This window comes from Oryx dammah, unplaced genomic scaffold (assembly GCF_014754425.2).
Source record: "Oryx dammah isolate SB20612 unplaced genomic scaffold, SCBI_Odam_1.1 HiC_scaffold_5, whole genome shotgun sequence".
NCBI lineage: Eukaryota > Metazoa > Chordata > Mammalia > Artiodactyla > Bovidae > Oryx > Oryx dammah.
In genome coordinates this window covers 49053439-49115661 of record NW_024070189.1, presented here as the reverse complement: position 1 = coordinate 49115661, position 62223 = coordinate 49053439, and the positions used below count along the sequence as shown (strand labels likewise).

General features: G+C 43.8%; 1 protein-coding gene and 1 non-coding gene across 2 annotated transcripts; one reads left to right on the top strand and one right to left on the bottom strand.

The window, feature by feature from the left end:
* Positions 1-2608: 2608 nt before the first annotated feature.
* On the top strand, positions 2609-61265 carry ARHGEF37 (Rho guanine nucleotide exchange factor 37). The gene is made up of 13 exons (XM_040239617.1): positions 2609-2749; positions 20924-21120; positions 22628-22751; positions 32062-32209; positions 39936-40135; positions 41297-41427; positions 43975-44079; positions 45957-46067; positions 46718-47047; positions 50697-50825; positions 53673-53868; positions 55144-55301; positions 58336-61265. Exons 2-13 carry the CDS (start codon positions 20935-20937, stop codon positions 58543-58545), a joined length of 2028 nt encoding a protein of 675 aa, XP_040095551.1. The 5' UTR covers positions 2609-2749; positions 20924-20934; the 3' UTR covers positions 58546-61265.
* On the bottom strand, positions 57582-57654 carry TRNAC-ACA. The gene has a single exon. It is a non-coding gene; the product is annotated as a tRNA-Cys (tRNA).
* Positions 61266-62223: the final 958 nt, after the last annotated feature.

Genomic DNA, 62223 nt, shown 5'->3' with positions numbered 1-62223 from the left:
GCCAATCAGGATAGGGATGCGAGGTTTAAAAGTCCCGCGCGCGCATATGGTTTAGCAAATCAGCTATGCTGTTACAGGAACAAAGAACCGTCTGTATAAAAGTAGATGTGATTCAGAGCTCAGGGCTCTTGCTTCACTCCACTGCGTTGGATGTGGTGGGAGCCCTGGCTCGAGCTAGAAATAAACCCCTTCATGCTCTTGCATTGCCGTGGACATCTTGTTCTCTCAGTTTTGGGGACTCGGACCCTGAGCATAACACCCACTACCTCTTGAACCCTTATATTATAGTAATCTGTCCAGAAGGTTTGACACTTCTCTCTTAATTCAGAAAATTCAACACAAGCAAGGAAGAAGGGCATATATTAGTAATGGAAAGTAAAACAGGTAAATCAGATGATCCCAGACATGTGGGATAAGTGGCCTCTCTCACAAACACACAGGAGCATAAAGTGAGGTGCTGAGCACTCACAAGACCCTCACTCACAAACTGGAAGTCTGATCTAGCTGTCAGACTAGTTTTGGGGATCAAGTCTTCACTCCCTGGGTGACTTTGAAAAAGTCACTTAACCACTCTAGGACTCAAATTCTCTTCAGATTTCCTTCTGAATTGGAAGGAAACCTAGAGGTCACCTAAACTAGTCTTTAACTTTTGTATTCTTCTTTGAAGCATCCCCAGTAATCCTCTGTGGTTGAATTCTGACTTTTAACGGCAGGATGCCCACTCTCCCCATGCAACTGATGTCATCTTTTAAACACTCTGATTGGTAGATAAGTTCTTCCTCACATATTTGCAATTTGTCTCCCTAATAGCGTTCCCCAGGCTAGTGATGTGTAAGGTCATACAGGTAAAGTCTGATGCATGGAAAACTCTTTAAGAAAGCTCTCAACTTTGCTTTTCTCCTCTACAGACTAAAACCACCCCTTTCTCTTCTATTGTTCTCATCTGTCACATCCAAGACGCAACACCATTTTAATCTTCATATGTTTGTGGGTGCAGAGTAGTGCTTAAGCAACCCGAGGCCTCAGACTGTCTGAATTTGAGTACTGGTCCTGTGTGATAGTGGACAAGTTATTATACTTTCTTTAGGTTCAATTTTTCTCTCTAAATGAGGATGATAAAAGTATACCTTTCTCTTAGAGAAGTTTTGAATCTGATAGATGAGGAAATACAAATAAAATGTTTAGTATAGTACCTGGCACTGAGTAAGCAATATTACTAGTGCTATCATTAATAATAATGATAAAAGTTACATGAGAATAAGAATGAATATTAGAATTGGAGGATTTAGAAAATTTAATCTAGTCCTTTCATGACTCCATAAACAAGACTTAATTGCCCTGACATGAAACTTTCCGTACTTTTCATGTAGTGATCACTTTGAAGTGTGTGTTCATCCTCTGGCTCACCCCAAGAGGGCAGGGACCTTGTCTGTGGTGTTGACTGCTGCATACTTGGTGCGTTCAGTGTCCCGCTCACCTCTATGAGTCACAGAAAAGGAAACTGGGGTGCAAGGAGTGATAGCTGACGGTGAACATGTCGGATTCGTGATCTCTGAAGAAGATTTAAGCTTCAGGACCAGGGACCAGGCTGGATCACTCAAGAGCTTTTGTATAGCAGAGTTTTATTAAAGTAAAAAAGGGACAGAGAACGCTTCTGACACAGACATCAGAAGCGGGACGGAGAGTGCCCCCGCCTGCTAGTTTTAACATGCTGTTTTATGTCTGTTAGAAAGCTATTAATCAGATAAGACAGACACCTCAAGGCTGACGGAGTTTCACCAGGTCCCTCTCCCACAATGTGCAGTTTTGAGATAGGATGGCACGAGATGCGTCATCCCTCAGCCTTAAAACAATTGATATGAATACTGGTTTGTTGAGCTATTATCAGCCAAAAGTTAGTCTTAGGTGGAACCATTTTGAAGAAAGGCAAATCCCAAAGCAAATACATAGTTTCATAAATACATAGCTTAAAGAAAAACATTTTCCTTAAGAAAAACGCATTGGTTAGCTCAAGGATTGAGAAAAGTTAAGGTCAGGTGGAACCAGCTGTCCTCATAGCAACACAGAATTTAAGACACTTGCCGCCTATTTCCTCTGATTGGAGACCCCTGGTATTCCAGCCTGTTACCATCTCAGGAAACTGGCAGATTTATCTAAGTTTGCGCAAAGGGCTCCCAGGAGAGCTAGGATAGGAACCCAGAAGTCCTGGGCAGCCAACACTGAGAATTAAATAAAGGTCCAGCCCTAAAATTTGGTGATTCGGGCGAGAGCACAGATATTCAGTGATCTTGGGATCACTATTGCTACCAGATGGCCTAAGTGCTTGTGTCTGTTTTGAGGCTGCCTAGCCTGAGGGAGGAGTAGGTGCCTTAACTGAAGCGGCCAGCGGGAGGGCCACCAGGCGCCGCACTGCCGACACCCACTTACATGGCTTCCTTCTGGCTGCGGGCCAGCGCGCGGCTGCTGCTGCTGCTGCGGTCGCCCCAGCTGGGGCCCGCCCTAGGGAGCACCCAGCGGAAAGCAACCTGCCTGCATATGGACAATTAACAAAGGCAGGAGCCAGGGCCGCCGCCTCCTGGCGCACGCACGTAAGCAGTGGGCAGAGCCGCGCCCGCCCGGCCTTCTGTGGGAACAGCGCGCGCAGGCTCCAGCGCAGCGCGGCTCCGGGAGTCCTGCGCCTTTCCCACCCTGGCTGCGCAGTCCCCAGGGCACCCGAGCTCCCCGGGGGAGCTGGCACCTTGCGAGCGCGGTGAGTCCACTCGGGCGATTTGGACAGCAGGATAGGGCCAGGGAGGCTCTCGGGAAAACAGCTGCTGCTGAGATCCTGAAAGGGAGGTGTGGGAGCGCGCAAGCGACTACGCCGGTCCGGGTTGCGGGTTGCTGGGTAGTTCGCTTTGTGTCTTGAGCCTAGTGGGAATGTGAGCAATCTGATACGTCTGACCCTATCGGGTCAGTTTACAGGTGGAAAACTGAGGCCCAGAGAGGTAAGCTGGCTTGGTAAAAACTAATTATTGTTCCTTATGTCTGTTTATCCCTCTCTGCTTCAGTGTAAAATTGGGGAGGACTTTTAATGAGACTCCATATACGTTAAAACAAAGGAATAATACAAACGATGGTTTAAAAAAAAATTCTTGACAAGGAAAGTATAGTTATAAATAGGCAATCAAGACCGGGGAAAAGAGAACGGAAATCTGTGGTCCATAGGTGACCTGTCTGGGCCAAGAGCCCTCAGAGAAATAGTGCTAAGGCTGGGACTGGAAGCCAGAACTTCTGGCTCCCGCTGCCGTACTCCCTGGACAGCAAGCACCACGAACTTAAGAGAATGGGTAAGTTGACCACCTGCCCAGGCAGTGGCTCCTGACCTTCTTGGGATCACTGACTCCTTAAAAATCTGAGTCTCCTTTCCAGGTTTCACATGTAACCTTGCACACAGTTTCAGATTTGACAGCAGGATGAAGCATTCCTGGTGTGAGGAATGACTGAACGCTGGCCCTCAGGCTGCACTGTTTCAGAGCAGTTTATTTGCTTTAAAGGGAGGCAGCTGGTGAAGGAGTGTTCCTGCTCTGAGTTGAGACAGCGTCCTGAGGCCCCTAGCTGCCTGATCTCACACACTCTGTTTACCTGTTCCAAGGCCCTGTTTTCTTTGTAAACTGGAGGAAGGATTGCTTCATCTTTCATATTGTTGTCAGACTACAGATGAATATTAAGTCCAGTGCCTGACAGTAGTGGATGATCAATAAAAGGGCTGGTGTACACAACCCAGTGAGTCAAAGCCATGCCATTTAAGAAAGGGTGATGAACTGGGGGGAAATGGGCTGTATCCGGAAGTAAAAGAAAACAAAAGTTTAAATTTGCAAATATAAAGTCAGCCCTATAGTGGCTTACAAATGACTGCACATACCTTAGTGATGGTAACCTAAATAAGAGCGCACTATTTAGAATAATGCTTCCCTGGTAGCTGGCTCAGTGGTAAAGAATTTGCCTGCAATGCAGGAGATACAGGTTTGATCCCTGGGTCAGGAAGATCCCTAGAGAAGGAAATGGCAACCCACACCAGTATTCTTGCCTGAGAGATCACATGGACAGAAGGGCTTGGCAGGCTACAGTCCATGGGGCCACAAAAGATCAGACAGGACTTAACAACTAAACAACAAATTTAGGATAATGTACTACACTCAATATTTGACCCAAGGTCAAATGCTGAAGGTAGAAACCAGCAGACATTCTAACAAGGACTGTTTATTGGGCCTCACACACCCCTTTTGAATGGAGCCAGCATCTGTATAACTGTTTTTAAATAAGAGAAAAGAGGAGGACATACATGGGAAGCGGGGCTCCCCCCTCATCTTGCCCGCCAATGGAGGCTCAGCTGAGTTTCTGCCAGGGTACAGGAGTTACTTAGCAGTTGGCTCAGATCCCTCTTGGATCAGTAGCTTGCTGTGGAAAACAGTGCCTTGGTTGATTCTGCTCTAGAACAGATAAATGGCTTTTTATTTAACTGATCAGGGAGGGTGGTTGTTTGGGTGCTATAACTGAAGCAAAATGGCTTTTGCTGAGCTTGATTGTCCAAAGCCTATTGACAGGCTTAAGCTCTTTAAAATCTATGGATCCAAAATTATGAGGACAGGGCCTGGGCAATTTATCTATAATAAGAACAGCCCTTTCCAAATACTGTGTTGTTTCTTTTCTCTACCATTTTAGGCCTTGCAAACAGAGGCAGGGAAGTATGGCTTAGGGCAAATAGCTGTTGTTTAATTTGGGTTAAGACACACACTACTTGTATGGTGGTTACATTCCTCACTGTGTATTTATAAAGGGCAGTTTTTCCTCAGGGAGAGAGAAGGAAAGAGAGAATGTGTATGTGTATGCCTGGACTGTGTCTTGCCCACTCTCTTCTTCACCCTCAATCAGTCATTTCTTAACCCAGAGAAGTCCTTTTTGTGCAAGCTTGGTCAGTTTGGCCAGTTCCTTACCTTGCTAGCTCTGTTGCCTAATTTTGTTTCAAAGTAACTCTCTTAGAAGTTTTTTTTTTTTTTTTTAATTTGATCTTTAGGTTCCAAACTCTTGGTGCTCTATGGGACAATAGAGCACACAAAGGCATCCACTTAGACAAAGTTTCTTATTTGAAGGCAATCCATGTACTCCTTCTGCACAGGGTACATGGACTCACCCTTATGGAAGGGATGTGCCTCTTCAGACTCACTGACTTCCTTCCTTCAACTGTTCCTTAGGAGGACAAGAGTAAGAGCAGACCTTCTCAAAAAACTATAGCTCACTTGTATCAGAATTACCTAGGGGCTTGTCAAAATGCCCCATCTGTGACCTACTGAATCACAGTTGTCAAGAGCTGAGCAAGAATTTGCACGCCTCTTAAAGAAAAGACTTACGGTTGCTGCGGAGAAGAATGAGGGGAAGGGATAGTTAGAGAATTTGGGATGGACATGTACACACTGCTATATTTAAAATGGATGATATGTATAATATCATGTAAGAATCGAAATGCCAGTCTATGTCTGATGCAGGATATGACACGCTTGGGGCTGACGCGCGGGGATGACCCAGAGAGATGTTGTGGGGAGGGGGGTGGGAGGGGGGTTCATGTTTGGGAACACATGTACACCTGTGGTGGATTCATGTCAATCTATGCCAAAACCAATACAGAATTGTAAAGTAAAAATTAAAAAAAAAATACAATAAAAAAAAATAAAATGGATGATAACCAGGAGGACCTACTGTATAGCTCATGAAACTCTGCTCAGTGTTACGTGGCAGCATGGATGGGAAAGGTGTGGCAGGGGGAGAAAGGATACTTGTATATGCATGGCTGAGCCCCTTTGGTGTTCATCTGAAACTATCACAATATTGTTAATCAGCTATACCCCAGTACAAAATAAAAATTAAAAAAAATATATACAACAACAAAAGAATTTGCATGCTTAGTAAGTGCGCCTCTGGTTGCTTATGTGTGGGTTGGAGGTGGAGACTATTAATTATTTACACACATCTGTATTGTTTGTCTAGTTATATAATGAATGAGAACTTCTTTTGTAATTTTTTTTTTTTTTTGGTCATGTAGCGTGGCGTGTGGGATTTTATTTTCCCATCCAGGGATCAAACCCGTACCCCTTGCCATGGAAACTCAGAGTCTTAACCACTAGACCACCAGGGAAGTCTTTTGCAATTTAAACAAACAAAAAATTCATGATGGCCAAAGAAAATATATTGATGGCAGATAAACTCTTGGAAAGTGCTAAAGATCATTAATCATTAGGGAAATAAACATTAAAACCACAAGCAGATAACCCTTCAGGCAAAGACTGGCTACGCCAAGTGTTGTTGAGGTTATAGAACTCATACACTGCTGGTGGGAATATAAAATGGTACAACCACTTTTTAAAAAGTATGACATCTTTTAAAAATACACATCAGGACTTCCCTGGTGGTCCAGGGGCTAAGACTCCATGCTCCTAATTCAGGGGGCCAGGGTTCAGTCCCTGGTCAGGGAACTAGATCCCACCTGCCACAACTAAGACCTGGCACAGCTGAATAAATAAAATAAATATTCAAAAAAAAATACACCTATCTTGTGATCTAAACATTGCATTCCTAAAAAAAAAAAAAAAAGTGAAAAGTAAACGTTGCATTCCTACGTCCAGGTTTATTGTAATAGAGAAACAAGAAGCAACCAATTTTTTATTCAGTGCATAGATAACTATGCTATATTTATATAATGTTATACTACTTGCAGGAGAAAGTAATGAACTATTGATACATGCTATAACATGGATGGATGTCAAAATAATTTTGCTGAAGGGAAAAAGCCAGAAAAAAAAAAGCATATGTATCATATAATTACAATATAAAATTCAAGGGGAGTTCTATCTTACCTCAAACTTTGTGGTGGTTTCTAAGAGTTGTGTGTCTAACTTCACTTGTAACAGTGTCGTTGACAATTTGATCACTGTTCTGCCAGTGTTCATCCAGGTCATTGATTCATTAATTCAACTAATTGAGCATCTACAGCATCTACTGGGGAAGGGAGTGGTTCCTTGGAAGGGAGATGGGAGTCCGAGAGGACTTGTCTTGGTTTCAATAGAGAAGTAAAGCAGTCACTTTTATGAAAAACATAAAGAATGACCACTGCACTCTGGTGCTATGCATTGGTCAGGAGGCTGTTGTACTGATTCAGGAGAAAGGTGGTGGAGGTTTAGATTCAGGTGGTCTCCGAGATGGGAAGCACTAAAAGAAATAATAGATATCCTTAATAAAGCAAGGAAGATCGCAGAGGTTGACACTGATCAATACTCTTTGAATTGGGTATTTTATGAGTTTTTAGTCCATATTACTGTCCTATTGCCTGCCCCTCTCCCCCAGCCACCATCACCACATCTTATTCCATTATCTCATCTTATTCCTTATTTGTAAGGCTTTCATCAGAGATCAGCAGTAACTTCCTAGTCCAGTTACATTAGCTTATGGTATTCCTTTGCTCTACTGGTCTAGTCGACTTTCATGAAAGGAATGAGGATGGTCTGGCCCTGTTTGTCTTTTTTCTGTTAACCTGTGGTGGCTCCAAGTGATCTCTGTTTCCCTTTCCAAGGGCTGATAGACTGTCTGTTTTATTTGAGTGGCAGAAACCCAACTCAGAGTGGCTTAGGCCAAAGTGGGGTGGGGAATGAAAATGTGTTAACTCATATAAAAAAAAAAAACCTGAAAGGGAATCATTCTCCATCATGGTTGGATGAAGCAATGCTTTCAGGGCTTAGTCTCACCGTCTCTCCATCTCACAGCTCCGTTTCATTGGTATTAGCTGCATCGTCAGTCATACTCTGCTATGTAGTTCTTATTACTTATTATAATTATGATGATTAGGTGTTTTCACCATCTGCTTCAGTGTGATCAGCCAAGTGTCCTTAGACGTCATTCCTCTGATCCACGGTCATTCTACTCTTTCCTAGTAACAAAGACAACAGCTACTGTTATTGAAAGCTTATTACATAACAGGCACTCTGCTAAACACTTTACGTGGATTCTTATGAAATAACAAACCTATAAAGAAGGTTATATAGTTATCCTAGGAAGGCCAGCTGATTGATCGCAGAATCAGAATTTGAGATCAGGTGTTTTAGCTCCAGGGTCTGGGCTCCTAATCTTAAGAGAGTGACCCCTGCAGTTACTCTTTAGGGCTAAGAAGAGGAAAACAAAGTCATTAAAAAATGTGCCTAGTTTTTACTTTTTCTGAACATGAATGTTAAAATTTAGTTGGCAGTCATAGTAGGGGCAGAACTTTGGAATTACAGAATTAGTCTTGTTAATCCCAGATCCTTCTGGGTTTTAGAGTTCTGGAAGTTCTTTGTACAGGACCCTCCACTCTGACTCTTGTATAAACGAGGCTCATTAGCCAGGATCCCTTTGTTTCCATTCTCATTTCTATAGGTATTTCCTCCCTTTATTCTTCAACAGTCTTTTGTTAGTGTGGTGTTTAACTTTATCTTTGACAGTCTGCCCATGAGCCCTAATCCCTAGAGGTTTTATATCTATTTTTCCCGCATTGAATGTTTAAATTGACCTCCCTCTATAACTTGAGGTGGAAGGCTGATGGATGTTCATCTTTTCCTGCCATGACATTCTTACCTTCTGAAGGAACTTTTAAGGTGAACTTTCTTCTGGGACCTGCTTACTTCCATTTCTCCATTCACTTCTGACTGGTCAGAATTAGGTTCAGAGTATCATTTCCCTGTGCTGGGTCTTAGTTGCAGCACGTGAACTTCTTAGTTATGGCATGTGGGATCTAGTTCCCTGGCCAGGGATTGAACCTGGACCCCTTGCAATAAAAGCCTGGAGTCCAACCACTGGACTGCAAGTGAAGTCCCTCATTTCCCCTGGTACTTCTATCTTTAAAGGAGGAAATGACCAAGATGTCCATTTACTCAGTCCCTCCGCTTTTAGTGGAATGAAACTTGGAACAAATAACCAGATATTTTAAATGCCCTACCCTTATTGTAGAACCTCCTTTCCCCCCTTTATTTGTATCCTCATAACCCAGAAAAATCTTTAACAATAGGATTTTTGGAAATAGCTGCTCCAAATATTTGTTGAATGAATGTGTGAATGCCCAAATTTTCTGTACCAGTGTGTACAGAGGAGAGGAGAGAAGAGAATTAACTGTTTTATCCTATCCTAGACTCAGAGGCCATCACTGCATAACATTCAACAAACATTTTTCTTTTGGTACCTACTGTGTGCTATACTGGCGCTTCCCTCATAGCTCAATTGGTAAAGAATCCACCTGCAATGCTGAAGACCTCAGTTTGATTCCTGTGTTGGGAAGATCCGCTGCAGGGAAAGGCTACCCACTGCAGTATTCTGGACTGGAGAATTCCATGGACAAAGAGTCAGGCATGACTGAGCGACTTTCACTTCACTTTACTTCATGTACTAGAGTGATTTTATCTTTAGTTCCTAATTGTCTATAACAGGACATCAAGGAGATCTCAGAACTGAGCATAGGCTAGACTCTGTTGAAAGGCATATTTTCCCACATGTATTCTCCAGGACAAGCCTCTTTATCAGACCAGACCAAGAAGTAGAACAGAGGCACCCATCCTGCTCTCCCAGGCTTTTAAGCTGCATTTGCAAAGATAGTGGATAACTTAAGCTATCTAATACTTTGTTTATTTAACTTTTTATTTTGAAATAATTATAGGTCAAGAGTGAAGTTCCAAGGATAGTATGGAGGTTAGGTATATCTTCACCAGGTTCCTCCAATGGTTACATCTTATTTCAATGTAACATAATGTCAAAACCAGGAAGTTGGCTTTGATATAATTCATGTGTTTGATTTTAGATGTCCTTTTATCACCTGTAGATTTCTATAACCACCACTTCAATAATACAGATCTATTCTATCACCAGGAAATTCTCCCTGTGCTATTCTTTTATAGTCACACCCACCTCCCCTTCACCAACATCCCTACCCAGCTGATCTCTACTCTGTTTTCTCTCTCTATCATTTTAAATGTTTTATAAATGAAACCACACAGTAAGCTTTTCAGGTTGGTTCTTTTCAGGCAGCATGATACTCTCAAGAACCATCCAGTTGTTGCAGTCTATCAGTAGTTCATCCCATTTTATTTCTGAGTATTCTGTGATACTGGATATACCACTTTTTTTTAGCTATTCACCTATTAAATTCCCCTATTAAAGCAACATTTTGATTGTTTTGTTCTTAGCTTTTACAAATAAAACTTCCTCAAGCACTTGTAGACAGGTTTTTGTATAGGCATAAGTTTTCATCCTCTGGAATAGATGCCCTGGGTGCGACTGCTATTAAGTGTATGTTTTAGTTTTTAAAGAAACAGACAAACTATTTTCCAAAGTAGCTGCACCATTTTATATCCCATCAGCAATGTATGAGAGATGCAGTTTCTCCACATCCTTGCCAGTGTTTCCTAATTTGATGGGGTAGGTAACAGCTTTATGAATTATAATTCACATCATATAATTCACCCATTTAAAGTGTACAAATCAATGGTTTTTAGTATATTTGCCGAGTTGTGCAACCATCTCCACTAATAAATTTAGAACATTTCACCATCCCCAGAAGAAATCCAGCCAAACTACACTCCAAATCATTATCCTGTCAACCCTGTAAGCTACTAATCCATTTTCCATGTCTATAGATCTGCCTATTCTGGACATTTCATAGAAACAGAATCATCAAATATGTGGTCCTTTGGGACTAACTTCTTTCATTTAGCATAATGTCTTTAAGATTCATTTATTGTAGTTATAGCACACATTAGTACATCATTCCTTTTCATTGCCAAATAATATATAATATTTTTAAAGAAATAAAAATGTGTTTCTTTCCATTACATGGGATATAAACTAAGAGAACAACAAAATGTTGCTCTGAGAGAGTTTCCCAGGCCTGGTGGGAGGTCTAGATTGCAATTACTGTAAGTGCTATTTTAAATATTGAGCAGTTCTCTCTGAAGTATTACTTATGGCTTTTGTTAATTTAGCAACAGTTCAGAGTAGCCTTAATAGCTCTCCTGAAATCCTGTCGGAATCCTTCTAGAGAAGCAATGCTCTGGGTGATAAATGTCAGTGATTCAGGCCAGGGACAGGTCAGCGGGCCACAGGCAGCATTCAGGAGCTGGACTAGAGCTCTGCATCAGACAGGTATGTTCCAGGCTGTTTCTGGGCCTTCTGCCTTCTGAACAGCCTTGCTCTTGCCAAGCACCTGTATAAGTTATCTAATCCATGTGTCAGTGTCAGGACAAAAACTTCTGCTACTAATACATGAAAAAGAGCATTCATGTATGCAAATACATATTTATATATGTATCAGCATTGTGAGACAGGAAGACACAATAAATGGGTGCTCATCTTGTCTCCAAGAGCTTAGTGTCTAGCCAGGAAGATAAGGCATAGCCAGCCCTAGGTAACCCGAGTACAAGGCTGAATGGGACGCATGCCACTTTAAATATTAGGAACTATTTCATCTGTTCAGAAAACAGCAGAGAACAAAATAACAAATGCCCATGTTCCTACTACCTAGCTTTGTTTAATTTTGGCATTTTTGTCATATCTGCTTTAGCTTTTTTTTAAAAAAATAGAACATCTTAGATATTCAGCAATGAAAAGGAAGGACCTATTAATAACATACAACAGCTTACATCAATCTCCAGGGAATTATGCTGAGTGAATAAAGTGAGTCCCAAAAGGTTATATATTATATAATCTACATATAGATACTGTGTGATTTACATACATTCTTTTTTTTAAATGAAATTTTATTTATTCATTTATTTTGGCCACACTGCACAGCTTGTGGGATTTCAGTTCCCCCAGTAATGCTGAAGAAACTGAAGTTGAATGGTTTTATGAAGACCTACAAGACCTTTTAGAACTAACACCCAAAAAAGATGTCCTTTTCATTATAGGGGACTGGAATGCAAACGTAGGCAGTCAGGAAACACCTGGAGTAACAGGCAAATTTGGCCTTGGAATGCTGAATGAAGCAGGGCAAAGACTAATAGAGTTTTGCCAAGAAAATGCACTGTTCATAGCAAACACCCTCTTCCAACAACACAAGAGAAGACTCTACACATGGACATCACCAGATGGTCAACACTGAAATCAGATTGATCATATTCTTTACAGCCAAAGATGGAGAAGCTCTATACAGTCAACAAAAACAAGACCGGGAGCTGACTGTGGCTCAGATCATGAACTCCTTATTACCAAATTCAGACTCAAATTGAAGAAAGTAGGGAAAACTGCTAGACCATCCAGGTATGACCTAAATCAGATCCCTTATGATTATACAGTGGAAGTGAGAAATAGATTTAAGGGCCTAGATCTGATTGATAGAGTGCCTGATGAGCAATGGAATAAGGTTCGTGACATTGTACAGGAGACAGGGATCAAGACCATCCCCATGGAAAAGAAATGCAAAAAAGCAAAATGGCTGTCTGGGGAGGCCTTACAAATAGCTGTGAAAAGAAGAGAGGCAAAAAACAAAGGAGAAAAGGAAAGATATAAGCATCTGAATGCAGAGTTCCAAAGAATAGCAAGAAGAGATAAGAAAGCCTTCTTCAGTGATCAATGCAAAGAAATAGAGGGAAAGAACGGAATGGGAAAGACTAGAGATCTCTTCAAGAAAATTAGAGATACCAAGGGAACATTTCATGCAAAGATGGGCTCTATAAAGGACAGAAATGGTATGGACCTAACAGAAGCAGAAGATATTAAGAAGAGGTGGCAAGAATACACAGAAGAACTGTACAAAAAAAATCTTCATGACCCAGATAATCATGATGATGTGATCACTAATCTAGAGCCAGACATCTTGGAATGTGAAGTCAAGTGGGCCTTAGAAAGCATCACTACGAACAAAGCTAGTGGAGGTGATGGAATTCCAGTTGAGCTGTTTCAAATCCTGAAAGATGATGCTGTGAAAGTGCTGCACTCAATATGCCAGCAAATTTGGAAAACTCAGCAGTGGCCACAGGACTGGAAAAGGTCAGTTTTCATTCCAATCCCAAAGAAAGGCAATGCCAAAGAATGGTCAAACTACCGCACAATTGCACTCATCTCACAGGCTAGTAAAGTAATGCTCAAAATTCTCAAAGCCAGGCTTCAGCAATACGTGAACCGTGAACTCCCTGATGTTCAAGCTGGTTTTAGAAAAGGCAGAGGAACCAGAGATAAAATTGCCAACATCTGTGGATCATGGAAAAAGCAAGAGAGTTCCAGAAAAACGTCTATTTCTGCTTTATTGACTATGCCAAAGCCTTTGACTGTGTGGATCACAATAAACTGTGGAAAATTCTGAAAGAGATGGGAATACCAGACCACCTAACCTGCCACGTGAGAAATCTGTATGCAGGTCAGGAAGCAACAGTTAGAACTGGACATGGAACAACAGACTGGTTCCAAATAGGAAAAGGAGTACATCAAGGCTGTATATTGTCACCCTGCTTATTTAACTTATATGCAGAATACATCATGGGAAACGCTGGGCTGGAAGAAACACAAGCTGGAATCAAGATTGCCGGGAGAAATATCAATCACCTCAGATATGCAGATGACACCACCGTTATGGCAGAAAGTGAAGAGGAGCTAAAAAGCCTCTTGATGAAAGTGAAAGAGGAGAGCAAAAAAGTTGGCCTAAAGCTCAACATTCAGAAAACAAAGATCATGGCATCTGGTCCCATCACTTCATGGGAAATAGATGGGGAAACAGTAGAAACAGTGTCAGACTTTATTTTGGGGGGCTCCAAAATCACTGCAGATGGTGATTGCAGCCATGAAATTAAAAGACGCTTAGTCCTTGGAAGAAAAGTGATGACCGACCTAGATAGTATATTCAAAAGCAGAGACATTACTTTGCCGACTAAGGTCCGTCTAGTCAAGGCTATGGTTTTTCCTGTGGTCATGTATGGATGTGAGAGTTGGACTGTGAAGAAGGCTGAGCACTGAATAAATGATGCTTTTGAACTGTGGTGTTGCAGAAGACTCTTGAGAGTCCCTTGGACTGCAGGGAGATCTAACCAGTCCATTCTGAAGGAGACCAACCCTGAGATTTCTTTGGAAGGACTGATGCTAAAGCTGAAGCTCCAGTACTTTGGCCACCTCATGCGAAGAGCTGATTCATTGGAAAAGACTCTGATGCTGGGAGGGATTGGGGGCAGGAGGAGAGGGGGACAACTGAGAATGAGATGGCTGGATGGCATCACGGACTCGATGGACATGAGTCTGAGTGAACTCAGGGAGATGGTGATGGACAGGGATGCCTGGCATGCTGCGATTCATGGGGTTGCAAAGAGTCGGACACGACTGAGCGGCTGAACTGGAACTGGACCCAGGGATTAAACTCCTGCCAGGCAGTGAAAGTACCAGTTCCTAACCACTAGACCACCAGGGAACTCCTTACATACATTCTTTTTTTTTTCTTTATTTAAAAATGTTATTTATTTTAATTGGAGGATAATTACTTTACAATATTGTGATGATTTTTGCTATACATCAACATTGCATACATTCTTGAACTGATGAGAGTCCAGAAATGGAAAACAGATTCTTATTTGCTGGGTATTAAGGATGAGATGGGGCTGCAACCAAGTGGCTAAAAAGGCAACATGAGGGAAGGATCCTTAAGAAAGAACGGTTCTGCATCTTGGCTATATTGGTGTCACAATGTACTGTAGTTTTCCCTGATGATGTCATTGGGGAAGTTAGGTAAAGGGTACATAGAACCTCTGCATTATTTCTTACAACTGTGTGTGAATCTCTGATTATCTCAAAATTAAAACTTTAACTTAAAAAGCCCCTCAGATACTATTAAGTCCTCTTTGATACTCTTCCCAATTCCATTGCTCTAGCTCCCTTTCCAGAGGTTACTTTTATCTTGTGTTTGATGGAAATAAATCAATCAACAAAATATAATAGGAATAATAAGTTTTATTTGAGCCAAACTGAGGACTTCAGCCTGGGAGACAGCCCCTCAGATAACTCTGAGGAACTGCTGCAGAGAAGCATGGTTTGCAGCACAATTTTACATTATTATGTCAGAATAAAGAACATCAAAGAGATCAGGAATACACTCCTTCAAGGTTCCAGAAAAAACAGATCAGGGGCTTCCCTGGTGGCTCAGTGGTAAAGAATCCATCTGCCAGTGCAGGAGACACAGGTTTGATCCCTGACCCAGGAAGATCCTACCTGCTGCAGAGCAACTAAGCCTGTGCACCATAACTACTGAGCTTGTGCTTTAGAGCCTGGATACCGCAACTAGTGAGGCCCACATGCCCCAGAGCCCGTGCTCTGCAACAAGACAAGATACTGCAGTGAGAAGCCAGAGCACTGCAACTAGAGAGTAGCCCCCACTTGCCACAACTAAAGAAATGCCCCTCGCAGTGAAGACCCGGCACAGTAAAAAATAAATTATTAAAGAAAAAAGTCCAACAGATCAGCCTGTTCACAGTAAGTCAGTATGACCTCAGGGGAGGGAGTCTTATCATTGAAGGCATACCAACATTGGTATTCCAGAAAAGGAGACATTTAGTGTTAACATAGACATTCTTTACTTGTGGTCACTGTGCCATTTTCTTTATTAATTAAAGCAGATATGACAGTGTATGTCTGATAAGTCACAAACAGCCCATTTTAGGTAGCAGAAAATCAAGTTAAATCATGTATAAGCCAGAATGAGTTCCCTATACCTCAACATGTGAAAATTTCCTTAATTACCTGGATCTATTGCTAATTACCGGAGAAGGCAATGACACCCCACTCCAGTACTCTTGCCTGGAAAATCCCATGGGTGGAGGAGCCTGGTAGGCTGCAGTCCATGGGGTCGCTAAGAGTCGGACACGGCTGAGCGACTTGACTTTCACTTTTCACTTTCATGCATTGGAGAAGGAAATGGCAATCCACTCCAGTACTCTTGCCTGGAGAATCCCAGGAACAGGGGAGCCTGGTTGGTTTCCATCTATGGGATTGCACAGAGTCGGACACGACTGAAGCGACTTAGCAGCAGCAGCAGCAGCATTGCTAATTACATCTACAAAATATTTAATACCTATGCTACATGTATTTGTCCCTAAACAAAATCTAGCATTATTTCACATATTTTAAACTTCTAAAAACTTTGTAATTTTTTTTTCCTTTTACATTTTAAACTTTTAAGAAATAGTATCATATTGGCTTCCCAGGTAAAGAGGGTAAAGAATCTGCCCACAGTGCAGGAGATCCAGGTTAGATTCCTGGGTCAGGAAAGTCCCCTGGAAAAGGGAATGGCAATCTATTCCAGTATTTTTTTTTTTTTTTACTTCAATATTCTTGCCTGGGAAATCTCATGTACAGGGGAGCGCCAGGCTATAGTCCATAGGGTTGCAAAGAGTCAGACATGACCGAGCAACTAACACATACACTGTATATCCTTCTGGGACTTGCTTATATATATTTTTTTCCTGTTTACAACATCTGTGAGGATATCCATGTTGATACATGAATCTATAGTTTTTTTTAACTGTTCAGAATTCTATTATATGATTATACCACAAGTTATTTATTCACTTGCATTGAGACACTTATGTTTTTTCTGATTTTTTGTTATTTCATCAGTACTGCAGTGAACATTCCCATCTATATTTCTTGTGTGTATATGGAGAAGTTTCTCGGAGGTGGGGCTGTATCCAGGAGTAGCACTCCTTGGCCTGATAGTGTGTGAATTTTCATCTTTTCTAAATATTGCCAAGTTGCTCTTTAGGATGGTTGCAACAATTTATATCATCATATCAGTATATGAGATTTCCCATTCATACAGTGTCACCAACATTTTATTTTCATATTTTGCTGATCTCTTCGACATGGAATGGTATCTCATTATGTTTCTGTTTGCTTGATTTTTTTTTTTTTTTTTTTTTGCTGCACTGCATGGCTTGTGGGATCTTAGTTCCCTAACCAAGGATTGAACCCAGGCCCTCAGCAGTGGAAGCTCAGAGTCCTAGCTGCTGAACCCCCAGGGAATTCCTAGTTAGTTCTTAAATATATTTAGGTAAAGCTTTATCATTTTCTCCATAGATTTTATACACCTATTATTATTTTTTTTAATTGTATGTGTGGCTTTTGAGATCTCAGACCTCCAACCAAGGACTGAATTCAGGCCATGTTAGTGAAAACCTGGAATCCTAAGCACTAGGACGTCAGGGAATTCCCCATCTTTTGTTAAATTAAGATATTTAGGAAGGAATAAATAACACGTTATTATTGAATCTTTTTATTCTTATTGTGCTATTTTCCTTAAATGAACTCTTGAAAATTGTTGTTGGTTTGCACAGGAACATAATTTATTTTGGAATATTGATCTCCAGCAAAATTGAGAAATTCTCACTTTTTCTTACATTTAATTGTTCAGTTTAGTTCAGTTCAGTCGCTCAGTTGTGTCTGACTCTTTGCAACCCCATGGACTGCAGCATGCCAGGCTTCCCTGTCTGTCACCAACTCCCAGAGCTTATTCAAACTCATGTCCATTGAGTCAGAGATGGCATCCAACAACTATCTCATCTTCTGTCATCCCTTTCTCCTCCCGCCTTCAATTTTTCCCAGCATTAGGGTCTTTTCCAGTGAGTCGGTTCTTCGCATCAGGTGGCCAAAGTATTGGAGTCTCAACTTCAGCATCAGTCCTTCCAATGAATATTCAGGGCTGATCTCCTTTAGGATGGACTGGTTGGATCTCCTTGCAGTCCAAGAGACTCTCAAGAGTCTTCTCCAACACCACAGTTCAAAAGCATCAATTCTTCAGCACTCAGCTTTCTTTATAGTCCAACTCTCATATCCATACATGATTACTGGAAAAACCATAGCTTTGACTAGACGGACCTTTGTTAGCAAAGTAACGTCTCTGCTTTTTAATATGCTGTCTAGGTTGGTCATAACTTTCCGTCTTCTGTTAGGTGCATACCACTCTGTCCTTCATTATTTAATTTTTAGTTCACTTCACAGCAGTGTGTGGTGTGTGTGTGTGTGTGTGCGCGCGCGTGTGTGCACGCGCGTGCACGTGCTCAGTTGTGTCCAACTCTTTGCAGTCCCATGGATTGTAGCCCGCCAGGCTCCTTTGCCCATGGAATTTTCAAGGCAAGAATACTGGAGTTGGATGTCATTTCCTACTGTGGCGGCTCTTGCAAACCCAGAGATCTAACCCACATCACTTTTGTCTCCTGCATTGGCAGACGGATTCCTTTCCACTAGCATCACCTGGGAAGCCCCTTCAAAGCTATGAAAGCATATAATTTAAAGAGATGGATAGTTCTACATTTGTGATGAGAAGGAGAAACAGATAATTCTGTTGTACAGTGTTTGTTATAAAAAGCACCCTGTCCTCTTCTCTTGCCTTCTCCAGGCACTACCAGGCAGTTCCTTCTGCTGATTTTAGCTGATTGCACACATGTGCTGTTCCTTCTTGAGCAGCACAATTTAGGCATTGTTCTTTGATTTCCACTATGGAGGATTAGGCATTAGCTTTTTGACTCCTCCTCCCACATCCTGTCCTCTCAGTACATAATATGAATTAGATCACTTGCATTATTACCTGTGTAGATTCTATTTATAGTTGAATCAGGTAGTGACGCATAATTACTTTTACCTTTTCTGCACACTCTTGTTATAAAAATTGTTATAACAATTTTTTTTGTTTGTTGGTTTATTTCTTAGTTTCACATGTATTGTCTGTGTAATTGCCTAAATAAGGACCCTATTCTCTGCTGTTTCAATAAATTTGTCCTCAAGACATTCTAGTATCTAGCCCAGACTGTTTGCTGTCTGTCACCAACAGTCAAACTTAGGATTTCCTTTTATCTATCTTGGGAATTTCCTTGGCCTCTCACATATCAGGTTACCAGTTTCCTGTATCTAGTGTCTTTTTGTGTGTGATTTATTTCTTTATTTTGGTAGAACATAGTTTCCTGACAAGGAAACTATAAGGTAAATTCTCCAGGTCTTCAGGATTCTGAAATTTCCTCCTAGTGTGTTTAGATTTGATTTTTTTAAAAAACTTATCCTGCTTGGGACTTGTACTTCCTAGATCTAAGCAATAATATCTTTTATAAATTTTGGACAATTATTAGTCTCATTTCTTCATATATTGCCTCTTCTCACTCTCTTTATTCTTGTCCCCTGGAACACAGAGATGGTACATGACCTTATTTCAGTATCCAGATTCCTTAATTCTCTTTTGTATTTTGCATGGTTTTCACTTTCTTTTTAGCAGTCTGGATAATTTCTTCATATCTATCTGCTCCTTTCCTATTTCTCTTTCCTAAATATTTAAAGTGTCCATTTAGTTTTTAATTTCGAAGACTAAATTTTTAACATCTGTTATGTTCTGCTTGGTGCTTTAAAAAATCGTACAGGTCTTTATTTTTTTATGTGTTTTCTTTTCCTGCTTGTTTTATAGTTTCTGTCTGACAGTTTGATTGTCTGATGTTCTGGGGATCTAATCCTGCTCTTGCTGTCTCTGATGATGCTCACTTACACTGGAGTTCTTATAATTTTGGATTTTAAGCTCATCTTCAGGACAGGGTTATCTCTTAGAGTACCATGTGGCCTAGATTAAGAATGTGTCCTCCTGGAGACATTTTATTTTTTCTGTGGATATTAATACTAGCATTAGTTCAAGACTTCTTTTTTGTTGTGGCATATTTCTCAGCATTGAGTTCCTTGAAAGACGTGTAGTATACATTTGAACCTGCGATCCAGTGAAAGCAGGCCTGTTTGAGTTTTCAGAAAGGACTTTTCCTTTATTCAGGACCCAAGTCAAGATGAAGAAACATCTTTGTCATTTTCTGTGTAGGTAGGGGGGCATTTCTTTTCTACTCCCCCATTTCTCTAGTGTGCTTGAGGATAGGAGCTTGTTTCCTGATTCTCCCTGGGCACTAATGCCCAAGTCTCTGAATCACTGAGCTGGGCAGTGCTCTCTTCTTTGCCCACCCTGTCCACTTTGACTACAGCTGCATCAGCTTAGTTGTTCCTGCTCTGGTTTTCCATTCCCTCTGGTTGGGGATCCCTACTGATTTCCTTTACTTTCTTGTAATACTCGCCATCCAGTGAAAAGGAAGTTTGTTATAGCTGATCTTGCATTTCTAGGTGTTTTGTAGTAGGGAGATTTTTCTTCTCCATAGTATTGCCATTTGTACTTTTTAAACTTAGAGATGGAAGAGAAAAGAACATCCGGCTGGGAGGATCAGGAAAGGCCTTAGAGATGAATGCAAGAGCCTAGAGGCATGGGAAGGGTCACAGCAGGTGCAAAAGCACAGAGGCAGGAAATGACTATGCAGGAATGGAGAAAAGCATGTGACTTTCTTTCGCTGGAGTGTCAGGGAAGAGGAAAAATGAGGCCAGAGGCAGAGGATACCAGATCACAAGCTTTGTTTCAGGAAGTTTAAACTGGAAGCATATCCAAGATGAATGGGTGTGGGTGGCAGCAGGTGGGAGAGGGGTTTGGATTTGAAAAAATGATTCTGGAGGCTGTGGAAATAGTCAAGGTGATAGGTAGTGTGGCCTGAATGGGGTAGTGGCAGGTGAAAATGAGGGAACCGTTGGGAGAAAGAGGGTGAGAGAGAGTCAGTGAACCAGATAAAGAAATCTGGGTTGAGAGCCGGGGGTGGGGAAAGGAAGAAAAAAGCCAAGCAAGCACATTGTCTGAATCCTGGGAGATGAATTAAAAATGTCAACAATTATCTGAGCTGCGTTCTACCTTTTAAGATTTGTTCAGATACTAATAAATAGTTCATCTTGGCTCTGTAGGCAGCTAAAGATGTTTTTAGGCCTCTCGGTGAATAGTTGTCTCTGAACTAAAGGCAGCATGTGCCAGTAGAGTTCCCAGAAGTGAATCTGGATGTGTCTGTCTTTCCAGAACCTGCTGACATGACGAGTCATGGGGACGATGCACTGTCCTCTAGAACTGGTGCTCCAGGTGGGGATGACCGACTCTCTGAGGACAGATCCCTGCTCCAGCAGAGGCTGGCCGTCAGGGAGCTCCTCAACACCGAGGTCTCCTACTTGCACGTGCTCCAGCTCTGTGCCTCTGACATTAGGAGCCGCCTGCAGCAGGTACCTGGGTGGGGCCACACTCAGCCTGTCTTTAGAGAGGCAGACGTGGGTCCTGGCTTCTGAGACCTCACATCTGTTCCTGGGGCAGGCTTGATGGAGGGGAAAGTGGTGAATGTGAAGTCATGGTACTTCTACTACTGGCCCTGCAACCTTCAGCAAGGCTTTTGACACCTTGGAGCCTTAGTATAAAAAGTGTTAGTTGCTCAGTCTTAGTATATTCTTCTGCTAAATGAGCAGAGAAGAATCACCTCAGAGAATTAAATGAGCTAATGGATAAGATAGCCCTTTATTAAGTTTAGAACAGATTGTTTTAAGTGACCTATTTGTAATTGTCTCATTTAGAGAGTGGTAAGTGAAAGTGGAGAGTGAAAAAGCTTAAAGCTTAAAGCTCAACATTCGGACACGACTGAGCGACTGAACTGAACTGAACATGAAAAAGTAATCATTACATGGGTTTCTAGTTTAGTATTCATTTTTTACATCTTTTTTGCCCCAGTTTCAGAAATAACACAGGCCCTCTTTCTAAAATTTCAACCATCCCCTAGCATGTAAGGTCCATAAGGGAAAAGGCTGTTGATTAATAGTTCAGTGTATTCCAGTTCTTGACATATAAATAATGAACTCCAATTAGTATTTATTGAATAAATGAAATAAGCAGATAATGTAGATGAAAACCCTCCCTTATTTTACCCTCCGAAATTGGGATTTTTCCTCTGGAGGCATTAAACAAACAAATACAGATTGTTACTTATTTTAGCAAAAATAAAGCATACTCTAGAGATTTTTCTACAGTTAGCTTCTCCCACTTGATTGTGCATCCAGGACTTCTATCTTTATATATATTCTATATAGGGCTTCCCTGGCAGCTCAGCAGTAAAGAGTCTGCCTGCAGTGCAGGAGACACAGGAGATGTGGGTTCAATCCCTGAGTTAGGAAGATCCCCTGGAGGAGGGCATGGCAACCCACTCTGGTATTCCTGTCTAAAAAATCCTATGGACAAAAGAGCCTGGCGGGATACAGTCCATAGAGTTGCAAAGAATCGGACTTGACTGAAGCAACTGAGCACAGTCAACATATGTAAATATCCTGCATCCTTTTAACAGTGGTGTAGTTTAGTTCATAGGGGCTGGAGTTCAGAATATATCTAAAGGTGATAGCGGTAGGTGCCAAGTGTGTCAGAGCTGGAAAGAAGTCCAACTTCCCACATTTATATGGCAGATGGGGAAATGAGAGAAGAAAAATTATAGTTGGCAGCAGACCTAGGATAACGCAGTTCAGCTTTCCTTTCATGCTGAGTACTCCATCTCTTCCTCTCATCTCTTAGAGTAATAAAAATACTTAACTTATAAAATTTCAAAGTCTTTTCAAACATTCCTCTGGAACGGTCTTCCCAAGAGAGACGGAACTCCGATGGCGTGACTATTCTGGACTACTGTCCGAAACCTACCAAAAAATCACTCTTACCGAACTCCTGAGCGACCTTCCACGGAGTCTTTGTTCCTTTTAGCTGCCACAGGGAGATCTGGATGTCCTGTTTTCAAACATTGATGACATCATCAAGGTGAACAGCAGACTGCTTCATGATCTGCAGGAGACAGCCTCCAGCGAAGAGGAACAAGTGCAGCTGATCGGTGAGCAAAGAACCAGGCAGTTGGCAGCTTCAGATTCCCGTGGAATTGTTCTAGGCATGTGGTCATTGCTGTACATTCCCCAGCATTCCAGGGAGATGCAGCTCAATGAGAGGCTGTTTTGGGAGTCCCTGAAATACAGCATGTCAGAGCTGGCAGGACCCTCAAATGATATCCAGCCCACCCCCATCACTATAGATGAAGAGACTGAGGCCTCAAGACAGAGAGGACCTACTGATGGACACATAATTAGTTAGTGGTGTGGCTGAGACTCTATCCCAGGGTTTTTTCACAGTCGTTCACTCAGTAGGTGCTTAGTGATCACCTGCAGTGTGCCATTCACTGTGCTGTGTGCTGAGGTAACAGAAGGGTCCAGTCAACCAGAGGGTCTGACCTTTTGTTCTTTGGGGTTAGTGAGTGAGAGAGACAGAAGATACACAGATAAACAGGAGAATTTTAAGTAGTAATTTGTAATTTAAAGAATAACACATACAGTAACTTTTGAGAAAAGAGAAGGCCTCCTGAGGAGAGGACATTTGAACTGAGACCTATTAGGGAGGAGCCAGCTATGAGATGATTTGGACAAAAGGTAGAGAAAATAGGTATTCAGAGGCCCTATTCTTTGGCAGAGATGAGCCTGGGATATTTGATGGACAAGGCTGGTGAGGCTCCAGGGGAATGAGTAAGGGAAGAGTATAGGAGATAGGATAGAAGAGGCAGAGAAGGACCAGATCCTGCAAGGCCTTCTAGGAGTGTGGATTTTCTCCTAAGTGTGATGAGACGTCATTGGACAATTTTGAGCAGGGGAGTGATACAGTCAGATTTCTTTTTCAAAGATCCTTTTGGTAGTTGTGTACAGTGGATTGTGAAAGAGTGGCAAGAGTGGAAGTAATGAGATCAGCTGGTGGTTTTACCTTCACCTAGGTGAGAGATGGAGGTGGACTCCTGATTCTGAAATAGTTAGGATGACCAGACATAAAGGAGGAGGAATGAGTAGGTGTAAACTTCAAACTTCTGCAGTCCCTTCCCGTCTCCTGTTCTGGGGCTACTTGATAAAACTTCTATGGTCAGAGGTTTTCAGGTGGAGTCAGAGGACAAAGGTAGATGGGCGCAGAAAGGTGGATGGGCTCAGAAAGGTGGATGGGTGCAGGCTCAGCAGTTGTGATGCACAGGCTTAGTGCTCCATGGCCTGTGGGATCTTCCCAGACCAGAGATTGAATCCATGTCTCCTACATTGACAGGTGAATTCTTTATCGCTGAGCCACCAAGAAAGCCCGACTATTTCCTTTAAATGATAGAGGAATACAAAATTAAGGAACGAGATTTTTTTAACAGTATCTAGGTAATATTTTTACCTTTTATCACTTTATATTTCTGTTAATGATGACCACTTATTTGAGTGAGATTTTTTATTATATTTTATTTGCACTGGATTTTAGTTGCAGCATGTGAACTCTTAGTTAAGGTATGTGGGATCTCGTTCCCTGACCAGAGATCAAACCCAGGCCCCCTGCACTGGAAGTGCAGAGTCTTAGCCGCTGGACCACCAGGGAAGTCCCTTGAGTAGAAATTGTTACAGCCTCAGGTTGAAGATGCTCCAGGGACCTGGGGACTCTGAGGTCAGCATCTTCTGTTGGTATGGGTTTGAGATTCAACTAATTCCTTGTTAAGGGTCCTTACCTGTTCATTTCTGCCTTCCAGCATAACCTGTGAAAAGTTAAGATGCTACTTTGTCCAAGCCTGGTGACATCTCCATTCCCTGGCTTCCCTGTTTCCCTGATAGATTGGCCACATAAAATACAGGATGCCCAGTTACATTTGAATTTCACGTAAACAATGAAAATTATACTAAGTTTACTGAATTATACTGTTTATCCCATGGAATACTTGGGACATACTTATATTAAAACTTTGATTATTTATCTGAAGTTCAAATTTAACTGAGCATCTTATGTGTCACCCTCCCCCACCATTGCCCCCCTGCATTTTGTCAAGCCTGTCCCCTGGCCTTTCCCCAGTGTATAGAAAATAGCCTTCTCATCCTCTGCCCCTTGTGGTTAGCCAAAAAGAGATACAAAGAATCCACATGGGCTTTTCTTTTCCTAGGTGCAACTTTGTGCTTGATCATGGCTGAGCTGGTTTCTACCAGCTCTTCCTATTCCTCTCTCATCCCCCAGGTCCTGCTATGCAAGGGAGGCCCTTATCCCAGTTCCATATCACAGCATTTTAAAGGATTTTTGGACATCAGGCATGAACCTCCCAAATGAGTCAGGTTCCATGTTCTTACAAATGATTTCTTTTTTTTTTTTTTTAATTAATTAATTAATTATTTATTTATTTTAGTATTTTTTTTAATATAATTTATTTTTTTTACTTTACAATTCTGTATTGGTTTTGGCATACATTGACATGATGGATTCATGTCAATGTACAAATGATTTCAAATGCAGCTCTGGGTGGAGTTCCTCCAGCAGCTCCTGTCACGGGAAGGCACCGGGTTCTAGTTCAGTCTTATCTAAAAGAAATGCATTGTGAGCCATGAATTTAACTTAAGACTTTTGAGTAGCTCCATTAAAAAAACTAAAGCAGTGAAATGAATTTTAATGATATATCTCATTTAACCCAATATATCAAAATAATATTTCAACATGTAATTAGTGTAAAACTTATTCATGGTACATTCTACTTTTTTTTTTGTCCAAAGTCTTTGCAATCCAGCGTCGTTTACACTGACAGCACATCTTAATTAGGATTCTCCATATTTCAAGTTCAAGTTCCCAGGAGTCATATATGGCTCGTGGCTTATAGGTCAAGTGGTTTAGAGCAGGGGCTTTGAAATCTGACTTGCAAAGTTCTGTCACCCACTTCTCGTTCATGTCTCTGAGCCTCAGTTTCATGCCATCTGTATGAAAATAGTACCCATTTCGGTGCCAGCCATGACTATGGGTACCTAAATCAGTCCTGAATACTCACTGGAAGGACTGATGCTGAAGCTGAAACTCCAATACTTTGGCCATCTGATGCAAAGAACTGACTCATTTGAAAAGACCCTACTTCTGGGAAAGATTGAAGGTGGGAGGAGAAGGGGATGACAGAGTATGAGATGGTTGGATGGCATCTCTGACTTGATGGACATGAGTTTGGGTAAGCTCCAGGAGTTGGTGATGGACAGGGAAGCCTGGTGTGCTGCAGTGCGTGGGATTACAAAGAATTGGATACAACTGAGCAACTGAACTGAACTGAACATGAAATAGCCCTTTTTATTCTCATGACCTTGTTACTTATTGATTATTATTATTAGTGGGCAACAGAGGATCCAGGTATGCTGCATGCAGCCCATAGGGTCCCAAAGAATCAGGCACAACTCAGTGACTGAACAAAAACATTATCATCCCCATTTTATTGAAGAAAAACCCAAGACTCAGAAAGGTTAAGTAACTTTCCTAAGGTCAAACAGCTTGACCAGGCAGTCATGATTTGAGCAGCTCCTTCAGACAACATCCTGCCTCCCTTTCTCATTTCTCTAGCCAGAGGTAGAGTGGCCTTTTGATACTGAGAGTAACTCTTAGCTGCTGTGACTTCTTTCCAATCTGTGACTAAGGAGGACAAGAGGAGAAGAAATAAGTCTTTGGTGCCCCTGCATTCCTGCCTGTTGGACAGCTCTGTTGTCTGCTCTAGGAAAGTTTGCTTTCCTCCACCTTCAGTTATGGAAACACCCCTGCCCCTGGCCATGCCAGTGTAATGCAATTTCTTTGGCAAAAGTCACATTCCTGCAGAACAGCCTAAGTAGAGAAGAATGTGGGAACCGCCCCAGGTTTCAGGGCTACGCCCAAGCTATCTCCTAGTGAGGTCATCTCTGCAGCTAGCTGACCTCCCTATCCTATGCATTCTCCCTAACTGCAGTTTTGGGTAGTCTTTCCTGGTCACGTTCTCCCTTGTTCTGGGGGCTTCTCCCGAGGGAGTTCTTTCTGAGGATTGTCTTGACCAGCACTGGGGAGGGGTTTTGGTTCCTGGGGTGGTAGTCTCACTGTGGGAGCCTTTGCTGAGAGCTGGACCATGTTGGTCCAGTTACTCCCTATCTCAAGGGGGGCCGGGTGCATTTCACAGGTACAACACAGCATCAGCAGGCTTTAGGCTTAGCGTGGCTTCCTGTGGTCTGTGGCTTCCTTTTGTGGCTAATACGTTTCTCTTCACCCTCACCACTAGCCCCTTAGATAGACAGCCAAATAGTCTTGCCTTTTTTTTTTTTTTTACATTTATTTATTTATTATTGGCTGGGCTGAGTCTTTGTTGCCACGTGGGCTTTCTCTAGGTGTAGAGAGTGGGGCCTACTCTCTAGTTGTTGTGCACAGGCTTCTCATTGTGTGGCTTCACTTGTAGAGCACAGGCACATGGGCTTCAGTGGTTGCAGCTCATGGGCTTAGCTGCCCCAAGACACGTGGGATCTTCTCAGACTAGGGATCAAACCAGTGTCCCCCGAACTGCAAGGAGGATTCTTATCCACTGGACCATCAGGGAAGTCTTTTTAATAGCTTTTTTTTAGTAGCCTTTTAATAGCTATTCCCCTTTCCATGCTTTACTCCTAATTTAGTCTCAACATAGTATAGCTCTAATAGACTATTTGTTTAGAGCACTTTTAGATTTACAGAAAAATTAAGTAGAGGGAATTCCCAGTAATTAGTTTTCTTCTACATATATTGCTTGATTGATGGCATTAAAATTGATTTATAATATTCCTAATATATATTAATAGTTTCATGTGTACAACATTTCATTTGATTTTATACATACTACAGTGTGCCCACAACTGAAAATTTAGTTTTTATTTGTCACCAAGCAGTTAGTTGATCCACTTCAACCGTTTTCAGATCAGTTCAGTTCAGTTTAGTCGCTCAGTCCTTTCCGACTCTTTGCAGCCCCATGAATCACAGCATGCCAGGCCTCCCTGTCCATTACCAACTCCTGGAGTTCACTCGAACTCAAGTCCATGGAGTCAGTGATGCCATCCAGGCATCTCATCCTCTGTCATCCCCTTCTCCTCCTGCCCCCAATCCCTCCCAGAATCAGAGTCTTTTCCAATGAGTCAGCTCTTCGCATGAGGTGGCCAAAGTACTGGAATTTCAGCTTTAGCATCAGTCCTTCCAAAGAATACCCAGGACTGATCTCCTTTAGAATGGACTGGTTGGATCTCCTTGCAGTCCAAGGGACTCTCAAGAGTCTTCTCCAACAGTCTTCTCCAACACCACAGTTCAAAAGCATCAATTCTTCGGCGCTCAGCTTTCTTCACAGTCCAACTCTCACATCCATACATGACTACTTGAAAAGCCATAAGCCTTGACTAGACAGACCTTTGTTGGCAAAATAATGTCTCTGCTTTTGAATATGCTATCTAGGTTGGTCATAACTTTCCTTCCAAGGAGTAAGCGTCTTTTAATTTCATGGCTGCAGTCAACATCTGCAGTGATTTTGGAGCCCCCAAAAATAAAGTCTGATACTGTTTCCCCATCTATTTCCCATGAAGTGATGGGACCAGATGCCATGATCTTAGTTTTCTGAATGTTGAGCTTTAAGCCAACTTTTTCACTCTCCTCTTTCACTTTCATCAAGAGGCTTTTTAGTTCCTCTTCACTTTCTGCCATAAAAGGGTATCATCTGCATATCCGATATTTCTCCCAGCAATCTTGATTCCAGCTTGTGCTTCTTCCAGCCCAGCGTTTCTCATGATGTACTCTGCATATAAGTTAAATAAGCAGGGTGACAGTATACAGCCTTGATGTACTCCTTTTCCTATTTGGAACCAGTCTGTTCCATGTCCAGTTCTAACTGTTGCTTCCTGACCTGCATACAGGTTTCTTAAGAGGCAGGTCAGGTGGTCTGGTATTCCCATCTCTTTCAGAATTTTCCAGTTTATTGTGATCCACACAGTCAAAGGCTTTGGCCTGCCCCCAATTCCCCTTTCCACCTACATTTATTAATTCTTATTCTATAAGCAAGAAATGTCCCTTCCATTCATTTTTTAAAAGTTATTTTTAGTTGTCAAATTTTTAGGTATAGTTGATTTATAGTGTTATATGTTTTAATTGCACAGCATAGTGATTCACAATTTTTACTATTTATTTATTGTATTTATGGCTGTGTTTGATCATCATTGCTTTACGCAGGCCTTCTCCAGCTGAGGTGATTGGTGGCTACTGTCTCGTTATGCTCAGGCTTCTCACTGCAGTGGTTTCTCTTGCTGTGGAGCATGGGCTCTAGGCGTGTGGGCTTCAGTAGTTGTGGCACTGGTTCATAGTTTTTAAAGGTTATAGTATAGATTTTTAAGTATAAACTCATGGATATTTGCTTTATTCCATGAATCAGAATCCAGTACTATTATTATTCATTTTCTTGCTCAAATTTTACCAGCTTTGGCCATAGGAGCTCTTTCAAGTTGACACCTGTGTCCTTTCAATGTGTCTCTAACAATTTCTGAGCACTTTCTTGCTTTCTGACACCACAAGGTGTTCTCAGCTCATCTTGTATTTTCCTTGCCCTATCCTTGTAATCAGCTTTTCTCCTGGGAAACCTGATTCCTACCTTTGGTGTGCTTATTGCTCCTGGAGTGTCATTGCTTCTAGGCTCTCTTAGCTGATATTTAGGAAATATGTGTATATATACCAACACATGCATGTACACATATTTACATTTCTTTCTATATCTATCCATCTATGTTGTTGTTTAGTTGCTAAGTCATGTCCAACTTTTTGCGACTCCATAGACTATAGCCTGCCAGGCTCCTCTGTCCATGGGATTTCCCAGGCAAGAATACTGGAGTGTGTTGCCATTTCCTTCTCCAGGGGATCTTCCGGACCCAGGGATCACACCCTCATCTCCTGCAATGGCAGTTGGATTCTTTACCACTGAGCCACGAGGGTAGCTCGTCTATATTTATATATTTAAAATACATAAAACCATGAGTTCCTACTAATACCTCCAATTCCAGTCCAGTATCTCAGGGTTCATTCTGATCTTTCTTCTTTTCTTATTTGCAGCATCTTTCTGTGACAGGTAGAAATGGTTGCCATTATCTACAGTGTATTTACTTATTTGTTCGAAGTTAGTAGTCACTTAGAGTATTTTTTTTTTGGTTATGTTATATTTTAATCAAAAATACTAGCCTGTACCTTTGTGAAAAATACGTTAATTTTTTCATACACCCTTCAGTGTGATTATGTTATTCATTTGTAATAGAATTAGGTTCATTCCTTATTGCTTGTATTCTATTTGGGTTTCCCCTTCCACACCTGGTTGGTCTTAGCTGTATATTTATTTTGGGAGTATGTAAAATATTACCATGGTTCCAAGATCAGAGCTATATAAGAAGGTATGTTCAGGAAAGCATTGTTTCCCTCTCATCCCTACTGTCCTATCCCATTCCCTGTTCTTTCCATCCCATTCTGTCTCCCCAGTAAGTAACTAATCTCGTAAGTTTCTGTTTTTTTTTTTTTTCTAATATAGAATGTCACAACTTGGCATGTCATTCGTGTGCAGGGGACTGCCAGTCTTTCTTGTATTGTTATAACTTTACTGTAAGTGCTATTGAAATTGAGCATGAGCGTGATCCTTTTTAAACAAAAACTAGATCATTGTCATCCCTGATCAAAACCTTCTAGTTGCTTCCTGCCACCATTAGAATAAAGCCTGAACACCTTACTACACAATGTTTACTTACTTCAAGGCCCTACATAATCTGGCTTCAGTTTTCTGTTTATTTTCTCTACTTTGTGCCCTTGCTCACTGTGTTCCAGCCATACCTGCCTTCTTGTGTCACCTGCATGTCCAAGCATTCACTTGCCTGAAGGCCTTTGTATTTATCCTTCCCTAAGCCGGGCACTGCTCTTCCCTCAGACTTTCTTAGGGATGGATGGATTCTTTTGCACTATGATAAACATCCACATCTTTATGGAGGTCTTTCCTAAATAGATCTCCTGTGTGTTTGTGCTTGGTTGCTTAGTCATGTCTGACTCTTTGCGACTCCATGGACTGTAGCCTGCCAGTCTCCTCTATCCCATGGAATTTTCCAGGCAAGAATAAACTGGAGTGGGTTGCCATTTCCTACTCCAAGGGATCTTCCCAACTCAGGGATTGAACCCATGTCTCTTGTGTCTCCTGCATTGGCAGGCAGATTCTTGACCACAGTAACACCTCTAACTCTTTATCTGGCTTTGTTTAAATCTGTGGTACTCATCACTACCTGGCATCAGTTCAGTTCAGTCACTCAGTCGTGTCCGACTCTTTGTGACCCCATGAACCGCAGCACACCAGACCTCCCTGTCCATCACCAACTCCCAGAGTTTACCCAGACTCACGTCCATTGAGTCGGTGATGCCACCTAACCATCTCATTCTCTGTCGTCCCCTTCTCCTTCTGCCCTCAATCTTTCCCAGCATCAGGGTCTTTTCAAATGAGTCAGCTCTTCGCATCAGGTGGCCAAAGTATTGGCGTTTCAGCTTCAACATCAGTCCTTCCAGTGAACACCCAGGATGGATCTCCTTTAGGATGGACTGGTTGGATCGCCTTGCATATGTAATATATAAATAAATATATTTATTATTGTCTGTCTTCCCCATGAGAATATCAGCCCCATGAGGCAGGGTCATTATTTCATTGAAAGCATCAGTGCCTCATACACAGCACAAAAGTAGTTGGTAAGGTTTTGAGAAATAAAGTTTGTGTCAGGTGCTTTATATACATTTTTAAAATTAATCATTCCAGTGAACACTTGGAGGTGAGTACTATCTGTATTCCCATCTATAGATGAAAATATGGAGGGTCAGAGGGATCAGATACTCACCCTAGACTGTACTACTGGGAAAGGGTTGGCTGGAGATCTGGCTTTACTTCTCTCTGACTCCAAAGCCCACATTTGTGACTATTCATGCTGTGCTGTAGGATGTCTTTGTAAACAGGGTTTGGAATTGTACTTACCATACATGGTAATTATAAAGATATAACATGAATGTGTTTTGTAAACTATAAAGCATTGTCCAAATGTGACAATTATCAGTATTATTACTGTAATTATAGATACTGTTTATTAAGCACACACACTACATCATTGTGTCACTTAATCCTACAGCAGCCTTTTGAAAGTGAGATGAAATCATGGGAGCTGAGGAAGATGAGGTGACTTGCCCAAGGTTACAATGCTGGTTAAGCCAGGCAGTCTTCCGTCAGAGCTAAAGTGCTTAGCTGTGTCACTCACAGCCTCCCTGTTCTAAGCAAGAGGACATGCAGAAACGCTTTTGAGAACTCGTTGCTTTTTCACTGTCAGGTAACACATTCCTGGAATTCCAAGAGGAGTTGGAGCAAGTCTATAAGGTGTACTGTGCCAGCTACGAACAGGCCTTGCTGCTGGTAGAAACCTACCGGAAGGAGCCAGAGCTGCAGCGGGAGATCCAGGGCATCATTGAGGCAGTGCTGTGAGTAGAATGATCCCTCCGGATGCCGAGGTCAGGGGCTGTTAAAGTCTCACCCTAGCTTGGGGCTGCTCTCACTGTTTCAGGAGTGTCCTAGTCAGGCTAGGCTAGGCTATGTTGCAGAGACAAACAACGCCCAACTCTTTTAGTGGTTTCAGCCAATGAGGTTTCCACCTTCCTTATGCTCCAATATGGGTTAACTTGGGGCTCTTCCCAGTGTCATGCTCACTCTGGAATTCAAGCTGACACCAGCCACTGTCTGGAACATGGCCAGTGATCTCACACTGGTTACTAAATGTTCCAGGCCAGAAGTAACATCCATTGCTTCTCATAATTCAGAGTACAGAACTAATCGCCTGACTTCATCCAGTATCAGGAGGCCAGGGCATGCCTTCCAGCCATGTGTTCAGAGGTGGAAAAACAGAAACATTTGGTGAACAGCACTTGTGCGCACCATAGGGAGGGCAGTGAGGTGGTAGGAACCATGTGCTGTAAGCAGCAGTGGCAGGAAGCAGGCTTGCACCACCTGAGGAGACTTCTCTACAGATGGCTGGAGTCCTGCCCCACAGAAAAGGATCAGAACTGCCTTGGGAGGCCTCGCAGCCCAGAGCTGGCACCAGTGAGTGGGAGCTCGGGGTAGAGATATGTAGAGAATAAATTTTTTATATTAAAATTTTGAACAGGTAGCACTTAACACAGTTTAAAAGCTTTAAAACATCTGAATTTAAACAGTAAAAGCGAAAGATCTCCCCCACCCTGTCCCTTCATCCATCCAACTGCTGCTACTACCTGCAAAGTCAAGGTAACCACTTTTAAATTCCTTGTGGATCTTTGTAGAGTTCCTGTATACCTATACAAGTAAATCTAAATATATACTCTTGTTTTCCTATCTTCTTATAAAAGTTTATAATTTTTTTCACTTATATCTTGGAGGTCTTTCCGATTCAATACATATACGTATGACCCTTTGGATGGCTATGTATTTTTCTACCATGTGGTTGTTCCACAGTTTATTTAACTGCTCTCTATTGATGGATATTGGTTTGTTTCTATTCTTTGTAGCATTATAGATAAAGCTATGTGATTATTCACAAACATATGTTATTTTACTAAGGTGCAAATAAAAGTATCTATAAGTTAAATTTCCAGATGTGAAATTGCTAGATTAAAGGAAGTATGTGTTAATAATTTTGATACTATTGCAAAATTTCTCACTGTAAAGGTAATACCAGTTGATATTCCCATGAACAAATATAAGGGTGTTTCCCCTCAGCCTCACCAGCAGAGTACATTGTGAAACTTCAGAGTTTTTACCACTGAGATAAGTGAAAAATGGCATCTCAATAATGTTTCATTTTGTATTTATCTTCTTATGATTAAAGTGGATCATCATACATTTAAAAAGACTTACATTAGGACTTCCTTGGCGGTCTGGTGGTTAAGACTTCGTGTTCCCAGTGCATAGGGCACAGGTTCAATCCCTGGTTAAGGGATTAAGAGAATTAAGATGCAGCATGCCATGCAGCATGGTCAAAAAGAAAAAAGCTTCTATCTTCCCCAAGCTTACCAGATGAAGATAGATGAAGGCCATCTTCTGGAAATCAGGATAGTGTAGGAGGAACAGAGGTTACTATTGTTATTTCATCTTACTTGGGCATTTCCTGTTTACACCCAAGAGAGGGTAGATTTTGGTCTTTAAAGCTAGCATTATCTCATGTGGAGCCTCCTGCTATCTCTCTTCTCTCCCTTATCATATCCTTAACTCTTGTGCCCCCTGAAGCCTTCTTTTGAAGTAGCCATGTCCTAGCCCTCCCAGCCTTCAAAAAAGCCTACTTTCATTTTCTTTGATTCCTTTGATCCCTTCATGGATCTTACAAACTTAGGCTTTTGTAAGGGTCACTAAATACATTTCTACAGGAGTAAGGCAAGTAACAGAAATGAGGGAAGCAGGATGCCAGCTGTGAGACAAAAGGGAGTAATGGAGACTGTGGCAAATCAGAGCCAGCAGTCCCTGTATAGAGTGCAGCTGCAGCCCAGCCTCAGCTGATCACTGTTGTATCAAGTAGCTTTTGCTATAGCATATCACCCCAAATATAGTGGTTTAAAATAGAAATCATCTCCAAAATTTGTTTAAAGCAAATATTTCTCAAGGTCACATTTGTGCATGTTAGTAATTTAGCTGGACTCAGTAAATGATTTTTCTAGTCCTGGCTGAACTCCCTCACATGTCTGTGATCAACCATAGGTCAGCTTTGCTGATGTTGGCTGGACTTTCCTATGAATGTGGGACACATGAGCTGACTCAGCTCTGCCTTTTGAGATCTTGGCTTAGAACTGGCATGCTGTGCCAGGCTTGGGAGGTGGAAAAATAGTCCCCACTTCTTGGTGGGAGAAGCTTCAAGGTCATATTCAAAGGGTATAGATACAGAGAGTAAAGTAATTGCAGCCATTTTTTGGTAAACCACCCACCTCAGTTGCTGTGTAGAAATATGATTCCACTGTGGCCAGATCCTCTGATCTTTCAAGAGAAACCAGAAGCTCTGATGTAAGTCTCCACAGTGTTAAATATTGGCATCTAGTTCAGACATGTTGGAAGCACTGTGTGAGGGGCCCTAGTTGGCACAGAGGCTGCTCTTTGTCACATCTTCTGCACTCCGGTCTTTCCCAACTAGGCCAGACATTTATCATGGGCTTTGGCGCCAGGCAGCCTGGCAACGAATTGAGCTCTCTGCTCTTTATTCACCTTGGCAGGAGCCATTTAGTGTCTCAGAACCTAGTTTCCCTACATGTAGAGTGGGAGTAAAAGCAACAGCTCATGGGGATGTAGACTCACTGCATACAGGTAATACTCAGTAATTCCCTAGTAATACCATAGCTATGGTAGTTATCTAGGTTAGGAAGGGATTATGATTCCCTGAGACCACACTTTGGTTCTCTGCTCCTTCAGTCCCAGTGCTCCCTTTTTATAACAAATTTATTATCCTGAGTTACATTCTGAAAAAAATTCTCCTGCCCATATACATAGTTGAAAAAAATAAACATAATGGCTTAGCTATAATTAAAAGAGAAATAAAAGGAAAATAATTTCTAATAATGTAATATGTATTACATATGTAATATATAATATGTATAATGTAATGTCTGCAAATGCTTGGGCACCGCTACACTAGTGATCACATGGTTATAAGTGAAAAAGAGTCAGAAGCCATTCTGTACACAAAGTACAGAAAACCAAAAGAGCAGAGAATATGTGTACCCTGGAATGACACAAACTTGACTTCCTTGTGTATGATAAGAGAAAGAAGGAAACAACATAATTGAAGTAGGGATAATATTACATACTGGGAGGCAGAGAAAATGAGGAATGATGTTCTTACAGATGGCCTGTGTCGTATTTACAAAAGGTAGTACCATAGTAATTCCCAGTGTGAAGATATGTGACTGGATGGAGTCCAGGTGTCACAAAAATATCCCAGTTCTTGAAATTGCAGCTCTTTTCAAGGCATTCATTTAGTCTCTGAATGTTGAGAGGGGCATATGAAGCGTAGAACAGTTCTCCATGATGCAAGACTGTCCTTGAAGGATATTCTGCTTCCCTGGGACCCTGTCCACTAAATGCCTGCAGCACCCCAGAGCCTGCAGGTTTTAAGATTACCCTCAATGAAATCCTCTGGTCTAATGTTGCAGCAGGAATGACATCCTTTCAGTTATCCCAGTTTTACTCTGTGTATTTACAGGAAGACAGAAAATAGACTTCCTATGGGAAAATATAGACATTGGATGGTGGGTGGATGGATGGATAGATAGAATGAATTTTAAGGGGCTCCTACTATGTATGCTGCTCTAGAACTATTAATCACCTCCCTCCTGAAACAGTCATCCCGACTTTCTGTGCTGATGATCATGGGGCTCTTTCTGGAGCCTGGCTGACTAGGATCACACCAGCTGGATATCCAGAGACAATAAATGGCACCATCTGAATAGATCTTTGTGATTCCAAAATATATGCTGCCTCCCACTTTTTATTTGGGTGGGTGAGTTGGTAAGGTGTTTAGTTTATCGTAGCTCTTAAGGCTGGAGAAGGCAATGGTACCCCACTCCAGTACTCTTGCCTGGAAAATCCCATGGACAGAGGAGCCTGGTGGGCTGCCATCTGTGGGGTCGCACAGAGTCGGACACGACTGAAGTGACCTAGCAGCAGCAGCAGCAGCAGCAGCAGCTCTTAAGGCAGCGCTTCCCACCTGGTGGCCAGTGGAATCAGAGGCTTGTCCTTGCAGCCACAGGAAGCTTTGCCTTAGGGAAACCAGTCTAATGGTACAGCTTTCAGTGAGGAGGAGAGGTGGATCAGTCTAACACAAAGCACCCGTAGTTCCACAACAACTTAGGGAGAGTGTTGGGAGAAGACACATAATCTGTTTTCCTTTATTGGCTGTTTTTTGTTTAAGTATGAAAGTAACATACTTATTGAAAAAAGGAAATTTCAAACAATACACAGATTCAGTTCAGTTCAGTTCAGTCGCTCAGTCGTGTCCGACTCTTTGCGACCCCATGAATTGCAGCACGCCAGGCCTCCCTGTCCATCACCAACTCCCGGAGTTCACTCAGACTCACGTTCGAGTCAGTGATGCCATCCAGCCATCTCATCCTCGGTCCCCTTCTTCTCCTGCCCCCAATCCCTCCCAGCATCAGAGTCTTTTCCAATGAGTCAGCTCTTCGCATGAGGTGGCCAAACTACTGGAGTTTCAGCTTTAGTATCATTCCTTCCAAAGAAATCCCAGGGTTGATTTCCTTCAGAATGGACTGGTTGGATCTCCTTGCAATCCAAGGGACTCTCAAGAGTCTTCTCCAGCACCACAGTTCAAAAGCATCAATTCTTCGGCACTCAGCCTTCTTCACAGTCCAACTCTCACATCCATACATGACTACTGGAAAAACCATAGCCTTGACTAGACGGACTAAAGTAAAAAGTATAAGTCCATTCCACCTTGGTTTCCTGTTTCCATGCCTCCCCCTAATAGTTAACATGTTCCATCCAAATTTGATTCTGTGTATTTACAGACAGGTAAGAAATAGACTTTCCATGGGAAAATCTAGATGTTGGATGGATTTATAGAGAAATAGAAAGAATGAATGAATTAATGAATTTTTAAGGGACTCCTGCTCTAGGAGGAGGAGTCAATGGCACCCCACTCCAGCACTCTTGCCTGGAAAATCCCATGGACGGCAGAGCCTGGTAGGCTGCAGTCCATGGGGTCGCTAAGAGTCAGACACAACTGAGCAACTTCACTTTCACTTTTCACTTTCATGCACTGGAGAAGGAAATGGCACCCCACTCCAGTGTTCTTGCCTGGAGAATCCCAGCGATGGGGAAGCCTGGTGGGCTGCTGTTTACGGGGTCGCACAGAGTCGGACACAACTGAAGCGACTTAGCAGCAGCAGCAGCAGCACTCTACATTCCAGGACTTGTTTTTTCACTTAACCATAGCCATGAATTATTTTACCATGTTCCTTTTTTTTTTTTTTTAACTACGTTCTTCTTTAATGGCTACATAGGGTTCTTTTCCAGGGCAGCTTATAGTCAACTCATCCCCTGTTGATGGATATTTGAGTTGTTTCCCAAATTTTACTGTCACAGAGTTGCTGAATAACTTCTACCTTTATCCATGCTCACTTGAGTTAATATTTCTGTGGGTAGATTTCTGTAGTAGGGTTGAGGGAATTGTATATTTCACAAATTGCTATATTACTCTCTAAAAAGATCCCACCAACTGATACTCTCACCAAGAGAATGTAAGAGGACTGGTTTCTCCATATTCATACAACTCTGGGTGAGTCTTACATTTTTTTTTTTTTTTTGGCCACACCACGTGGCATGGGAGATCTTAGTTCTTCAATCAGGATTGCTCCCATACCCCCTGCATTGGGAACACAGAGGCTTAACCACTAAACTACCAGGGAAGTCCCAAGTCTTTTAATTTTTATTGCCCATCTGATAGGCTACATAAAGAGTTTTTCCCAAATTACTTTAGGAAGGCTGTAAAGAAAGAGGTTGCCGTAATTCTGTAGTTCTTGATGATTGTGGAGAAGAAATGTAATCATCTTTTTGAAGGCTCCCTGCCCTCTGTCTCTGATTTGTGAGGCAATAGTCCCCATGAGGCAGTTGTCCTTTTCCCATGAAAAGTAAGCCTAGAGGACAGAGTTTTGCAAATATCTGACCACTGTTTCCACCTCTCCTGCCCACAGTCAGCCAGGCACTAGGAAACCCTTGGTGAGAGCACATGGTCAGCACAGGCATAACCTGACAGATAGTTCAACCCCTGCATTCCAACTCCTGCAGTTAATGGGAGGGAGGGGGTAGTTCCCACCTGCTCTGTCTATTCCAGGCCTTATGGCTGATCTTTCCTGGACATTTGGTCTGGAGGTTTTTTCCATAGGAAGAAGAGCAAGAGGCAAAGGTACTGTAGAGAGGAGGCCAGATAATAGTCATGAGAGGTATTTGTGAGTCTTCGTGAAGGAGGCATGCTTAGACATTGATGTTTGAAACCTTCATGTGTTTCTCAGAAGGTAGGTCTGAGGGCTACTGGTCATGATCAAAGAATGACTGTTGGAGCCTTGTCCCAGATGCCATTGACTTGGGCACTCTTTCTGCAAATTCCAGACATCATTAGGAAGGGGGCTAGAAATAATCACTTATGCATCAAATGGTACATCTGGAAGGGACCTTGACACTATTAGTTCCTGTGTTTTGTATATTCCTTTTTCAAATTAAAATTTTCAGCCCTATAGAAAAATAGAATAATGTAATGAACACACACACCCATCACCTGAAATGAGCAAGTATAAATGCCTTTTGTTTGCTGCATCTAGCTTTATACTAAGTAATTTAAAGGAAATTACAGAGACTAAAGTTTTTACCCTTAAATACTTTACATGCCTCTCTAAACATTAAATTCCTATGATTAAAAAAAAAGTTTGGAGGGGGCTGTGCCCCAAGGCTTGTGAGATCTTAGTTCTTCCACTGGGGATTAAACCTGGGCCTACAACAGTGGAAGCATTGAATCCTAACCATCAAACCACCCACCAGGGATTTCCCAAGTTCTTGTGATTTTAAAAGTGCTTCTTTTTTGAAGCAGCAGGACCATTTTTTAAAATGAAATACGACATGCGTGTCCAGCAGATGGAGTTGTGCTTGAGACGTACCCAAGTGGAGATCTCTAGTAGGCTAGTTGACCATGTGAGTCTGGAGCTCTGGACAGAAGTAAGAAGTGGAGATCTGGGTTTGCCTTGTGTTTAAAGCCGTAGGACTAAAGGAGCTCAGGAAGAGAGTGAGTGGAGAGAGGAGGCCCCAGGGCATTCCAGCATTGGAGAGAAGCCAGGAACGTGGCCCATGGAGTGAGAGAAACAGGACAAAGGGCATCTCTGGGACCAAAATTTTTGAAGAAAGTGTTTAGAGAAATAGGGAATGGTCTGCTGTGTCTGCTATTGAGAGACCGAGTAAACTGAGGACAGAGAACTGACCTTCGGATTTAGTACATATGGGGAACCGAGGTCCAGAAAAGGGTAAAGTGAGAACTAGCAGCACCCGATGAGGAAATTGAGGACTCCCGAAGGAGGGCGACTTGCCTGAGATCACACAGAGTGTTAAATAGCAGAGCTAGGACTAGACCCCAGGCCCTTTGGTGCCCCCAAGGATGGACTTGACCTACTTAACACCAGCTTTCTCCCTCAGGCCACAAGCTGGACCTTCAGGCCTCAGTTTCTTGCTGGTAATTCCTCTGCAGAGGATTACCAAATACCCATTGCTGCTGCAGAAAATTCTGGAAAACACACTCCCCGATGCCAGTGCCTACGCCGTGCTTCAGAGGGCTACCTCTGCCCTCCAAGATGTGGTCACCAACATCAATGAGTACAAGAGGCGCAAAGAAGTGGGTAAGGACTTGGGGCATTTAGGTGATATATTAGTGAGAATGCTTCTAGGTAACAAAAAACTCACCTCAAACTGGCTTCACTAGTAAAGGGAAGACAGTCACTTATGTAACCTACAAGTCCAGAGGTAACGTGGGCTTTAAGGAGGATTTAATCTGGGAGCTGGTGTCATTTCCCTATAATTCTCTTGTCTCTGACCTTCACTATGTGTCACTTGCCTCTTCAAACTGGCCTCCCTCATAACAATAAGTGGCTATTGCTGTCCTAAGCCTCATGTCTGAACACCACACCTTCCAGGAAAACATGGACCCTTTCTCCACTTAGCTGTAAACACTAAATTGGAGCTTCATTCTAATAGGATTTATTTGAGTCATATGCTCACCCTGAACCAACTGCCATGGTTAGGGGTATGCCATGAACTGTTTGGCTTATGCCGGGGTTGTAAGCCTTTCTTTGAACCCGTCACTGTGGTAGAGGAATGAGGATTGTGTGAATTGGCTTATAATAGTCGGCAACCACTCCCTGAACTAAAGTGAAATCATTCTTATCCAAACCACATGGCTGCTACACTAAGGAGAAATGAATACTGGGAGGCAAAGAGCTGTGTATATATCAGGGATGAGAGTAGGAGGAGGAAATGGGGAGATTGTTGCCTCTCAAGTTGCTAAAACAGAAAGGTCTGCAGAGTGTCACAGTGTCCTAGGTAGAGGAAAAACGTACACAACTAAGACAGTATAGTAATGATAATTTAGCTAATCTTTACTAAGGGGTAGCTATGACTTGTTTTTTTCACTTATTTTGTTTGATCCTTACGATAGTCCTGAGGTTGGCACTGTTAGTCTCATTTCACAGTTGGGTAAAATGAGAACTTAAGTCATTTGCTTCATTTCCATCATCTTAAGTGATCTCCCAGCAATCCTGGGAAGTGGTTGGCCTCATTTACAGATGAGGAAACTGAGGCGCAAGAAATCAAGCTGGTATGAACCTCTTCAGTCAGTGAGGACTCTGAGCCCTGTGTTTTACCTCCAAGATTTGCCATTCTAATGGGTGTGACTCTGACGTTTGAGAAGAGGGCCTAAGAGGTGCCCAGCTGGGATGTCAGGGTCTCTTACTTTCCCGGGTCAGCTCTGGTCCCTGTGCCTTCCTTTTCCTCTGTTGGTGCAGCCTCCAAGTACACCAAGGTGGAGCCGCTGAGCCTCCGGGAACGACTGGCTCGCATCAATACACACACCCTCTCCAAGAAGACCACCCGGCTGAGCCAGCTGCTGAAGCAGGAGGCGGGGCTCATTCCCAGGGTGAGCAATGGACTGGAGGAAGGGTTGCATGCCAGCCATCCCAAGGGGCAAGAAGGTGTGGTGGTGAGGCGGAGTCTTAGACTGCTTTCAGAGATGAGGAGACTGAGGCCAGGAAGGGGCAGAGTAGGCACCCTCACTTGATTCCTTTGTTTAAAGTTTGCTGGTTCTTTATAGATTTTTTGCTGTGGACCATTTTTAAAGTCTTTGAATTTATTTCAATATTGCTTCTGTTTTATGTCCTGGCGTTTTGGCCACAAGGCATGTGGGATCTTAGCTTCCTGTTCAGTTCAGTTCAGTTGCTCAGTTGTGTCTGACTCTTTGCAGCTGCATGGACTGCAGCACACCAGGCCTTCCTGTCCATCACCAACTTCCAGAGTTTACTCAAACTCATGTCCATTGAGTCAGTGATGCTATCCAACCATCTCATCCTCTGTCATCCCTTTCTCCTCCCACTTTCAATCCTTCGCAGCATCAGGGTCTTTTCAAATGAGTCAGTTCTTTGCATCAGGTGGCCAAAGTATTGGAGTTTCAGCTTTAACATCAGTCCTTCCAATGAACACCCAGGACTGATCTCCTTTAGGATGGACTGGTTGGATCTCCTTGCAGTCCAAGGGACTCTCAAGAGTCTTCTCCAATACCACAGTTCAAAAGCATCAATTCTTCAGTGCTCAGCTTTCTTTATAGTCCAATTGTCACATCCCTACATGACTACTGGAAACATCATAGCTTTGACTAGATGGACTTTTGTTGGCAAAATAATGTCTCTGCTTTTTAATATGCTGTCTAGGTTGGTCATAACTTTTCTTGCAAAGAGTAAGCATCTTTTAATTTCATGGCTGCAGTCACCATCTGCTGTGATTTTGGAGCTCCCCAAATAAAGTTTGTCCCTGTTTCCATTGTTTCCCCATCTATTTGCCATGAAGTGATGGGATCAGATGCCATGATCTTCATTTTCTGAATGTTGAGTTTTAAGCCAACTTTTTGACTCTCCTCTTTCACTTTCATCAAGAGGCTCTTTAGTTCCTCTTCACTTTCTGCCATAAGGGTGGTGTCATCCGCATATCTGAGGTTATTGACATTTCTTCCGACAATCTTGATTCTAGCTTGTGCTTCATCCAGCCCAGCATTTCTCATGATGTACTCTGCATATAAGTTAAATAAGCAGGGTGACAATATACAGCCTTGATATATTCCTTTTCCTATTTGGAACCAGTCTGTTGTTCCATGTCCAGTTCTAACTGTTGCTTCTTTACCTACATACAGATTTCTCAGGAGGCAGGTCAAGTGGTCTGGTATTCCTTTCTCTTTAAGAATTTTCCACAGTTTGTTATGATCCACACAGTTGAAGGCTTTGGCGTAGTCAATAAAGCAGAAGTAGATGTTTTTCTGGAGCTCTCTTGCTTTTTCCATGGTCCAATAGATGTTGGCAATTTGATCTCTGGTTCCTCTGCCTTTTCTAAATCCAGCTTGAACATCTGGAAGTTCACACTTCATGTACTCTTGAAGCCTGGCTTGGAAAATTTTGAGCATTACTTTACTAGCCTGTGAGATGAGTGCAATTGTGTGGTAGTTTGAACATTCTTTGTCATTGCCTTTCCTTGGGATTGGAATGAAAACTGACCTTTTCCAGTCCTATGGCCACTGCTGAGTTTTCCAAATTTACTGGCATATTAAGTGCGGCACTTTCACCGCATCATCTTTTAGGATTTGAAACAGCTCAACTGGAATTCCATCACCTCCACTAGATTTGTTCATAGTGATGCTTCCTAACCAGGAATCAAAGCCACACCCCTGCCTTGGAAGTTAGGAAAGTCCCTCCACTTGATTCTGAATAGCCAGAGTGGGGTTTCTCCTCTGTTTTCTCCAGGGCCTCTTGATACAGGTGTGTGTCTGTTTTCAGTCACTCAGTCGTGTCTTTTCTGCCTTATGGACTGTAGCCCACCAGGCTTCTCTGTCAGTGGGATTCTCCAGGCAAGAATAATAGAATGGGTTGCCATTTCCTTCTCCAGGGGATCTTCCTGACCCAGGAATCAAACCTGAATCTCCTGTGTCTCCTGCCCTGCAGGCAGATTCTTTACCTCTGAGCCACCAGCAAAGCCTCTTGATGCAGATAGGAGAACTTATGTCTGGGCCTGGGCAAGGAACCAGCCTTAAATAGCTACTCGTAGAAACTTAGGTTGACTGAGTACTTACTCTGAACCAGGCATTAATGGTTCCACACAATGAAGTAAATGTTCATATTATCCCCATGTTGCAGATGCAGAAACAGGCTCCAAGAGGGCAAAACAATTGCCTAAGTTCACACAGACAGGAAGCAAGTGAACCAGGGCTCATGTGTCTGATTTCATGGTCTGAATACAAAACCACTAAGCTGCACTCACTGCCTCTAACCGTCCCACTCAGTTTGGGGACTGGAGGAATGGCTCTGATGTGTGGGTCTGTGGAAAGGTGTGTGTGTGTGTGGTTCCTAGCAAGGACTTGGGACAGAGGTGTACACTGCCCCCATGTGGATGTTCTCGGCCCTCATAAGTGTAACTTTACTCTCAGACGGAAGACAAGGAATTTGATGACTTAGAAGAGAAGTTCCACTGGGTGTCGCTGTGTGTGACCGAGCTGAAGAGCAATGTGGCTGCTTACCTGGATAATTTGGAGGTGAGGGCCCTGTGGTAAATAATGGGGGTGGGGAGTGGGGCTGGGATACCTGGGCAGGTACATAGGGCCCATGGAACAAGCTCCTGACAAAGGCACTAGCTTCAGGAACCAATTGGAAGAGATCGTAACAGTTGCTGGTTGGAGGCCAGAGAAGGACCATGGGCAAGCACTCCTTATTCTAGAGGTTATCTGGCTGGGGCAACTTCTGAGTTCATTGAGTGTTCAGGGACTGGGGTTCCCACTGGGCAGAGTCAAATTCACTGGAAGCAGAGTCATCTGGAAGTACCCTGCCAGACCAGCTCTAGAGCAGGAGTAACAAACAGGCGCTCAAAGGGACCAGGCAGGTAATATTATTGACTGAAGTGTATAGGTATATAGGCTTATTGTCTATTTATGAGACTTTTATGGTAGAGTTCAATATGTAGTAATATTTGGAGTTTGAATGACTGAATAAATGCATAAATGAATAAAATAAAATTAAATGTCCTGTCTCACGGGAGTTGTTGCTGCATGGGTGTGTGGACCCAATGCTGCCAGTTCTTCTGACTTTAAGGAAGAAGAAAACTGAAAATTGAGACCTTTAGGTGAAATCTCATGATGTGCCCATGTGAGCACCTAATTAAATAAGAATCTAAATGTTATGTGGGCCCAAGAAAATACATTTTTGCAAGTCAGATTCAGCCCACAGGGACACCAGTTTGCATTCCCAACCAGCACATTACTTTCCTTGCGCCCAAATTCCCACTTCGTTCTTGTCATCACTGCTAACTCATTCCATCCACTCTGTCCCTTTTGCATGGTTTTGTTCTCAGTCACATCCATTTACACAGACCAGTTCAGTCAGATGAGAACAGGCTCTTTGGATAATAGGATTTGGGGTAACGTTATTGGAAGTGTGTACAAGGAGAGAGGTTGTAGCTCTATGCTTTTGTGTGTGGGGCACACCCCCTGCTTATTCCTGCTCCATCTTGCCCGAGCCCCCACAGAAAGATAACAGCACGGTGAGTGAGAAGGGGAAGGCCTTCAGGGAAAGAATGGAGGGGCCTTGAGAGAGAGAAACCAGAAGCCTCCAACAGACACGTCTGGCTTTGCAGAGAAGAACAGATACTTAGAAGCATTAAGGCTGCGTTGCCCTGAATGCAGGATTTACATGACAGATATAGTGTTGACATGAAATCCCATAGCAAGAAATTGACTCTCTCTTTTAATCCTCAGAGTCCAGGAAAAGCCTCTTTTGCTGGCATGTAAATAAACCAGCAGAACCAGTCTCAGGCTGGAAGCCTTCAGCTGGCCATGACACCCAGACAGAATTTAATAGCATTGTTTTTATAGCACTTATTTTTAACATGCTTATTTATGGCAATTATTACTGGCTTTTCCTTTATGGAAGTATCATAAGGTGGGTTTTTTTGGGGGGGCCATGCCACGCAGCTTGTGGAATCTTAGTTTCCTGACCAAGGACTGAACCTGGGCCCTCGGCAGTGAAAGCACAGACTCCTAACCACTAGACTGCCAGGGAATTCCCCATAAGGTGTTTTTTTTGTTGTTGTTTTTTGTTTGTTTTAATGCACTGATTTAAATAGGGATGCTAGGTTGATTTAAGGAAAAGTATTATTAGAACATGAGGAGCAGAAATGGCAGGAAAAAAAATTCATAAAGGTGATGAGAAGTGTGTGAATTGGAGGCAACTCTGGAATAGGGAGAAAGATGTGGGCTTAGAGAAAGAAAATTCTAATCAAGGATAGATTAGCTGTGTGCAGACACTTGGAGGGTGTGCAGACAACCTTGGCAACCTTTTCCAGGATGTCGTGGAGGGGCTTTCAGGTGTGAGATGGTCTCAGTGGGCTGTGACTGGCTCTCCTTTGACCCCCATCTAGGCTTTCCTCCGCTTCCGGCCCCAGGACTACAATCTGGAAATCCCCGGGGGGCCTGTGGTACAGTACTGTTACCTGGCAAGAGACCTGCAGCTCCAGGCCTTCCCAGAGTTTGTGAGTGGAACTTCTCCCTTCTTTTTTCCAGGCAGGTGGCAGAATCTATAAGAATAATATTTAGAAGTGAGGCCTTTCCTCAATGGTTACATCCATAACTGTCCTGGGTAATCAGCAGGGTGGAGATTATTATTAGTGCCTTTTCCTGATAAAAATAGGGCCAGCTAATGTTTATTGAGCCATGTTATCTGCCTGGCACTGTGCTAAAGTCTTTACATTCTTTACTCATTTAATCCTCACAACATAGCTTACAGGGTAAATACTGTTAATAACTCCATTCTGGAGATGAGGCTCAGAGAGGGTGACTTCCCAGGTTATTTAGATGATCAATGGCAAGCTAGGATCTTCACCCCAAGGACTATGGTTTTGATCACCATCCTATACAAAATTTTTTCAACATCTCTGCATAGTAACCATATTAAGAAATGACATATATTGAATACTTATTCTGTACACTCTGCTAAGCTTGTTACATGCATTGTCCCCATTTCTCAGATGGGCACCTTGAGGCCCAGAAAGATTAAATATTGTGCTAGAGGTCACAGCTGTTCAGTTAGAGTGGCTCTGGAGCCTCTCTCCAAAGCTCCTTCTTCCTGTGGCCACCCTCTGCCACTTCTTTCTTCAACTCCCAAGCTCACCTCTCCCCACAGAAGCAGCAACTGGAAGCCCAGGTGTGGCAGCCATTGTGCAGCCTGGCCAAAGCCTTGGCAGGCCCTCAGAACCTGATCAAGAAGCGTCTGGACAAATTACTGGACTTTGAGAGGGTAGAAGAGAAGCTGTTGGAGGTGGGCAGCATGACCTACGAGGAGGAGGCAGCACGGCACACGTACCAGGCACTCAACTCCCTGCTAGTGGCTGAACTCCCACAGTTTAACCACCTGGCCATGCGGTGGCTCGGCCAAATCCTGTGCGCATTTGTGACTCTCCAGAGGGACCTTGCAAAGCAAGTGCTGCAGAGGGCAGAAGACAGCTTGGCCCAGGTAAGGCCTCTGGGACTGGGGTGCGTCTGGTAAATTGGATGGGCCTCCTTAGCCCTTCAGCGGGTTGTTTGAAGGGGCTGAGGTGGAGTGAAGTTGGGCCTCCCAAACAGACTACCAGGTGCTCAGGAGGAGGCCATGGGGACCTTCTGGATCTCTCACATGCCTGTTCTCCCTCCTTTAATAGAGTCAGACCGTGGAAGCAGGGGTAGTATAGAACTGGAACTCTAGGTCGCTTGCAGGCTCTGGGACTCAGAAACACAGGAGGCTCACCTGGGAAAATAAGAGGCCTTACGGCCATTGCCTGGAGTGTATTAGAAACAGGTGACAAGAGACAGGGCCCTTTCTATATTAGTCAGGAGTAAATGCTTCAAGCTGGTGTTCCTGCCCCTGCTACTACTTCTAGCAGCTGCCTCCCTGTAAGCCTTTACTGTGCACTGGGTTTGAAACATTTTCCATATATTGTCTCACTTAATCCTCACTATAACCCCACAGAGTAGGTATTGTTATTATTCTCATTTCAAAAGGAAGTCGGGACCACAGATGTTAAGCAGCTTGCCCAAGCCATATAGCTCATGGCTAAATTTAAATCCTGGCAGGTGAACTCTAGAGCCTGAACCACAATGCCCGACAGCCTGTTAAAAACAGCCATCTGCTGAAAGCATAAATAGGGCACAGAGAGGCTTAAACAAATTTCCAAGTGTAAACTTTGATTTTAGAATTTTGAAGATGGGTTGGTATAGGAAAGAACACTCAACTGTTCCTCAGTCTCTCTCTGATATCAACATCAGAGCTCAGTGGCCTGTGGGTCTAAGCTCTGCAGAAATGTCAGTGTTGCTTGTTTCACATGGTGCTTCCTGTGCCTCATGTGCCCCAGCTCAGCTTTCTCCATCCAGTTTATTGCATAAAAATCCCGCTGAAATTTTCCACCCCCCACCCTTATCACTGTGTGATACCACTTTGACTGTGTGGATCACAACAAACTGTGGAAAATTCTTAAAGAGATGGGAATACCAGACCACCTTACCTGCCTCCTGAGAAATCTCTCAAGAAGCAACAACAGTTAAAACCGAACATGGAACAATGGACTGGTTCCAAATTGGGAAAGGAGTATGTAAAGGCTGTATATTGTCAGCCTGCTTATTTAACTTATATGCAGAATACATTATGTGAAATGCTGGACTAGATAAAGCACAAGCTGGAATCAAGATTGCCAGGAGAAATATCAATAACCTCAGATATGCAGATGACACCACCCTTATGGCAGAAAGTGAAGAGGAACTGAGGAGCCTTTTGATGAAAGGGAAAGAGGAGAGTGAAAAAGCTGCCTTAAAACTCAACATTCAGAAAACTAAGATCATGGCATCATTGTTCCATCACTTCATGGCAAATAGATGGGGAAACAATGGAAACAGGGACAGACTTTATTTTCTTGGGCTCCAAAATCGGTGCAGATGGTGACTGCAGCCATTAATTAAAAGATGAAATTAAAAGACGCTTGCTCCTTGGAAGAAAAGCTATGACCAACATAGACAGCATATTCAAAAGCAGAGACATTACTTTGCCGACAAAGGTCTGTCTAATGAAGGCTATGGTTTTTCCAGTAGTCATGTATGGATGTGAGAGTTGGACTGTAAAGAAAGCTGAGTGCCCAAGAATTGATGCTTTTGAACTGTGGTGTTGGAGAAGACTCTTGAGAGTCCCTTGGACTGCAAAGAGATTGAACCAGTCCATCCTAAAGGAAATCAACCCTGAATATTTGTTGGAAGGACTGATGCTGAAGCTGAAACTCCAATACTTTGGCCACCTGATGCGAAAAACTGACTCACTGGAAAAGACCCTGCTGTGCTGGGAAAGATTGCAGGTAGCAGGAGAAGGGGATGACAGAGGATGAGATGGTTGGATGGCATCACCGACTCAATGGACAAGTTTGAGCAAGCTCCATGAGTTGGTGATGGACAGGGAATCCTCGCGTGCTGCAGTCCATGGGGTCACAAAGAGTCGGACATGACTGAGCAACTGAGCTGGACTGAGCAACTGAGCTCGACTGAGCTGAACTCTTACCACTACCTTCCCAGCCCATAGTCTCACTCTGCAGCTGTAGCCTCCTACCACTTCTGAGTATGATCACAGCCACTTTGCACAGACTCCTTCTTCAGCCTAGAATATCCTTCCCCGACTCCCCCATACTTTTCACAGTGCCTGACATGTGGTAGGGCCTCCACAAATAAGGGACAAATGAATCTCTCCATGAAGCTCTCAGAATCCCCTTTCTCCAGCGGGGAGAACCCATCTCCCCATCCTCTGTACTCCAGCAGCCCTCAGGATGTGCTTCTCCTAAGCACTTATCAGAGCCTGCATCCTGCTGGGGTGATGGATGGAGCTGTTTCCCCTCATTAAGCTTCTCTTCTTTTTGGCCCTCACAGCTTTTAGTACAGAGTTCTGTCCTCAGACATTATTTTTGAATTAAGCCCAAACCATCTGCAAAAAGAAGCTTTTCTCTTTCCTGAAGACGGAGGGTAAATCTGATCAGATAATCTTCTCATTCTCTTCTCACCTTCTAGTCTTCTATCTAGGGCAGCCAGACCCTCTTGTGTTTACACTGGGCTATGCAGGGATGGGCAGTATTCTAGGATACTGTAGTGGGGAGGTCAACTTCATAAGAGCAGAAAGAAGGCATTCCTTTTTTTCTTTTTTTGACTGTGCTATGTGGCATTGGGTTCCCCAACCAGAGATTGAACTTGTGCCCCCTGTATCGGGAGCACTGAGTCTTAACCACTGGACCACCAACATGGAAGTCCCAGAAAGAGGGCATTTCTTGATTGATCTTGTAATATAGAATCTTAGGGCCTGTTAATGATTGAATACAGCTTCCTGTCTGTGTCCCATGTCCCATTCTCCTGGACAGTCTTCTGGAACCTGGGAAAGGCCCACATGGTAGAACCTCAATCTCTCTGCATCCTAAGGAAAGGCCCTGGTGGTTTTGGTGACCGGCAAGACGACATGTCTCTGTTAGCTGTGGGGCCTTGGTCACTTCTAGACTGTCTGATGAAAATGCAAGAGTTGCCCAGCAGGGCCACATTCCCAGGATGAAGCATCATTCAGAACTCCTTGGGCTCCAAACCAGCTTAGGCATAAAGAACATATTATACAATTGTGTAACTGAGAGAGCCAACAAACAATGTTGTTGAGGCTCTGGCTTTCACTGCATCTCCTGGCTGTTTCCCTCTCTGGGCTGGCTTTATTGTCAAGCAGGCGTTTTCTGCAAGGTGGGAGAGAGTGGCTCTCAAGTGTTTACCTTAACATCTCAGAATCTAAAAGAAGAATCACCCTGTCATTCTCAGCCTTCATGTACTAAATCTGATGGGAAGATTCCGATTGGCCTTGCTCTAGTCCATTGTCCACTCCTTGACCAATCATGGTAGATAAGAAAAGGGATGCTGTGACTGCTAGTCCTGTGGCCAGGCACCAGGAGGGACAATACTCCTGGACCCCCGTAGAGGGATGCTTTCTTAAAGGAAGGTGGGCAGTACGCAGGCCAAACCAAGACAGAGACATAAAGGCCCATTCTAACACAGCTGGGGCTGGAGTGTGGCTGTCAGGTCTCCTCTCTGCCAAGGAGGGCTCTGATGACAGTGTCTGTGCCCCTCAGCTCCCCCACCACCACCTGTCTGAGCCGGCCTTCAGGAAGCTGGTGGAAGATGCACTAGGCCAGACCAGTCACCAGCTTCGCGCCTTTCAAGAGAACTTTGAGAAAGTGCTGCCTCCTCCCACCACACAAGTAAGTGTCCCTCCTACTCCCTCAAAGACTATCCAGTCCTTCAGCTGCCAGTGGGGTGAAGTCAGCCCCCTGTTTCCTTCCCCTTTTGTCTTCCCAGTTGTTCCCTGTTACCCCAGAAACACGTTGCTTTTCCCTCTCTCTTTTCTGTGACCTGGGGGTGGCGGTGGGGTGGAAATCTCTCTCTCTCACACACACACCTACACATTCTCTTCATTGTTGATAAGTATAAAAGCAGGTTAAGAAGATAATCTAAACATTTTGCTCTTAATGACATCACAATAGACAAGTGGCATTAACACCCTGAAACCTGCAACTTCTTCAGATTTTTCAGCAAAATTAACCTTGTTTCCTCATCACTTTCCTATAGAACTTGCTTCAAATATGAATATTCAGGACAAATAAAATGTTTGAACTAGAAGTAATTCAGATTTTCTTTTTGCTATGAAATTTTTAATTGCAAAAGACAAGTGTTTCAGCTGCATTGTGGTTCACAGAACTTTGGCTGGCCAAAGGCTTTTTTGGGGGGTAAAATGGTTTTCCTCTAAAATATAATGAAAGGGTATCTTGTAGTCCCCTTGAAGAATTCTTCAAGAATATATAAAATAATGGAGTAGGATGGGCGGGGTGGGAGGGAGACACAAGAGAGAGGGCATATATGTATACTTACAGCTGATACACATTGTTGTATGGCAAAAATCCACACAATATTATCAAGCAATTATCTTCCAATTAAACAAAAGACAAAACCATAAAAAAGAATAAAATCAGCCTAATAATTTTGAAAAGATATATAAACTTAAAAAAATTTTTAAAGAATATATAAAATATTATGTATGTTTTAGTAACTGATGTAGCTGAAGGGCAAAGGGGCTCTCAGAGTATGATGAAACCTGGGTTTGAGAAAACTGAAACTATATTCAGTCACATGTGAGATGTGAAGTGAGGGTCAGGAGACAGGTCCAAGTTTCCCCCAAAGGGAGAAGGGGGCCCAAGAGACATGAGAGAACATTAAAGGAGCCCAGAAAAACTGGGCAGAGACAGGTGGCCTTTGCACTTGACCAGAGCATAGAGGACATCAAAGAGCCTCAGAGGGGTGTGTGCACTTCAGGTGGGGTGGCCTCCTCCTGGGAGTGAGCTGTCCCCACTTCATTGCCCACCCTGAGACGCCCAGCAGAGGACTCACTGGGGCTGTTACATGGGCTCTGCGACCTGAGGGAAGGAAGGGTGAAGGAAATCAAGAACAGAGCGGCCACTCAGATGAGCCATGGAAACGTCTATCTTTTTCTAAAGACAAAATAACATTTTTTCTTATTGGAAAATCAAGCCATGGTGATTGCAGGAAAAAGAAGAGATGATACATAAAAATAGAAAGAAATGGGAACATCATAGTCCTGGTGTGTTGCAAATTGGTAGGAAGAGAAGGGACTCCCATGACCCCAGCCCCACCCCCAGCTTCCCCATCTCTCCTCTCATGTACCCCTGCAAGACACACACAGATACACAGACACACACCTTCCTATAAATTCCTGACTTATTTGGCTACGAGTACAGATCCCAGAGGAAAGGGGTCACCCCCCAGGACATGAGAGTACCAGTATGATCTTTGCAGGCCTCCCCAGTGCCTCCAGGGAGTGCTGCTATTCTTCACACAGGGAGGGGCAGAGACTTGAGAAAGTAGACAAACCTTTGTTACACTATACTTGCGTTAACACCACCATTCTGAAAAAGAGCTACTCTGTCTCTACACTTTTGTTTGAGGGCCTGTTTAGAAACCTGGGATTCTCCTGGTTCTTGATCCTGATTTAGGAACCTGTTGGAAGTAAGGGAGATGGCAAAGTTCATGCCCAAGTGTCCCTGAAGGGTATCTCTGCCTACCTCCCTACACCTAGCACCTCTCCATCTGGAAATAGCCATATAGAATATAGTGAATATATGTCCATCCATATATATCTAGCAAGAGAGAATATATAATAAATCTATATTCAAAATAGCCATATAGAATATAGTGAATATATGTCCATCCATATATATCTAGCAAGAGAGAATATATAATAAATCTACATTCAATATTTTTAGTTTCTTTGTTTTACAAAAGGGGACAACCTCCTGAGTCCCTTCTTGTTAATACTTTAGTTGGAAGCAGTGAATGAAAAAGCAAAGACAGTGCCAAATTTCTAGATGCTCTGAAAGTGCACTGAATCATTCTCCTTAGCTAGATGGCAATTTCCATTAAGGAAAAACTCTGTTGTCACTCACAAGGCTTACCATGCCTTGTAAATGGTAGGGGGCTCAATAAAGGCTTGTGGACTCAAAACCCAGGGAACAAAACACTGAATTTCCTTTGTTCACCCATGTGTGAGGGGTCTACGTGTGTCAGACCTGTGCTGGCTATTTAAGATCCCAGGTGAGTAAGGGCTGGTGCTCCCATGACACTCATAGTCTTGCTCATTGGTGTTGGAAGATGTGTTTAAGGCATTTTCCTGTGGGACAGCTTAGCTTAATGCTATGGGCAGAATTAAGGGCCCAGTCCTGGAGTTCTGTAACTGGGAGATTCAGAAACTGACTTAGGATTTTAGAAATCCCAAGAAATTTAGACCAGAGAAGGATTTTAGAAGCTTCTTCTAAAATGCCTTTCTTCTGAAATGCCTTTGGATACTAAGAGCATGTGTTTCTCATCTGATCTATCCATTTGTTATTGAGGAGGCTGTTGCCCTGACTGGGATGGGTCTATGGGGAGCAGAGGTGGACTTGGCCCAGGACTCCTGGCTGTCCACATGTTGGCCAGCACTGGTGTTAGCTTTAACCCTCCAGCTCCAGCACTGGTGTCTGTCTCTCTCCCTCTCCCAGCCACTCCTTCCAGGGGCTGAACGCCAGGTGCAGGCGCTCCTGAGCAAGTATGGCCCGGGAAAGCTGTACCAGGTGACCAGCAACATCAGCGGGGCTGGGACTCTGGACCTGACCCTGCCGCGGGGCCACATCGTAGCCCTCCTTCAAAACAAGGACACTAAAGGCAACAGCAGCCGATGGCTGGTGGACACTGGAGGTACGTGGGACTTCAGGGGGCACTTCCCCGCCCTTTGGGAAAACCACCCAACGAGAGCCAGTGGGGAGACACGGGTGCTCTTGTGGGTGGGGTCTGGCTGTGCAGATCCAGGATGGGAATGAACACAGGTGAACATGGAGGGCTTGGGGACATAGCCAGCTTAGTGTGGTGTATAAGATGCCAAAAAGAGAAGTTGTCTTATGTTGCAACATCCGTATCAAGCACCTACTATATGTAAGGAAGGCAAGGACTCGAGAGGACTCTGCCTTGGGGACCTCACAAGTCCCTGGTGTAGACACAGTTCTGTGGATCACCTTGAAGAATGGCAATACGTGGAGAAGGAACACTTGGATCCCAACTGGGGACAGAAGTCTGACATCAAGAATGAAGTTGATGTTATCCTGCACCTCTGCTCTGGTCAGGTCCCTGGGTGTGCTGCTCAGACATGGGGGCCCCAGGAGGCAGCAGGGCAGGAAGCAAGGGGCACCATGAACCAGGACGAGATGCCCCAGCATCTCCAGTGTCTTCCACAGAGGGCATGCGATCCACAGATGACGGTTACACAGGACTTTTGGGAGGGGATCTGCAGACAGTTTTTCCTCACTTCAGATACTTTATTTTAATGTATATTAGAAAAAATATAACTAGTACAGAAACCCATGATTTTATTCATTGTTATCAATGTATAGTACAACACTTAAGTTTTAAAAAGTGAGTTTATTAAAAAAATTAAGATGGTACACATCTGGCAAAAATCATAAAAGGGGAAACTCTGGACTCAAGTTGAAAAACTTGAGCTGAATGAAGATTAAAACAAGGGCACCTGGAGTCAAGAAGGCCAGGTTTGGATCGCAACTCAACACTTTACTAACTGCATGATCCCAGAGGAGTTATGGAGCCTCTCTGAGCCCCATTGGTTCAGCAGTAAAATGGAAATAACAATACTGACCTTGAAAGCTGATGTAAAGACTAGGTGGTCCAGTGTGGTTCAGCACGAGGCAAGCTCTCAGAAGGTGATGGCCATTCACAGTAACTGCAGCCAGAACACCCCTGGGATAGCTGTTACAAGAAGGGACTGGGGTAAATAAGCGGAAGCTAGAAAGAGTGCATGCAGGGTGGGGTGAGTGGTTTTGTGAGGTTCTGAGATGACTTTTCAAGGTACACTGTAGTGCTGAGAAGCTGTATTGGACGCAGTCACATTCATGAATGGTGGTGACTTCCTCTACCACTGAAAAGGGTGATCCACAGCCAGATAACGTTCTGTATGTCCTGCAGGACATCGAGGGTACGTGCCAGCTGGAAAACTGGAGGTGTACCATGTGGTCCCCAGTGAGGAGGAGCTCAGAGGGCAGGCGAGGCCTCACAGAGACTCCCAACATCAGACACCAGAGCCCACCTTGGCCCCGGTCCCCTCTGTCCCAACTGTGACCCAGGTGAGCCTGGAAGAGGGGTGGGGGCCATCTGGAATGGGGCTTTGATTTTCATCTGGTCAGGAGGAATTACTACCCTGTGGAGGGGCCAGGGCCTTGGTCAGTGGCCACACCAGTTTCCATGTACCTGGAGAAAGCAGACTCTCGTCCCGGCCATGTCAAGAGCAGAGAGCTAGTCCTTTACTCTCCAGTAAGCACAGCAAGTGGGATTATTTCATTCATTCATTTAGTCATGCATTAATTATTCAGTGTACGCCAGGCACTGTGTTAGATGAGAGATACAGTGATGAGCAGAGGTCAACCTTGGCTCTTGACTTCCTCAAATTTACAATCTAGGAGGTGAGGGAAACAGTGATTAATAAAATAATTATATAAATGATCTTAAAGTTCTATTAGTGATAGGTGCCAGAGCCTTAAGTGAGGGAGAGGGTTAGGGAAGGTTTTTCTGAAAAGAATAATGCTTTTGCTCAGATTCGAAGGATGAATAGGAAGTAATTGGATAAAGGAGTGTGAATGGGAAGAGCTTCCCTGAAAGGAACTGAGGGGAGCCAGCAAGGTAGGGGCAGTGAGGTGCTGTTGAAGAGGCGAGGTGGGGCCAGCCACTGGGGCCTGTGGCCTTGGCAAGGGTGTCGGTCTTTCTCACAAAAAGCCATGGGAAACTTGTATATGCATGTTCATCACAGCATTATTCATAACAGCCCCTAAGTGGAAACAACCTATGTCTATCAACTGATGAAAGAATAAACAAAATCTGGCATATCCATGCAATTTCAAATATTATTCAGCCAAGAGAAACAATGACATTCTGACCCATGCTACCACACATGGCTCGATACAGAAGACCATGTAACGTGTGATTCTCTATACAAAATGTGTAGGATAGACAGTTACATTGGGACAGAAAGTAGACCAGTGGTTGTCAGGGGCTTGGGGCAAGGGGAGTAGGGTCTCTTTTTGGGATGATGAAGATGTTCTGGAATTAGATAGTGATGGTAGTAGCACAACCTTGAGAACATACTAAAAACTACTGAATTGTACACTTTGAAAGGGTGGAGTGTATGTATGTGAATTATATCTCAAAGCAAAAAGTGATGGGAAGGCTTTGCAGAGCCAAATCCTGGAGGGAAGAAGGTTAGTGGAGTCACAGTGAGGATTGATTGAGGTAGTTAGCAGCTGGCACATGGGAGCGTCAGTAAATGGAGGCAACATGCACGGTTATGGAGGAGGAACTTCATAGGTGATGAATGAGCAGCAGAAAGGACCCAGGCCCAGGGGCAGGGGCCCAGAGGCTTGCAGTGAATAGCCGGGGAGCCTGGAGTGGGCTGAGGGAGGGCTGCATAGAAGCCCGTGGAAGCTGTGTTGTATAGCTCTGGCACGATTTGAGAAGGTTCTCAGGCCAGTGCCAGGAGAATTAGCTAGAAGTGCTACACCAGGGCTTCCTCCAGCTGGACACACCCACCCATCGGCAAAGGACCCACAAGGGAGGCTGGCCACCCAACTCTACACCATCACCAGCCAGTGTGGATGGTGTCCCCAGAACTCCCATCTAAGGGCTCATGTGGAGAGCTCAGCTGTCCAGCAGTCCAGAGACATGAGCTGCTTCCTCTTTGTTTGTAGGTCTGCTCAGTGGGACTCACATGGGGTCATTCCAGTCCCTTGTTGCCTCTGACTGTTCCTGGCCCATAGTAATAAAAGTCATGGTAGGGGCTTCCCTAGTGGCTCAGTGGTAAAGAATCCGCCTGCCAATGCAGGAGACACGGGATTGACCCCTGATCCGGGAAGATGCCACATGTCATGAGGTAACTGAGCCCATGCACCACAACCATTGAGCCTGTGCTCTGGAGCTTGGGCGCCACAACCACTGAAGCCTGGACATCCTAGAGCCTGTGCCCTGCAACAAGAGAAGCCACCTCCATGAGAAGTCCACACACCACAGCTAGAGGAACAGAGCAACTAGAGAAAACCACAGCAACAAAGACCCAGCACAGCCAAAAAAAAAGTCATGGTAGAAATAACCGAAGCAGGGAATTCCCTGGTCATCCAGTAGTTAGAACTCGGCACTTGCACTCATGAGGCCTGGGTTCCATCTCACGTCAGGAACTGAGATCCCTCAAGCTGCATGGAATGGCCAAAATAATAATAATAATAGTTGTTGTGAAGTTGCTCAGTCGTGTCCGACTCTTTGCAACCCCACGGACTACGTAGCCCACCAGCCTCCTCCGTCCATGGGATTTTCCAGGCAAGAATACTGAAGTGGGTTGCCATTTCCTTCTCGAGAGGGTCTTCCCAACCCAGGGATCAAACCTGGGTCTCCCGCTCTGTAGGCGGACGCTTTTACCGTCTGAGCCACCAGGGAAGTCAAAGCAGCCTGCATTTGTTGAGCCGTTACTATGTACCAGGCACAGGCATTCATTCATTAAGTTCCCACAATTACCTGGAGGGAAGAATGTCATACTTCCATGTTACAGATGATGAAACTGAGGCCCAAGGAGGTAAAATATTATCCTAAGTGCTCTCCCCTCCATTATTGTCTTCTTTGGGGGCATCCTTTACCTAAAAAGTAATAAAGTTGCCCAACCATCCCTCCTGTCTCTACACCAAGCTGGGAAATTGGTCTGGACCGATGACACCCTTGGATCTGAGGAAGGTAGTGAGGAAGGGACTCTGAGTCTTCTGCTCAGTAGGACGGTAGCAGTGGGCTGAGAGCACCCCTCCTGAGGTCAGACAGGTCAGCTCCACTGCTATGTGATTTTGAATTAGTTCCTTGATGTCTCTGAGTCTCAATTTCCTTATCTGAAAAAAGGAGGAAATAGAATTATAGAACTGTGAAAATCAAAACCAGGCAAAGAGCCTGCCATCCAGTAGGTATTAGCAGAGTGGAAGTAGCTGACATCTTTGGACAAAGGACGCATTTGGGAGGCGGTGACTGCCCAGCCACCGAGTCGGGTGGCAGGGAAGAGGGGAAACAGCTTCCCTGGGTTGGGTTTGTCCGTCCTCTCACCCTGACCACTTCTGTATCATTCCCCATGTCTTTCAGGTGGTGGCCATGTACCCCTTCGTGGCCAGAAGCAGCCATGAAGTGAGTCTGCAGGCAGGCCAGCGGGTGACTGTGCTGGAGGCCCAGGACAAGAAGGGGAACCCAGAATGGAGCCTTGTGGAAGTAAACGGACAGAGGGGCTACGTGCCTTCCAGCTTCCTGGCCAGGGCCCCAAGTCCAGCTCCGTGGGGCTGGAGTTTGCCTTCTTAGAGTGCCCTCCTTGAAGTCCATGTTCCAGGAGGGTTGGAGGCTGTGACCCTGGGAAGGAAAAGAAGCAAAGAGAAGGTGGGGGTGAATGAGGAGATCAGGTCAGGGCGGGGTGAAGGGCACGGAGAAGGTAGCCAGAAGATGAGCCTTGCGGAACGCCTGGTGTGGGTGGGCACGAAAGGCCCCAACCAGGGCAGCTCATTATATCTGCCTGGAGAGGGCGTTCCAACCTGAGTCACAGCACCCTGGATGGCAGTTCCCAGCTGATGCGCCAGGACTTGCTTGTGGCCAGTCTTAGCTATGCTCCTGCCCCAGCCTGTCCACGGGAGTGGGTCGCCTAGATGAGCATTACCTGTGTGCTGTGTGGTTGCATGGAGGGCCCCTAGAGAGTCCAGAACTGCCTGGCTTGACAGCTCACTTCCTTCCTGTGATATAGAGACACCATAGCTGACCAGTTGGCTTTTATTTCTCTAAAGTGGGAGCTGAATTACCTTGGGCAGTGAACACACAGGAGTCCTCTCTAGCAGGGAACGAGGGCTTGTCAGGGCAGTAGAAAGGTTCCCAGGAGTCTTTTGGCTGGGCCTGGAATGGGTGTGAGCAAGTCACGATTCTGGAATGTGTGTAGGCAAAGGCAGAGGCTGCTCCAGGGGAGAGGGGTTTTTGAGGGTGTGTTAGGTGGGGTGTGTGAAGTTGTACAGTTGAGGTGTGTGTTAGGTTGGCAGCAGTTGTACACCGCTGCTGTGTTCTCTGGACTAGGGGACAAAGGGCCATGCAAATCACAGAAGAAACTGTGAAGCAGGTAACTAAAGACCTGGTGGGTGGGTAATGACTTAGTTTCCTATTTCTGGAAGAAGGGGAGCCAGGGGAACCCCCAGTGGTTTCAGGAGGGTGCTGAGGGCCTGGAGGCCACAGTGGAGGTGATGTCAGTTGGCTGTGGAACCTCAGACATAGAGCACAACCTCGGTTTTCACATCTATTAAGACCTAACTCAGGCTTGTGATGAGAATGAGGAGATGCCAAAGTTGTGGAAGCTCCTTGTGAATCATGAAGTATGACATAAATGTAAAACTGCAGGTTGTGCAGGAAGTGGTCTCAGGATGGCCCCAGGCATCAGCTGGCCACTCTGCATGCCCATGGCCATGACCAACATTAATAGTGTGCCATCCTTTCCTTTAAACCCAGGATCCCTCCCAGTGCTGCATTCTAGGTAACCAAACTTTTGAACTTGGTGAGATCACATTAATTGTCATCCCTTTCTAGAACCTAGAAATTTAAGCCTCTCAAAAGAGTTCCTGTTCAAGGAAGACTGACTACCAGGGCAAATTTGGGTGCAGCAGCTGTGGACCATCATTTCTAAGTTGTTGCTTTGGGCTCAGCTAAGTTTTAAGATTCACAGGAGAGAGAAAAGGTGATTCAGTGTACCTTTTAAAACAAACAACAAATTTCAGAACAAATCCACATTAGATCATGTGTAAAAACAGGTGGCAGTTTAGACTTAATTCCAAGAATACCTCTGTATTATAACTGTAGTGCCTAAAATTGTTAGGTCTGGTTTTTGGAGAGCCTTTAATAAGTTTATACATGTCTATGTCAGACAGTCTGTAACTTACCTCCTCTGGGCTTGTGAAAGCATGAAGGCTGCATACATAATGCAAGAGAAACTCAGTCTCCACAACCTTTCACCCAGCACAAAACTGACTCTAAGATGCTCACGACTCATTTTCCTTTCTCTTCCCTGCTCAGATTTCTGATGCAAACAAGAAGCACAGGAGAACAGGTAATAAAATAGGAAATCCAGCTGTGGTAGAACCAGTGTGGTTCTACAGTACTTTTGAGAGCCTACTGTTGGCACTGGGGCAGCTTTCAACTATGACTGAAGCGAGGTTCCCACTCAGAGATGCTGATGCAATTTGTCTGGAGTGTGGCCCAGCCTCAGGAAATCAGAGAGCTCCTCAAGTACTTCCAGTGTGTGGCCAGGGTTGGAGATCTCTGCCCTGGACACACAGTGCTGGTCGAGGTAGACCTGGGGTCAGAAATGGTCACAGGCTCTAACCTAGGATGTGCCCCATCTGAACTTTGTACTTGCTGAGATGGTTTAAACGGGCAGCTTGAGAGGAGGTTTGAAACAGGACAGCCTGTTCTTTCAGGTCCTAGAATGTATATTTATTAAGTGCCATTAAAAGGGACCTGAACAAAACTGGATGTTCTTGTAGGCATAAGGGAGAAAACTGAAATATACTTGGAACCAAGTCTATCTCACGAAAGGAAAATAAAAATGTATTCAGTAACACATAGGTTGTGGTTTTTCATACCAGGGAATGAGATTAAAAGTCACTGAAGGGTGAGGAAATGCACAACTGAGAATATGGAGAATGGCCTGAATTTTCTCCAGAGGACTCGGTGTAATGTGCCTTTCCCCTCCAGATGCCTAGAACCATTGCACTGTGTCTTATTTTCAGTGCTGGGCCATCACATATTAGACTCGCAAAGGTATTTGCCTATGACTAGAACAACACTTCTAAGAGTTGAAGACTGATTCACAAGGGTGCCTCTTGCTCCCTGCAATGGAGTTTAACCTTTTGGGCTCCAACCTAGTTTTAGACATGGGGACCAGATTACAATATCTCCGTGCTCAAAAAGATGAGCAAATTCTTGGTTAATGTGCTGAGTTCTAGCTTGGTGAATAACTGATGTCAACTACTGGGAATAAAGGTCTAAAAGATCAAATGTCGTTGAAATTTGTGTGACTCTAACCGTTGGACCTTTGCTCACTAGACACTGCTGTATATAAAAATGGCACCTCATTTATTCATGTGTTCATTTAATGAGTGTCTACTGCATATCTTCAGTGCCTCCAGGAGTTGGCCTTGGCTGTTGGGGATGCAATGAGAAGTCCAAGATCGGGGCCCTGCCCTCCCAAAGCTTATACTGATGAAGGAGGCAGGCAAGGCAACAGTTACACACAGTGTTAGTTGTTATGGGTGATAACAGGTGCCAGCAGAGCCCAGGGGGAGGCCAGCTGCTGACTTAGACTTGGTGGCTAAGGAGGGCTTCCTGAAGGAAGCGATATCCAAGCTGATGGGAAATGGAATAGATGAAGGTGGGAGGGAGGGCATGTGCACAGGTCCAGAGATAAGAGCAAGCGTGGCTCATCAGGGAGCTGAAATGCTCTAAGGCTCGAACACATGCTGTGTGTAGGGGTGGTGGGTGCAGTGGGAGACGGCTTAGCGAGCTGTGCATGGTAAGGAGCTTTGGGGTTTATTGTGAAGGCAGTCGGGGGGCACTAAAGGGTTTCAAGCAGAAGAGTGGCACCCGGGATTGTGGTTTAGGATGCAAGTTCTAGTTCATCCCTGGATCCCCCTAAGCATCTGTCACATGCCTCAAGTTATAGATGTTCAATACACGGTGCTCAGGTAACACCCAGATGGGATTGGGACACCAAAGCCTGCCTCCAAGTATTTCCCATCCAGCTATAAAGGACATATGAGCATCAAGCGGTTACCTGGCACCACAGGGCAGAATGCTGTCAGCCCCAGAAGTTGTTATGGCCCAGGCTTCTAGATGTTTGGACAAGGAGGAGCTTTGGGGATGCTGAGGGGGTCAGGGAGGCTTTCTGGAGGAAGTGGGGCTGGTGCTGGGTTTGTGGATAAGTAGGATTGGGGAGCTGACTGAGCCACCAGG

What these genes read in the sequence shown, in the direction of transcription:
- ARHGEF37 (XM_040239617.1), top strand. Translation starts at nt 20,935, where the DNA reads ATGACGAGTCATGGGGACGATGCACTGTCCTCTAGAACTGGTGCTCCA. An exon ending in GGCATCATTGAGGCAGTGCT is followed by an intron (nt 32,210 to 39,935) that starts GTGAGTAGAATG and finishes TTTCTCCCTCAG; the next exon opens with GCCACAAGCTGGACCTTCAG. An exon ending in AGGCGGGGCTCATTCCCAGG is followed by an intron (nt 41,428 to 43,974) that starts GTGAGCAATGGA and finishes CTTTACTCTCAG; the next exon opens with ACGGAAGACAAGGAATTTGA.